Below are 70,310 nucleotides of genomic sequence, written 5' to 3'. Positions count from 1 at the left end.
TGCCGACCCTCTCTAGTCTCGCTGAAGATAAATATCTCGGGAGGCTGATTGAGGGGAGGCATCCCCTCTTATAGGGACACCTGTACTCCTATTGGCTGCAGGTGTGTGCATAATTTTGTCTCAGGCTGATACTGCCTTAGGGCAGAGGGTAAACCAATAGGAGCAGAGCTCCCCTATGGGGCGGAGCTCCACTCATAGAACTGGAGTTACACTCCGGTAACTAATCGTTCACGTGTTGTGTGTGCCTTTGAGTTTACTTGTCCTTGTCTGCCATCTAATGGACTATCGATGTTACATACCGTTCTATTAAGCAATTTCTGAAGCAATTTTTAAATTGCTAATAAACATTTTTTGACCACAGGTTAACTTATTAATGCAAATAATCAACAAATGTTCACACAGGTATGTGAATAATACAGTAGGAATGACAAGCCGCTAGTCACAGTGATTCGACAGAAAAAGTGCTCTTGAACTTAGTGAAACTTCAAACAGTTTCCCAACATAAGAAAAGAGACATGTAGTATCCTAGCTACTATATATTTTTTGTCACAATCAAACATGTAATTAAACATGCATAGGACCCTAATTATGTTTACAAAAGGCTAAAACAAGGACACTGCATGATGAAACTATGAGACTATTGACAACAGCATATGTCAATTTTTTTTAAAGAAATGACATGTCTACTAGTCTGGATAGCATTTGTTTTAATGATTAAAAAAGGGGGTTTGAACCTCATATAGTAATCATCAGTAACTCTGTTACAAATTTGAATAAATGGTCATTGGTCAAAATTAGACTGAAGGAGTGGGCATTACCAGGGCAGTATCATCAAAGTGAATTGTGTAATGGGTTTAGACCAGGTATATATTGGCACAAAAACACACATTTATAAATAATCTGACCAAAAATATCTACCTCACCTGTCATAAAGAATGGAAAAGAAATAAGTAAATCAATCAATAAATAAAAAGTATGAATATAAACAATATCATTTTGGAAGGTTTGTTGCTCTTTGTTTCACGTTTTCCCTACAACAGTGTCTTATTAAACTTAGTCAACTCCCGCTACCTTAAATAATCTTAAATAATCTTAAATAAACCATCAACCTTTAATCTTTAATCAAAGTTAACCTTGACACTTTTTCTTAAAGTTAAAGAATGTACTTTTCCTCATTCACATTCCAACTGAAACCTACTTAAAGCCATCTTAAGCCTTACACCACATTCCAACACCTTTACATAATCACTCCCTCTTCACTCCCCCTTTACCTCTTTAGGCTCCTTCCTTCCCCACCTTCTCTCCCTACCCAGGACTCCACTCCTCCCTCTTCCCTCCCTCTTTACCTCTCTAGGCTCCTTCCTTCCCCACCTTCTCTCCCTACCCAGGACTCCACTCCTCCCTCTTCCCTCCCCCTTTACCTCTCTAGGCTCCTTCCTTCCCCACCTTCTCTCCCTACCCAGGACTCTCACTCCTCCCTTTTCCCTCCCCCTTTACCTCTCCAGGCTCCTTCCCACCTTCCCTTCCCACCCCCACCCTCCACTCTTCCCCACACCGCCTCTCTCCAGGTGCAGGTGGAGGTCTAGGAGCTGATGATCTGTCCAGACCAGGTCTCATGCTTGCTTCCTGGGGCCAGGTGGGTGATGACCACCTCCACCGCCTGCATCTTCTGGTTCTTGGGGGGGATGGAACAGACTTTGTACGTGACCACGTCGCCTTCCATCGGAACATATTCTCCATCGATACTAATGAGGGAGATAATTATTATGAGAGAATGCAGACCTCTCTAGGTCTAGGACATTCAAGTTTAAATTATAATCTACAACAACAGACTTTGGGACCGACAAGTGTTATACCGCTAAGCGTTGTACATAATATCATATTTTATAATCACAATATACCTTATTGCTTTATCATACAATTCTAATCTTAATGCTTCAGAACAACTCACTCAGAGATGTGTGCAAAGATGTCCTCCCCACCGTTGGAGGGCTTTATAAAGCCATGACCCTGGGACCTGTAGAAGGTCCTGCACACGCCCTTATACACTGGGCCTGATCTGGCCCGCACCGTACTGAGAGAGGCACACAGCAGAGAAACGAAAAACATTAACCCATGCAGGCTATTCTCAGGGCTTGCATCCAAAATGGCTCCCTAATCCCTAATAGTGACCAGGTCACCCTCAAGGTCATGCACACACACACACACACACACACACACACACACACACCTACTACTTATACCACTACAGATTATTCCTACTCACGCTGAGTATGTACGGGTGCGTCTGGAGGGCAGAGGGCTGGGCAGCTCGCTTGGCATCAGGGGGGGTTTCCTCTCCGTCTCCCACACCCGACTTCCCTGCCTGAGGAAGAGGAAGGACAGGGAGAGGGGGGAGCGGGAGGAGCTCAGCGGCCGTGGGGGATTGGAGGGGGACGAGGGGTCTGAATCAGCCATCTCTGTGACGGTCCCACTGGGGGTGTGGAGCTCCGTGGGAGAAGCTGCCTCAGTCTCGGTTGGGTCACAGCTTGGGAGACAGGCCTAGACTGCCAGCATGATAAGGGTGATGGGTGGTGTGTCGGTGGTGGTGGTGGTGGTTTAGGATGTGTCTGGAAGGCGGGACAATGGAGGAGGTTGGTGGTTTCCTGGAAAGAGAGAAAGAGAGGAAGAGAGAGAGAAAAAAAGAGTGGAAGAAATAGAGAGAGAAATATATGAATAAATCTCTAAAATGGAAACGAACGTTAGGGAATTAAAAAAGGAGAACAATCTTCTGAGAGAAGCCTTACTAGACATCCAAACTAGATCGATGAGGGAAAATCTAGTACTTACGGGTATTCAGGAAAAGGAGGGAGAAATAACAGAGAATGTTATGAAGGACTTCCTGCATACAGCGCTACAAATCCCACTCGAGGCTGTCGATAAAATCCAACTCGAACGTGTACATCGTTTCGGGAAAAAGAGGACAGAAATATGAGCGCCCAATCGTTGCCAAATTTGCTTTTTTTAAGGATAAAGCTATGGTGAAAAGCCTGGGAAAAAGACTTGCTGGCACGAAAATAGGCATGAATGATCAGTTCCCGAGGGAGATTGTAGAAAGGCGCAAAGTTCTGTATCCAATCTTCAAGGAAAACAGATTAAAAGGGAAACGTGTTGCACTAGTGGTGGATAAATTATATATTGACAACCAAATGTTCAGAGACACAAAGACTACTCCATGGCTATTCTAAAAGTTGTATTAGAGGAGTCAAATATTGGAGCACCTGATACTAGCAATGATAGGGATTGTAATATTAAATAACATTTATAGTAAGTATAGTATTTTATAAAAGGATAAAACGATATAACAAGCAGAATAATACATATTTAAATACAAATAATTAGAACATGGCCTTTTTGGCGGGAGGTTGTTGTTTTGGCGGATGGTTGTTGTGGTTGGTCCTGTGTTCTCTCTGGCGTCCTTTCCCCCTTGCGGCAGATGTGGATGCGGGTGCGTTTGCACGCTCGGCCCATTTCTTCCCCAGTCAACCATGTGGTGTGCATTTTTGTGTTTGAAAAGGTGCGGCGTTAAGTGAGTGAGAGGGGAAATGGTTGCATATCCCAGAGCCGACCGGGGGTCTATGAGCAGGGGTACAGAGAGAGAGCTTTCAATTTTATGTAGATGAGGGATATACATTTTTAAATATAGTATACATCTAATCTAATTTTTCATTGTCCTATCATGATGGAAAGATCCCTAACCCTATAACCTGGACACCCACCTGAGCAACCCATACACCAAAGAGAAGTTCCCATCTCTTTTATGGACCTGCTGTGAATATGCAGCCTAAACAGAGAAATAAATACGGTCAGAGACCTACTTGAGCAGCACCGCCCCCTCAAGATTCTGAGCCTGCCTGGCAGGGTTGGTCCTACAAAGCCAGAGCCCCCTGATGGGAGAGCATAATATACAAGGAAATTCTCAAAGCTGCTAATGAGAACCTTGACGACCTTTTACCTAGCCGGTGGGGATTCCGGTGGGGTACGCCCACCCAGGTAGTGGCAGTGCTGGCAACACTGGCTGCAGTAACCCATGGGGAGGGGGTCACACTCGGACAATCAGAGAGGGGGTTTATCATTGTAGCCCAGGTGGCACAAAATAATCAAAGGTCTGATCGCATGGAGATGCTTGGGAAAATGGTTACAACAGGGGATCAGAGTGTTTGTGTCTCAGGTGAAGAGGGTGATCTGATCTCCATCACCTAGGACTTGACATAGATTAAGTAGATTAATCAAATCTCACATTGTTATCAATTTCTACTCAATCTGCATGCTTTCTCAGTCAGCTTTAACTGTATGTGCACTCGTAGATCAAGTTATTTCTCGAGTTGGGCTCTGGGATATAAAAGCTGTTGAGTATCTGTTTTTATGGTGGACTGTGGAGGGGGGGGGTTGAGTGTGTTGGAGTATGTGAGTATGTGCGTGTGTGCTTGTCTGGCATCTGTTGTGGGGGGGTGGGGATGTTGGGGGAGGGGGTATGGGATGGACCGCGGGAATTATTTGCTGGGATAATAATTGCTTGTCAATGAATTAAATGTAATACAATGGCAATCCGGGTTATATGTTAGAATCCTACGCGTTAACTGCCGACATTATTACGCATATTAATTGATAATGATGGAAAATAGGATATGCATAATTAAAAAAAAAAATAGTTATATAGAGATATATATATAGAGGTGAAAGCATTGGAAATGCTTTTGGCGGTTAATCTGCTTCTGTTTTGTGGGTGGCACTATGTGCTGTTTTCGATGGATGGGTCCTGGCCTCTCGGGGCCTTAGGGAGACGGAGGGACGTGGGTGGGATGCTGATCACTGGGATGACGGCTCAACTTGGGATGGGGAGGGGCTTTAGCGGGGGAATTAGTGGAGAACAATTGAAGGGTTACTCCGTAGCAATGCAAATATCACGGTACAGCTATATGGACACTCAATCATTACGCTATTTTTTATTGGTAAATTTACAAACATATATAATGATAAATAGACTTGAAACTTGTATCTCATTATGGTGTATGGTGAAATAAGTATAGCCAGTTATAATTGTAATGGCTTAGCTGATAATAACAAAAGAAGAACAATATTTACATGGCTCAAAGAGAAGGAATATAATATCTATTGTATACAGGAAACTCATTCAACAATTCGAGATGAAGTAGCGTGGAAAAAAGAATGGGGGAAATATACTTCTCCCATGGGCAAAGAAATTCAAAAGGGGTGATGATATTAATTAATAGTAATTTCGATCCGAATGTGCAAATTGTACAAATAGATACACAAGGTAGATGGATTATTTTAAATATGTTATTGGACCATAAACAGATATGGCTCATTAACCTTTACGGACCAAATAATGATGATCCACAATTCTTTGACAATATATATAATAAATTATCAAGCCTGCAAGCAACTCAAGACAATATTATTATGGTGGGGGATTATAATACTGTTTTAAATAGCTCAATGGACCGTAAAGGAAATCACACCACAAACAATCACCCACATGCTCTTAAGGAAATTGTGAATGTCATGGATACATTAGAACTAGTAGATATATGGAGGCTTAAATATACTGATCTAGTGAGATATACATGGCGGAGACTGAATCAAGCTAGTCGTCTTGACTTCTTTCTTATCTCATTCTCGTTGGCACCAAAAGTAAAAAAAGTGTTGATAGGGGACAGAATGCGGTTAGACCATCATATAATAGGCATATACATTACTCTTACTGAATTTCCACGTGGGCGAGGATATTGGAAATTTAATCAAAGCCTATTGGATGATAATTTATTTATAATTAGAACAAAGGAATTTATAACTGATTTTTTCCAACATAACATAGGTACAGCGAATCCCCTTATTGTATGGGACACCTTTAAATGTGCCTTTAGAGGCCATGCAATTCAGTACTCATCTCGAAAACAAAAGCAATTTAGGTCAAAAGAGTTTATACTAAGAAAGGAAATAGAAAGTCTAACAGAACAGATAGATGGCAATAAAAACTGTAACATAGAGGCTCAGAATAAATTAGAGGAAAAACAAAAAGAAATGGAGAAACTTATTCAAGAAAGATCAAGTGTAATATATTATAAAAATAAAGCAAACTGGATGGAATATGGGGAAAAATGCACAAAATTCTTTTTTAATCTTCAACATAGGAATGCTACCAAAAATAACTTAATGAAACTGGTTACAATTGACGGAATCACCCATAATTCACCAAATGACATTTTGAAGGAAGAAACAAAGTACTTTAAGCATATGTTTTCTTTTCAGTCGCCTCCATCTCCTCTAACTGAAGCTAATTGTAGAGATTTTTTTTCTATTGATAATGTCAAATTAACAGCCACACAGAAAGACTCATGTGAAGGTGAAATTACAGAGGAGGAACTTCTGGATGCAATTAAAGACTTTAAGTCTGGGAAAACTCCAGGGTTGGATGGCATACCAGTCGAGGTATACCAAACCTTTTTTGATATACTAAGAGGACCGTTATTAGCATGTTTTAACCACTCCTATGTAAATGGTAGATTATCTGACACTCAAGAAGAAGGACTGATCTCATTATTACTGAAACAGGATACAAGTGGAAAATATAAAGATCCAGTCCATTTACAAAATTGGAGGCCCCTTACACTTCAGTGTTGTGATGCAAAAATCCTAGCAAAATGTATAGCGCATAGAATTAAAAAGGTATTGTCGGATATTATTCATTCTAATCAGACAGGTTTTTTACATGGAAGATACATTGGAGATAATATAAGGCAAGTATTGGAAACATTAGAACACTATGGAAAATATGGGAAACCAGGCCTGCTATTCATAGCAGACTTCGAAAAGGCATTTGATAAAGTTCGACTGGGGTTTATATATAAATGCCTGGAGCATTTCAATTTTGGAGAATCTCTTATAAAATGGGTCAAAATCATGTATAGTAACCCTAGGTGTAAAATAGTAAATAATGGCTATTTCTCCGAAAGTTTTAAACTGTCAAGAGGAGTGAAACAAGGTTGTCCACTATCGGCATATCTATTTATTGTGGCCATCGAGATGTTAGCTATTAAAATCAGATCCAATAATAATATCAGAGGATTAGAAATACAGGGCTTAAAAACAAAGGTGTCATTGTACGCTGATGATTCATGTTTTTTTTTTTAATCCACAACTAGAATCCCTCCACAGCCTCATAGAGGATCTAGATACATTTTCTAACCTCTCTGGATTACAACCAAATTATGACAAATGTACTATATTACGTATTGGATCACTAAAAAATAAAAATTTTACATTACCATGTAGTTTACCAATAAAATGGTCTGATGGTGATGTGGATATACTCGGAATACATATCCCAAAGGAAATAAATGATCTCACTTCAATAAATTTTAATAGAAAATTAGCAAAAATAGATAAGATCTTACTACCATGGAAAGGAAAATACCTGTCAATTTGTGGAAAAATCACCCTGATTAACTCATTAGTATTATCCCAGTTTACCTATTTGCTTATGGTCTTGCCTACGCCTAGCGAACAGTTTTTTAAATTATATGAGAAAAAAATATTCAATTTTATTTGGAACGGCAAGCCAGACAAAATTAAAAGAGCATATTTATATAATGAATATGAATTCGGAGGACAGAAATTATTAAATATTAAAGCATTAGACCTATCACTAAAGGCTTCAGTCATACAAAAGTTATACTTAAATCCGAACTGGTTCTCAAGCAAATTAGTAAGATTGTCTCACCCAATGTTCAAGAAAGGCCTTTTTCCCTTTATTCAGATTACAACCTCTCACTTTCAGTTATTTGAAAAGGAAATAATCTCCCAAATGTCACTATTTCTAAAACAAGCCATAGAAAGTTGGTTGCAATTTCAATTTAATCCTCCAGAAACGACAGAACAAATAATGCAACAAATATTGTGGTTAAATTCAAATATACTAATTGACAAAAAACCTTTATTTTTTGACAGAATGTTTAAAAAAGGTATAATCTTCGTAAATGATATCATCGGTAGGACTGGTGGAGTTATGACGCACATGCAGCTAACAAAAACATATGGAAATGTCTGCTCTACCCAAAATTACAACCAAATAATTGCAGCCTTACCGCAAAAATGGAAGAGGAAAGTGGAAGGGGGAGAAAGTAAGGAACTTGTCTGTCGGCCTTGCATTAAAGAACATAATTGGTTAAGGAAAACTGTGATAAATAAAAAAATATATCAGTTTCACTTAAGGACCAAAGGATTGACAGCCGTCCCATATAGATTGCAAAATAGTTGGGAAGAGATCTTTGATGTACCGATCCCATGGCATAGTGTTTATGAACTGACACGCAAAACGACACCGGATTCAAAAATTAGAATCTTTCAATTTAAATTATTATATAAAATTCTTGCTACCAATAGAATGTTATTTATATGGGGGATACAATCTTCCCAGCTCTGCAGATTTTGCTGTGAAGAGACGGAATCATTGGATCATTTGTTTTGGTTCTGTCCATTTGTAGCTTGTTTTTGGACACAGGTCCAGGAATGGCTAAAGGATTGCAATATTTACCTGGAACTAACCTTGCAGATAGTATTACTGGGTGATCTGAAAAGTCATAGTCAATCAATCAATAATATAATAATACTTTTAGCAAAACTGTTTATTTTTAATTCACAATCTGTAGAAGCAATGAGAATAGAAAGGTTCAGAACTTTTGTAAAACATCACAGTACGGTTGAAATATATATGGCAAATAGAAATCCTATATGGATGGTGTTAAGAGATAGATGGGAGGTATTGAATAGAGTTGAAGGATGGGACTAATAACAAATAACAACAAATAATAACAAATAATAACAATAATAACAAAGATAGCTAATAATGTAAAGCATACTGTGTCCATAATAAGTATATAGGTTGTATGTTGGGAGCTTTTGGGAAAGAGCACAGTTAGAAAGATATGGCATATAGAAGCAAACCGGATGGACATCATGAAAATGATCGGAGAGGTTGAGAGTAGAAGTAGTTCAGGAGCAAAAAAAAAGTTTAAAAAAAAAAAAATATATATATATATATATATATATATGTATGTATATATATATAATAGAATTATTGTAAAAGTAACTCTGTCCATAAGGTGTAGATAGTGAGTATAGACCGGAAGTAGAGGCCTGGGCATTGTTGTTCACTAATTTACTCCAAGTAGGGAAAGGATGGTGGGGTTGAAAAGTAATAAAGGGGAGTATATATATAAAAAAATAAAAAAAACATTTACATTGATAGAAGATACAATCTATCTGCAATATTAAGCTGATCCATTCCCCCCAAAAAAAAATATATATATATATATATATATGAATAAATCCTCAAAGACTGCAAAACAATAACAAGGAGGGACAACAACAACAACACAACAACAACAACAACAACAACACAACCACAACACAACAACAACAACAACAACAACAACAACAACAACAGAACAACACGCTCAGTGAAATAACAATAACACAGTGATTTGGTTTGAAGGACCAACACTGATTTCACTGGTTTGTAAACATCTGTCTATATAACATAGCCTCGCCGGCAGAGCCTTAGCGCCAATAATGAATACATTATTATAATACTAAACCCCCCCTCCGCCCGCCCCAGATAGTCACATAGAGCTAGGTAGAATTACGTTATTGCGCTTATCATGTATTGCGTATTCAGACATCAAACACTTTGAACAGACTGAGGCAGCGCAACCAGCAGATTCTTTATAACTGAAAAAGCCCCAGACAATATCCAATTATTTTGCCATTGAGAGCATTGTTGTGTCATTCTGAGACTTATTACAATAGAAAAATTAAAACCTTACAATAACCTGGATGCATAGGTGTGCACACCCTCTTATAACTGGGGATGTGGCTGTGTTCAGAATTAAGCAATCACATTCAAACTCATGTTAAATAGAAGTCATTACACACCTGCCATCATTTAAAGTGACTCTGATTAATCACAAATAAAGTTCAGCTGTTCTAGTAGGATTTTCCTGACATTTTATTAGATGCATCTCAGAGCAATAGGCATGGTCCACAGAGAGCTTCCAAGGCATCAGAGGGATCTCATTGTTGAAAGATATCAGTCGTAAGGGTACAAAATAATTTCCAAAGCATTACATATACCATGGAACACAGTGAAGACAGTCATCATCAAGTGGAGAAAATATGGCACAACAGAGACATTACCAAGAACTGGACATCCCTCCAAAATTTATGAAAAGACGAGAAAACATGTCAGGGAGGCTTCCAAGAGGCCTACAACAACATTAAAGGAACTGCAGGAATTTCTGGTAAGTACTGGCTGTGTGCTACATGTGACAACAATCTCCCGTATTCTTCATATGAATGGGGTACGGTGGCAAGACGGAAGCCTTTTCTTACAAAGAAAAACATCCAAGTCCGGCTGAAGTTTGCAAAAACAAACATCAAGTCCCCCAAAAGCACGTGGGAAAATGTGTTATGGTCTGATGAAACCAAGGTTTAACTTTTTGGCCATAATTCCAAAAGGTATGTTTGGCGCAAAAACAACACTGCACATCACCCAAAGAACACCATACCCACAGTGAAGCATGGTGGTGGCAGCATCATGCTTTGGGGCTGTTTTTCTTCAGCTGGAACCGGGCCTTAGTCAGGGTGGAGGGAATTATGAACAGTTCCAAATACCAGGCAATTTTGGCACAAAACCTTCAGGCGTCCGTTAGAAAGCTGAAGATGAAGAGGAAGTTCACCTTTCAGCACGACAACGACCCAAAGCACACATCCAAATCCACAAAAGCATGGCTTCACCAGAAGAAGATTCACGTTTTGGAATGGCCCAGCCAGAGCCCAGACCTGAATCCAATTGAACATCTCTGGGGTGATCTGAAGAGGGCTGTGCACAGGAGATGTCCTCGCAATCTGACAGATTTGGAGCGCTTTTGCAAAGAAGAGTGGGCAAATATTGCCACGTCAAGATGTGCCATGCTAATAGACTCCTACCCAAAAAGACTGAGTGCTGTAATAAAATCAAAAGGTGCTTCAACAAAGTATTAGTTTAAGGGTGTGCACACTTATGCAACCAGGTTATTGTGAGTTTTTTTTTTGTGTTTTTTTTTTCCCCTCAAAGATTTCAGTTTGTTTTTCAATTGAATTGTTCACGTTATAGGTCACATTAAAGGTGGAAAAAGTTCTGACATGATTTATCTTTGTCTCATTCTTTCACATCACAAAAACCTGGCATTTTAACAGGGGTGTGTAGACTTTTTATATCCACTGTAAATATAGCTACCTGCATGGTGGAGTAGAGTCTGCCCTATATTGACTGGAGGGTCAGGGTGGAGACAGGGTGATGACCAGGGTTTGAGGAGGGTGGTATGGAATCATAATGATCCAATAAAGAGGAATAGGCACTTGCTATTCTTTATTGGTAAGAGGCGGTGTAATCTCTTATCCCAAAACTCATTTAGGAGCAAGGGATTAATAGTGTCCCCCATCCATGTGTCAAAGAAAGATGGCAGGTTTTATTCTGATGACAATGTCACGTAGGCTGGTGGAATGTTGACTTGAAGGTGTACACACATCTGTCACAATTTGACACAGAAAAAATACACTGTTTGAAAACTGTTATTGACGAAATATTGGCTACTAAATGATACATTGATAACTACTTTAATCTAACAATACAGTTTATCCATTCGTACGTGTCTCATGAGGAGCATTTCATATATACAGCTTGTAAAAGTAGTGAGTGTGACTGTAAGCCTATTAAAGAGAGAATGGGATTATAAACTGTAAAATGATATCTGGGTCGTTTTGGAGCACTGTAAACCCCAGGGCGGACCGGGGTGGCTTCAACTAGACAGAAAGGCTGTCCCAACTCGCCTTCCACCTCCCAAAATCAGCTGGGCACTGTGGCTGTTTGTCATTAGCATCATCAGCATGGGAGACACGTAAATATTCAGTACACTACACACACAGACAGTGACACTCACGACGCCGCTCATTTCTGGCCGCCTTTAATTTGTCTAATCCTTTTAACTTTAAAATGCCCTTCTCTAAGATAGAATGAGGTCTAGGCTCTCACTCGATCCCCAAATTAAACCCATCATTAAATCTTGATTCCAGAAGATTGTCATGTGTAGCATACCAGCTGAGACAACAGGAGAATACATTGATCGCTCAAAATAAGGTAGAAGCGGCACAAAACGTAAAATGTTTAAAGGCTAGCCTACTCATCACAAAAGATTAATCAACATAACAGTTTACATAGAATATAAACATTTCAACTGGATGGTAAATTGTAGATAAATAGGTCCGATAAGAAAATATATAGCCTAAAGCGCACTCTCAAACTGTAGGCTATTGATTTATCGAGCTCTTACCGTAAAATGTCAAGCTGTTTTCGTTCAAACGTGCAGATGTCTTGACTGTTATATAACGATAATTATATAATTAAATACAAATAAACCTGCACCGACATGTGGAGAGAATACCTATTGCTTGTGGCTGGCTGCGCGGCACTAGCTGGTCTGTCTGGATGATGAGGGCGTAAAATGAATAGGTTAAAGAAAAGAGAGAAGGAAACAGTGCGAGGGTACGGGGGTTACTGTGGGGATACAATGAAGACAGCAGGTGCTTCTATGTTTTGTATATTGTAATAGGCCAGGCGGCTATAAATTCCTAGTAGTCCTAATCATAGAAGAAGTAGGCTAACACGTGATCTGTGGTCTACCGAATGGTGAACATCGGTGAGCTATGATCAAATAAATATTGTTGGAAAAACAACATCCAACTGTATGAGAGCAGTCAGATAAGATTCTGATCTATTCACTGTGAGTGAAAACATTTAACATGATAGGTCTGTGAGACCATAGGGACTTCTAGAGTAGGGAGTCAAATACATTTTGCACCGGGGCCGCATTCGGTCTTCAACGAGGGCCGGACGGAGGGCCGCTCTGGAAATATGTTATATTTCCTCGCCGTCAAAATCGGCAAAAAAAATAGTCCTCTATCCATCGGTTTTTAAATGTTCGATTCTCCCAGTGTCACGCCCTGGCTCTGGGGACTCTTATATTGTTGAGCCAGGGTGTGGATTTTCTATGTGTGATTTTCTATGTTTTGTTCTAGTTCGTGTTTTCTATGTTGGCCAGGGTGGTTCCCAATCAGAGGCAGCTGATTCTCGTTGTCTCTGATTGGGGATCATACTTAGGCAGCTTGTTTGGCACTGTTTATTGTGGGATCTTGTTCCGTAAGGTTTGTTTTGGTGTGTTAACCTAGGACTTCACGTATTGTTTGGTTTGTTAGTGTTGTGTACTAAATAAAAGATGTACGCATATCACGCTGCACCTTGGTCCGCTGTTTATAACGATCGTGACAGAAGATCCCACCAAAGGAGGACCAAGCAGCGTGTCCAGGAACAGACAGCCTGGACTTGGGAGGAGATCCTGGACGGGAAGTGATCCTGGACTTGGGACGAGATTCAAGCCGGAATGGATCGCCGTCCTTGGGAGGAGACTGTGGAGGCGCGCTACAGAGAGGAGCAGCGGCAACGCAGAGGGTACCGGCCGAGGAGGAAGCCCGAGAGACAGCCCCAATAAAAAAATTTGGGGGGGCTAAAAGGGTGGTTGGCGGAGCCTAGAGGTAGAGCAGAGCCAACTCCCCGTACTCAGGCTAGGGAGCGTGAGACTGGGCAGGCTCCGTGTTATGCGGAGCCACGTACTGTGCCGCGAGTGTTCCGGCACAGTCCTGTACGTCCTGTGCTAGCACCACGCACGTGTCGTGCTAAGGTGGGCATGCCCCGGATATCCTGCGCCAGTGCCACGTGCTGTAGCGCCAGTACGAGTGCACAGCCCTGTACGTCCTGTGCTGATGCCTCACACGTATTGTGTGGAGATAGGCATTCAGCCAGGACGGGTTGTGTCAGCTCTCCGCTCCAGACCTCCAGTCCGCCGTCACAGTCCGGCCCGGCCCGTTCCGGCTCCCCGCACCAAGCCAGTGGTGCGTGTCGCCAGCCCGGTCCGGCCTGTTCCTGCTCCCCGCACCAAGCCAGTGGTGCGCGTTGCCAGCCCGGTCCGGCCTGTTCCTGCTCCCCGCACCAAGCCAGTGGTGCGCGTTGCCAGCCCGGTCCGGCCTGTTCCTGCTCCCCGCACCAAGCCAGTGGTGCGCGTCGCCAGCCCGGTCCGGCCTGTTCCTGCTCCCCGCACCAAGCCAGTGGTGCGCGTCGTCAGCCCGGTCCGGCCCGTTCCTGCTCCCCGCACCAAGCCAGTGGTGCGCGTCGTCAGCCCGGTCCGGCCCGTTCCTGCTCCCCGCACCAAGCCAGTGGTGCGCGTCGTCAGTCCAGCACGGTCCGTTTGGTTTGTTAGTGTTGTGTACGAAATAAAAGATGTACGCATATCACGCTGCGCCTTGGTCCGCTTCATCTAACGACGGTCGTGACACCCAGACTCTCCTGCTTTCATTTCGGTGATTATTAGCGAGCTGGACACAGTCAGGAAACGGTGAATGTAGGTCCATTATCATTTCTACACAGTTTCGATTTGGTTTTAGTCATTTAAAGTATAAGGAGTTATGTTTTACTCAAACCACCGCGGGCCGGATTGTTTTAAATGAAATATCCTTGGAATGTTCTCCAAACATTCACTAAAATCTGTAACAACCACCACAGAACATGCCCCAAAAGTTATCATGTAATAACATAATGTACCAGCAATGTTTTCCAAGCAAACAACAATTGGTAGTGTGAAAGTTCCCAGAACATTCGTTAGGTCATGGCAAATGTTCTCATAACACAAAAACTGTCCAGTTTTGCTGATGGTTATACAATGTTTGTATAAAACATTCACCTGATGTTGCAAGAATGTTCCCAGAACACATTTAGTCTGTTCTTAAAAGGTTACCAGAATGTTTCATTAGGTTGTGGGAACAGTCTGGTGGGAACATTGTGTCAAGGACGTAGAGAGGCAGGTGTTACCAAGACTAGTATTCTAGGCCCACTCATAGGTGATATTGACGCAGAGCCTTTAAATGTTATTCATAGGACATTTGCCCAGCATTTAATCATACAAACACAACTATATTTTGCACGTTATATGTAGACAATCTGTACATGTTGGGTTTGAACCTGTAATGTTTGGTTCCTAAGCCAGGTCCTTTATCCTCTGCGCCACCAGGGAAGGTCTCTCACATATTTTTTCAGTATATAGCCATGGACAGTTTTAGTGTTTTGGGAACCCATCTCATATCCCCACAATGTTCCCACAACCTAAAGAAACATTCTGGGAATCTTTAAAGAACAGACTAAATGTCTTCTAGGAAGGTTTTGTAACCTCAGGTGAATTATTTTTGCACCCTAAAAGAAACATTGTAGAATCATCCTCACAACTGGACAGTTTTTTGTTTGGGGAACATACACCAAGTATACCAAACATTAGGAACACCTTCCTAATATTGAGTTGCACCCCCTTTTGCCCTCAGACCAGCATCAATTAGTCGGGGCATGGACTCTACAACATGTCGAAAGCGTTCCACAGGGATGCTGGCCCATCCACAAGGATGTTCCAATGAATCCCACAGTTGTGTCAAGTTGGTTGAATGTCCTTTGTGTGGTGGACCATTCTTGATACACACAGGAAACTGTTGAGTGTGAAAACCGGTGCACCTGGCACCTACTACCATAACCCATTAAAAGGCACTTAAATGTTTTTGTCTTGCCCATTCACCCTAAGAATGGCAAACATACACAATCCACTTCTCAATTGTCTAAGGCTTAAAAATCCTTCTTTAACCTGTCTCCTCTCCTTCATCTACACTGATTGAAGTGGATTTAACATCAATAAGGGATCATAGCTTTCACCTGGTCAGTCTGTCAAGGAAAGAGCAGGTGTTCTTAATGTTTTGTATACTCTGTGTTCTATGAACATTCTTGCAACATCAGGCAAAAATGTTATACAAACATTCTATAATCATCAGCAGGACTGGGCAGTTTTGGTGTTATGAAAACATTTGCCGCAACCTAACGAATGTTCTGGGAACTTTCTGGGAACAAATGTCAGTTTGCTTGGTTCTCGTTCCCCTCGCCCCCCCACACACACACAACTGAACAAGTGGAAACTCCAGACAACACAACTAACTTAACCCACAGAGGCAGTGGTCTATATTCATTGAAATGTCAGTTTATTTAAAAACTCATCCTGACCGAATAGCACTAATTTATTAAATACAAGGGGGAAAAAAAGGAAAAAACATAAATATACATGATCCAGACACTTTCCATACTGCAGACATGAGGGGAGGGGGCGTGATTGTATACAATGGAGTTATTGTGTGATTATTACTCCCATTGCAAAGCAGAACACACCACAACAGACGCGGAAAGATGCTGCACTTCGTCACAACATGAATGCTGTTGGATTAAATGTTTTAATGTGGTTTATAACTTTTTTTATTACAGAAAAATTCATACCATTTTTATTTTATTGTTGAAATGTTTCTAGGCAGCGTTAGCTAGTGTGTTTGAGAGAGTTCCCATGCACTGCCAAGCAATGGGAGTGTTGTCTAGCGCAGTGGTTCCCAACCTTTTTCTGTTAATGTACCACCAACTGAATTTCTCCCTGTCCGGAGTACCACTGATTGGGAACCACTGGTCCAGCAGTATCTAGCTTTGACACAGGGGTTCACGTCTGCGATAAAAACACAAGGGCCAGGAGTTTTTCCCTGATCAGGACAAACTCTGCACCCTAACGTAATCCTACAAAAAGAAAGGGCACTTAAAAATACACAGGACAGTGCGAAAGAGTCTGGTAGTCCAACTAACACGGTTCTCCAGAGACAACGATACAAAAACAAAACTTCACTAATGCACATCCAAGCTTTTAGAAGAAAAAAATACATAAGCAATCACTCTTAAAATATTGGAAGCTTTGACCAGTGTGGTATTATTCAGTAAGATCCAAAAGCACAGGGGGTGTTAGTGGTGGGATGGAGAGGAGTGGTTGTTACAAAGAGTTAACGCATACACACTCATTTTTATATATAGACACACAGATGTCCATTTGCTGTGTATTCTAGTCTTTGTATTTTTTAGAATCTACTGGGTATGTGGATGGAGCTGAAAGGACAAAGCAAACACTCCATCACACAATCACTAAAGCAGATATCTCACGCAGCCTGTGCCAGATACAGCGTTAGACTGGTGCAACTCAGACCAGGTGAGCGACTACAATTTGGATGGACTGAATGTTTGAACAGCTGTGATAACTGGAGGAGCTGCAGTTGGCATTGTGTTAGGTTACCGTTCCACTCAAAGAAGAAAGTGTTGGTGTGTGTGTCTCTCAAAAGCAGTATGCCTCCCTTTGTATACAGTATCTGAGCGCCAACATTCATGCCTGACTGTTACTTATCAGTCTACTACAGCAGCTCACCCTACCTTAAACTGTACAGTAGTACCAGTCTTTGTGTCTATGCACTCCTGCAGTCTGTGCTGCGAGGTTTGACATGTGTATCTTAAATATGAGAAGTTTTGTTGGACTTGTCTCTACAGTGCAGGGCAGTGGATGACACATGCAGTGGTTGATGATTGGACTGGACCGGAAGGTGCGGCTTTTATTCTTTACCACGGCCATGTCTCAATACTCTTATATGGTCCTCTCCTCAGCTCCTTCCCCTACTTATCACTGATTGGTTAAATGGAGCGGATAGTTTCATCATATTAAATGTACTTTCACCTTTCAGATCAGTGGTAACGAACATAAGGCGAGGAGGAAAGGAAGCCGTTCAAGATTGAGACATATCCCATATCTTTAAACACAAACCTGCCCCATCTCTGCCTGCCCCATGTCCCCAGTCCTCTCCACCCCTCCCCCTGTATCCGTAGCTCTTCCTCCTACTCCCTCTCCAGCTACTGGAGCTCCTTCATCCTGTTGAGGGCGGAGCCGGCCTGGAACCACTCGATTTGTGTCTCATTGAAGGTGTGGTTCAGCTGGAAGTCATCTTTGGTGCCGTCACTGTGCTTCACAACTGCATACAAAGGCTGGAGGGGGCAGCCACACACACACAGTTAGACAGACATACATGGTGAACCTTACCTGGAAACAAACCTTAAGGCTAAACACTGGAGCTGGGTGGTTCATATCCTGGACAGTCTAATTTAGACCATGATTAGTTAAATCAGGTGTGACCATGATGGGCTGGAACTAAAGCCTAGAGATTGGTGTAAGTGCCACTCACCTTTCCTGGGGCGAAGGTTGCGAGTCCTTTGATGGAGATCTTGTCGTCTGGTCGGATCTTGTCATAGTCAGCAGGGTTCTGGAAGGTCAGGGGCAGCATACCCTGTTTCTTCAGATTGGTCTCTGCAGAGAGGAAAGGAAAAAAGGGTTGCTGCAGGGATGCAAACTGGTGAGGACCCATAAAGGTGACTTTCCCCCCCTCCCAAACAGACACAGAAATGCAGTGTGAAGTGCAAGAAAATCTATTTGCTAGTTTTCAGAGAACAACAAGTACATAACATTTAATTAGTCTCAATACTCCTAACTTTCCCAATCACAATAGACAGAGAAAAGTGTCCGGGGGGGAGCTCTGGTCAGCGCTTACGGTTTATCATGACACAAAATGATAATTGGTCTCCACCGACAGGAAGACATAGGGAACTATATCATCTTTGTTGTTTCCACATTCAATTCGGTTTATTTTCTTCTCCAGTTCACAACAAACATTTAGAAAAACAAAGTTGGATGTTCTAAGTCCACAACAATGCTTACACCACACCAGGAGACAACTTGAGGTCTGGGGAAGAGAGTTTGCAAAACAAATGCCCACCTGATTCATACAAATCATGATATCATTCTGCCAGGTAGGCCTACTTTGCAGTCAACATTTAATTGGGAAGGTTTTCTGGGAAAGCCTTTAGAAATGCCTGTTTAGGCATGCCAACTGGCTACACAAACATAGGTGCAAGGAAACAGGCATTACTTCAGAAAGTTGCAGGAAATATGAATCACTGATGCATTCTTCTCATGAATTAGGAGAAACTGTGCAATTTAACTACTTTTCTAATAAGTTCAATACATTTTCCAGTCAATGATTTCGATACGAGCCCCCCCCCAATTAGGATCTACACGATTCACTTGGATTGTCTATTTTGAGATCAAAGTGGTGAATATCGTCGAAGTTGGGGAAGGAAGCAATGTAGATGCAATGTTCTGCGGGTGTGCGCACATACACAACAAACTATCCCTTTTGGCCTGTGCTTAAGTTACCGTGGATCCTGGCGAAGCTCTTGACGATAATGCATCTTCCTCCCAGGTGTCTGGGCTCCAGGGCGGCATGCTCTCTGCTGGATCCCTCACCGTAGTTGTCATCTCCCACAACCACCCATGACAGACCGTTGGCCTGGGAGAGGAGAGATCACCAACCACATCAGGGAAACTTAAATTCCCTCATTGCCATTTCCTACACTGATGGCCAAATGTTTATGGGTATTCTGAATCTATAAAAGAGCTGAGACACGCACAACAGACTTTCAAAAGGGAAATTTGAGCGAAAAGTACAGGTTTTAATCTCAAGTGAGGATGTTTGAGCTAGGGGTCATGGTTCATCATCCGGGGTGCTTACCTTGTAATGGCGGGCGACGTCAGGAACACCGCCGTACTCTCCCGTCAGCTGATTCTTGATCTTGTTGACGCCGTCGTTCTCGATGTTGACTGCTCCAATCAGCATGTTGTTAGAGATGTTGTCAAGGTGACCACGGAACTTGAGCCAGGGGCCGGCAGCACTGATGTGGTCTGTGGTGCACTTCCCCTTCACCTGGATGGACAGAGAGACAGAGAATGGTGGATTGGGAGAAAGGAGGAAGAGTAAGTTTAACTGAAAATAAATGTATATCAGAAAGTTCTGTAACGATCCACCCTCCTGAACAGACCCTAGTTTTCCCCCCCTTTGACCCCTGACCTTGATGAGGACTTGCAGGTCCTCCAGATCTCCTCCAGCCCACTTGTCAAAGGGCTCCAGCAGCTGCAGCCGGGTGCTGGTGGGGCTGACGTCCACCCTCAGCTTGGATCCACCCTCTGCAGGGGGGTGCTGGTAGGTGTTCTGACCGGGGTCAAAGTCCAACTTAGGCAGCTCGTCTGCGTTGGGAGGCTCCAGCTTGAACTTCTCTCCGTTGGCGGCCGTGAGGTAGTCAACCTCAGGGTTGAAATCCAGGGTTCCTGCGATGGCCAGGGCTGTGACGATCTGGAGGAGGAGAGGACAAGATAGGTGAGGTGTGTACAATATCTTCCATGGAAGTGAGTGAGAACAGAATGAAAGTGAGTCAGCAAAAAAGCTGTGTGTGAAGGTTTCCGTTAGCCGGTAATAACCGGCTTCTGACGATAAAAAAAAACATATTTTCAAAAAACTGGCGCCAGCCAAAAAAAAAAAAAGGGAAATAAAACACATTGCAAAATAATGATTTTTAGCCTATTCATTGATGGAAATACATTTGACCAGTCATGTTTATAAAAATATACAAATCGGTCTATAGGTTAATTTGCATAATTAAATTGTCTTGTACATTTGTTACTGTTATGTTTATTACATGCGCACAGCATACAGATAGAGCCTATAAGTGGAAAATATGTCAGACAGCGCAAGAGCAGCAGCTACAGCTCATTTGTTGCTGTGCTTTTATAAGCCCAATCATTGCGTAACACTTCTAAATGCAAATAGGCTGTTAAACGGTTTTGATGGCCATAATTAAAAATACCCACTATTTTTATTTCTCAACTGGTAATTTAAGCATGCTTCCCATTCAAGTGCATATAGGCCTACGGTAGGCAGGCTTCAGCGTCACACACAACCACTTTGCATTTTGAAAACATACAGTGCATTCGGAAAGTATTCAGACCCCTTCACTTTTTCCACAATTTGTTAAGTCAGCCTTATTCTAAAATTGATTAAATAAATACAAATCCTCAATCTACACACAACATCCATAACGACAAAGCAAAAACAGGTATGTGTGCTAATTTATTAAAAATAAAACAGAAATACCTTATTTATATAAGTATTCAGACCCTTTGCTATGAGACTCGAAATTGAGCTCAGGTGCATCCGGTTTCCATTGATCATCTTTGTGATGTTTCTACAACTATTGGAGTGCACCTGTGGTAAATTCAATTGATTGGACATGATTTGGAAAGGCACACACACACACACACACACACACACACCTATATAATGTCACACAGTTGACAGTGCAAAAACCAAGCCATGAGGTTGAAGGAATTGTCCGTAGAGCTCCAAGACAGGATTGTGTCGAGGCACAGATCTGGTGAAGGGTACCAAAACAATTCTGCAGCATTGAAGGTCCATAAGAACAGTGGCCTCCATCATTCTTGAATGGAAGATGTTTGGAACCACCAAGACTCTTCCTAGAGCTGGCCGCTCGGCCAAACTGAGCAATCGGGGGAGGTGACCAAGAACCCGATGGTCACTGACAGAGCTCCAGAGTTCCTCTGTGGAGATGGGAGAACCTTCCAGAAGGACAACCATCTCTGCAGCACTCCACCAGTCAGGCCTTTATGGTAAAGTGGGCAGACGGAAGCCACATGACAGCCCGCTTAGAGTTTGCCTAAAGGACTGACCATGAGAAACAAGATTCTCTGGTGTGATGAAACCAAGATTGAACTCTTTGGCCTGAACGCCAAGCGTCACGTCTGGAGAAAAACTGGCACCATCCCTACAGTGAAGCATGGTGGTGGCAGCATCATGCTGTGGGGATGTTTTTCAGCAGCAGGGACGGGGAGACTAGTCTGGATAGAGGCAAAGATGAACAGAGCAAAGTACAGAGAGATCCTGATAAAATCCTGCTCCAGAGCGCTCAGGACCTCAGACTGGAGGCGAAGGTTCACCTTCCAATAGGACAACGACCCTAAGCATACAGCCAAGCCAACGCAGGAGTGGCTTCAGGACAAGTCTCTGAATGTCCTTGAGTGGCCCAGCCAGAGCCCGGACTTGAACATCTCTGGAGAGACCTGAAAATAGCTGTGCAGTGACGCTCCCCATCCAGCCTGACAGAGCTTGAGAGGATCTGCAGAGACGAATGGGTGAAACTCCCCAAATACAGGTGTGCCAAGCTTGTAGCGTCATTCCCAAGAAGACTTGATGCTGTAATTGCTGCCAAAGGTGCTTCAACAATGTACTGAGTAAATGGTCTGAATACTTATGTAAACGTGATGGTTTAAAAAAATAAAATATTTTTTTTTTTTTGCTTTGTCATTATGGGGTAGTGTGTAGCTTGAGAAAAAAAAAATAATCATTTTAGAATATGGCTGTAATGTAACAAAATGTGGAAAAAGTCAAGGGGTCTGAATACTTTCCGAATGCACTGTATCATCCCACAAATGTCCCAGAGTGTTTGGAATAAGCTATTTCTTTCTCACACCAATAGAATATGTAAACTTTCCTACTACGGGGGATTGACATAGGCTAGTGATTTTGCAGTTCTTTAATAGTCTTTTTTACCCGTCATTTTGGCTGAGGAAAAGTAAAAGGTGGCAGTTATTCTAACATCTTCAAAGTGCGCATCGGAATTCGGTAAGAAGGACGCATGCCCTTGCGTCCTCAAGTTGCATGTTCTGCAAAGATAAATAACCATAATCTTAATGTGATTTCTGTCATTCTGAGCACCGTGAACGGACGCCCTAATCAGGTTACGCTCCCAACGCATATGGGTCTGGTAAATTTCTCAAATGTCCGTTAAATTAAAAATGCTGCCGGTGAAATGTCCTGCGCCACATTTCCTTAACGGAAACCCTTGTGTGTGTATATTCAGTCTTAACAGTACCTCAGGGGAGGCGACGAAGGCGTGTGTGGCTGGGTTGGCATCGTTCCTAGCGGTGAAGTTCCTGTTGTAAGACGTGACGATAGTGTTCTTCTCTCCTTTCTTCACATCACGCCTGAACAGAAACATCGACTTAACACTGTGTTCCCCAAATAACACCCTACTCCATATATAGTGCACTATGGGCCATTGTCAAAAGCAGTGCACTACATAGGGAGTAGGGTGACATTTGATACGCAGGCAATATCTTAAGACATTTTTAATAGAAGTCTTTCAAGTTCAAATGAATATCAACAGAATGAACACGAATGATTAAGTCAACTGACTATTACCTGTCCCACTGTCCAATGCAGGGTCCACAGGCATTGGCCAGGACCATTCCACCAACATCACCGAGGATCTTGGACTACAGAACAACATACATACATCTTCAGTTAGGAGGAGCCAGCAGTAGGCCAGCTGGGAGGAGCCAGCAGTAGGCCAGCTGGGAGGAGCCAGCAGTAGGCCAGCTGGGAGGAGCCCAGGACATAGCAGTAGTATTCCTGCTGAGGATCTCAACATCCAGAGCTCCAATTACAAACTGGCTACTTGTGATGCCCTTAAAATAGAGAGCTGGGCCAATGTTAATGTCCTTGATGCTTAGGAGGATGTCAACAATATTTTACAACGGTTATCCTGTTGCCCTGATTTGTTGGGTGGCGTGATCAGCAGACCAGACACCCCAGTAGTTCGAACCCTGGTCATATCCCCTTCCCCTATCCATCTACCGGTGCCAGGGACTCACATATCCGTCTCTCTCGATGGTGGCGCGGATCTGTTCAGACCCGGGAGTGATGGTGAATGCGGCCTTGCACTTCAGCCCTTTGTCCAGGGCCTGTTTGGCCACGGAGGCAGAGCGGCCCATATCCTCATAACTGGAGTTGGTGCAGCTGCCAATCAGACCTGAGGGGAGGGGACAGATTAAGCAGCCACCCACTGCATGTCTACTTTCTCATATTCAATAGAACAGCTATACATCAGTGTTTAAGGCTAAAGCCAGAAAAAGTATATCTAGTAATAATATAGTAACATCACAGTTATAGTCATTTAAGGTCTAATCAGAGACGCATGGTGGTGAGACACAGTGGCCAGCTGTGAGGTCAAAAGGATCTGAAGACTGCACTGACCCACTTTGACCTCCAGGGGCCAGCCATTCTTTGCTGCCGTGGCCCCAATGTCTGCCATGGGGTGGGCCAGGTCAGGGGTGAAGGGCCCATTGATGTGGGGCTTCAGCTAGGAAGGACAAAGAAAGATAGCGCGGGTCAGGTTGGATTTGTGTGTGAGAAAGATTATTATTATATTATTATTATTATTATTAGAAAGAGCAGGGGACTCACCTCATCCAGGTTGAGCTCGACGATCGAGTCATACTCACAGCCCGTGTCAGGAACCAGCAGGTCAGCATAATCGTCAGCCAGGGCAGCAATGTCTGAGAGGAGAGCGAGGGCAACGGGGTCGGATAAATGGATCAAGCATCTCTTATAAGGAAATGACAAACCTTCCAGGGAGCGTCCCAAATGGCACCCTATTCCCTTTATAGTCCACTATATAGGGTGCCATTTGGGACGCAATCCCAGAACTTCCCACAAACATATTCAGCACATCACCTGACAGATCATTGCATATCACGCACACAGACATACTTGTGTGATGACATGAGCTGACTGACCTCCACGGCCAGTCTTCTCCAGGTATGTCTTCATGCGGTGGTTATAGGGGAACACAGAGGTGGTGGCTCCAATCTCAGCCCCCATGTTGCAGATAGTGGCCATTCCTAAAACACACAATATGCTGTGGGTTTCTATGGGCATTCCTACAAACACAAAATATCCTACAACATTGCTTGATAGTAAACTCTGCCGATTGATGATTGTGCTCCTCACACCATACACAGAAAAACATAAGTATATTAGACCAAAGAGCAGTGGTGGTCAGCTGGTAACCATCCTAGTTAGATGATGCCAGTAATACAGTGTGCAGTAGAGGACAGTAGTAACCCAGTTCTCTCTCCCCCTCTCTGACCTGTGCAGGAGATTGAGTCCACTCCAGGTCCATGGTACTCCACAATGGCGCCAGTACCCCCCTTCACGGTCAGAATCCCAGCCACCTTCAGGATCACATCCTTGGGGGACGTCCACCCTGACAGCTTGCCTGTCAGCTTCACCCCAATCACCTGACAGGGGGACAGGAGGAGAACATGATTTAGTGAGGTTTATGTAGTATCATACTGTAATATAGTACTGGGAAAAAAGGAGTGTCCAATTTAAACTGGAATTCGCACTTACCTTGGGACATTTGAGCTCCCAGGGGATGCCAGCCATGACGTCAACAGCATCAGCCCCTCCCACTCCAATGCAGATGGAGCCCAGTCCACCACCATTGGGTGTGTGAGAGTCTGTGCCAATCAGCAACACCCCTGGGTAGGCATAGTTCTCCAGGATGATCTGAATGGGTGAGATAAGAGAGTGTCAGTTATGGTACTTACCACTGCAAACAGATAGCTCTGCTCTTCATTATAAATGTGCAATATCTTATGTGAATGTATAATGAAATTCATAACAATTTAGAGGAACTTAATTCTATAAGGACATCTTGTCTATTATCAAGTGAGTGCATTGCCAGCAATCAACACTGGGGAAACATGTGCCTTCAGTGTCATTTCAGAGTAGCCTTGTTACTGTACCTGATGGATGATGCCAGAGCCTGGTTTCCAGAAGCCCACTCCATACTTGGCTCCAGCACTGGCCAGGAAGTTATATACCTCTGCATTAATGTCCTAAGAACCAAGAGAACGAAGAGAAATTGCAAAATATTATTACCAGTACTTTATTCCCTAGTCCTGCCTCCAGCCCCCAGGCCTGACGACCTTATCCTGCATCCATCCCCTTCCCAGACCCCTCACCTTCGCCCTCGCCAGGTCCTTGGCTCCTCCGATCTGGGCCTCGATCAGATGATCACAGTGGATAGTGGAGGGCACAGCCACACGAGGTAGGCCGCTGCTAATGAACTGCAGCATGGCCATCTGGGCCGTGGCATCCTGCATGGCCACGCGGTCCGGCCGCAGACGCAGGTACGTACGGCCCCTGGCGATGTCCTGCCCCACAGGGTCATCCAGATGGCCGTAGACGATCTTCTCCGAGAGAGTGAGGGGACGGTTGAGTCTGGAAGGGAGGAGGGCAGAGAATGTGTTGAGTTACTGTAAAGGGCTACAAATAGCTCTAATTGTACAGCTGACACTGAACAGAAAAGGCCTGGGTAATAGTCCCATCATTGCCTTGGCAAGACAACAAAGTTGGCTAAGTCAGAAACAGACTGGCACCCTGGCCTGTAGGCCATCTCACTGTAAGAATGGAGTGAAACAGGGACACGTGCTAATGTAAACGGTGGAGGGGTAGACTGACCTCTTGCGCACGATGTTGACGTTCTCATTGAGCTTCTCATAGCTGACGTAGTTGCTGGGCTCAAAGCGGCTCATTGACACTTTGGCCTTGGCATTGAAGGCTGCAGACACGTGCAGGCGCCGCACACCCTGGCCCAAGGCAAGCTGACGACAGAGTTAATTCAACATAAAAAAAAAACATACATCAAAATAATTTGGGCCTAGATTTAGATAGGACTTTGGGTGCAGTTCTGTAGCCCATGAGTAGTCAACTTAGATGAAAGAGCGCCTTAGACTTAGCAGATCAGAATAAGGTTGTAACATAAAATGTGGAAAAAGTCAAGGCATCTGAATACTTTCAGAATGCACCGTAGCTAGGTGGGACAACCAAAAATCACAGTAAGTACATTTTTCCTCAATAAAGTAGCTATCAGCAAAGTCTGAGCTAGTAAGGTGGGAAAAGGTCAAGTACAAATGTTAGTAAAAACTGAAAGATTCTTGTTGAGCACATACAGACTCATTCTAGTTCAAGGTGAAACAGCTCTGCCTCTAGTTGGGAGCAGTATGACTAAGGCCTTTCATTGTCTGGAAGTGGATGAGATCATATCATTGGCACAATGTGGGGTAAACAAACAACTTAAGCATTTGCGAATGAATACCAGTGGCAAATAGCAGGCAGAAAATGATCTGGCAAATTCCAATGTTTAGTCAATAATCAGCGCTAAATGGGTGCTACAATGAAAATCCCTGACTACAACAGCGAGACATACATCAATAAACTGGTATTTTGACTTTCCGTGTCACCAAGGAGGTGCTGTCACTCACTAACGATGTTGTTTTGGTCACTGGCCAGACTGCGTCGTGCTTGCCAGCGCCCTGTGTGGTTGTTCTGCACCCTAACCTTCCGTTAACCTTGCAATCAATAAACGTGTCCTCGGTTGAAATAATATATAGAGCGATGACATCTTACATTTGGGCATATTATTCAAATTTTACATATTACAAGTGGCTTTAAATAACCATTTGTGTGGCAATGACTAACTTGAGCTCATGACGAAGCTAACGTACGTCTCAGGACACGATGACCTGGATGGCCGACAATAATTTGATCGTAGTCTTTCAGACAAACATCAAATCTAGACATCAGTTCCACATCCAAACTGCTTTCATTGTATTTGAGGGTGACTTCTCACACATAGATGGCACATAAACACGATACAATTTGTGGAAAACTGTCACTTACCTGGAGCCGTGCAACGGTGAGACAGTAGGTCGCCATTTTGTTCACTGACAAAGATGTGTCGAGCAGAGGTGACGTCAGGTTTTGTAGCTGTTAACGTCGCGTATCTTTGCAGGAAAATAGAACGCACGTGTAAAGTTGTGTTAGAAATAGAGACGTTCTGGATCCTACTCTAATGTTTAATTCAGAGATATATATATAATATATTATTCTTAACTAATATGTGATATGAGTGCCACAAATTAAATCCTGATATTTTTAATCGAATATTTTGTTTACGTCGCTGCAAGGACCCCGGGATGAATTCTGTGCGTTTCATATGTAATATTCTCCCTTTGAATTTAGCCAGATTAATTCACTGACATATCCTTAGCCATAATCATTTTAACTAACGTGAAATAAACGAAAATTATATGACCCGAAAAAGAAACTAAACCAAAAGAAAATACGAAGTTGAAAAGTCACCTGTGTCTGTGGGTCAAAGTTGAAGGTTCAACATAACCATCGTATGCCCTCCGTTCGCCGAGAATGGCTAAACATCATCCAGATTTGATCTTTTGTAGAAAACAAGCTGGTGTCGGTAAGGTGTTTATTTTATTTTCAATGGATATAATTGCATTAATACTTACTTCTAATAACCAATGATTCGTGCTGTGAATGTTATTGCTGTGCTCGTGTCCTTTGTTGATAGTGGCTAGCTAGATAAGCTAGCTTGCTAGGAACCGTTAGCATACTGTTAGCTCATTCATTAGCTAGATGGCTACTGTATAAAAAAAAATGTATTGGTCGCATGCACATATTTAGCAGATGTTATTGCGGTTGTAACGAAATGCTTGTGTTCATGACCGTAACCTGCTTCTTTATCAACCCATTATTGACTTGCCTTCTAACGTTATAGCTATGTGATAGTGGTTAAGTAGACTAGTTAGTAAGATAATAGCCCTTAATCATGACTCTCAGTTCCATTACACGAGTCATTGGACGAAGGCGTCTTCTGTAGGGGGGCGTTTTGTTAAGATCCCCGAAACTCGGTCTTTACATTAAGTAAACATGCATGAGGCAGTCGTGGGCGAAGCTAGTGGCTGACAACTGTAGGGAGAAGGCAGAATGCCCCTAGAGTTTTTGAGAGAGCTAGTAAGATGTCTTATTGATTGCTTAACCCCTAGCTTTATGGAGCAATGCTTTGTTGGCTAGCTACCTTATTCATGTTCACTCACTGGTTGTTCTATTGTTTACTTTTCAGCTATTGGAAGATTGTGCGAGAAATGTAAGTTTATAAAACATGTTTTACACTATGTTGTCTCTTTCTCCCACACAGGGTGTATTTGCTGCCCTTAAATGTACCCTCATAACTCCTAGAGTAGAGACCGTGTCATCATCAACACTTTGACTTTGTTTACTTTTATATGTAATTGCCCCAGTTCAAAATGCCACGGCATTAAACACAGTCTCATCCCTCTCTTCCCTCCTCTCCTAGGCGATGGAAAGTGTGTGATCTGTGATTCGTATGTGAGGCCTTGTACACTGGTGCGCATCTGTGACGAGTGCAACTACGGGTCCTACCAGGGGCGCTGTGTCATCTGTGGAGGTCCTGGGGTTTCTGATGCTTACTACTGCAAAGAGTGCACTATCCAGGAGAAAGACGTTAGTCACCTGCTCTCTCTCAATCACTCACTTATAAAAGGTGTAGAAAAACCTTCACAACATTCAATGCTCCCGTATAGTTTATGCAGTGTATCCAATAAACAACATTGCAACAATAAACTATACAGAATCATTCAACATTGTGCTCCTTCGACATATAACGTTCTAGATCAATGTTGTGTGAAAAAATGAAAGGTGTCTGAGATGCTGAGTAATGATATGAAAGTGGTTGTACAAGTACTATTGTCATTTTTAACAATCTCAATGTAATGTGAGATTTTCTACTCCTCTCTCCTCTACTGGATGTGACCACACAGCGAGATGGATGCCCCAAGATTGTGAACTTGGGCAGCTCAAAGACTGACCTGTTCTATGAACGGAAGAAGTATGGCTTCAAGAAGAGGTGAAGACAGGCCGGTCCAACAAGTGCTTTGCTTCTGTTTTTTTGTGTGAACGTTTTTACATTTATTTTGTGTGAACATGTTTTGACAATACAATAAAGCTTTCTTTTATATTACTGCTGTCTACATGCATGCATTTTCCCAGTAGTTTTGGGTTAATTATCTAGTGTTCATCATTTTATGGGATGAACTGAGTTTTACACATGAATGAAATCTAATGTGATATCATGAAACTAGAACTGGGAAGAATTACCATCAGGAAAGATTGACAATAGTTTCCCACTACTCTCATCTATTCCCCAAAAGGTGAACTGGGGTGCTCTCTCGTGGTTTAAGGGAAATCTTCAGGGATGGTTCAATCACTTGCAAATCAAATAAACCTCTCTACATGCTAATTTGTTAAAAGCATGTGCTTCCACAACACTGCTGTAGTCTACTGTTTATCGGTTTAATGTTGGGCCCAGTGTTAGTTAGAGGACTCGTGGATATAACCCGTTTTGTTTTCACATGCAAAAGTGATTGCTTTTTGTAAATACGCTTTGGGGCCATGTATGGTATATAGTGTATGCATGGTCCATATTATCAGCTATGCTATTAGCAATAAACATTTTCACCTTTAGCCCAACTGATGCAGCAAAGTGCAAGTAAATAGGCTGAAGCATGGTGTTCCCTATCTGCATTAGCCAGATCTAGTTATTATCATATTGATGAATTTTAAGTCCCCAAAAACTTGCACAAACACTGAATATAATGTAGGCCTACCTGTTAGGGTAACTCGCCACCCGGGGTAAAAAGCCCCCTGCCTGTACTTCTCACAGAAACCACTTAATGTCACAATTGTTCCCCTAACACTTTCTCTGGTTTCCACTACTCTTGCTCTAACACTTTCTCTGATTTCCACTACTCTTGCTCAACAAAAAATATTATCTGTCTCATCACAATTTTTAAAGTCTTTCCAAATAAATTATTTGAGGTAGAGAGGCGTTGTATCCCAAGTCACCCTACAATTGACCGATGTTACATTTAACCCCACTCTCCCCTATGCACTCACTGGGAATTGCTGCTATAACTTGCTTAACCATGCTTCTGAAAAAAAGAAAACGGGTTTAAAATGGCGCAGTTCGCGCATATGTAGGAGTTGGGAAATAAATAAAGTAGGAATGGAACGCTGGGATTCCCCTCTTTCTAACAAAAGTCATTAAAACTGCTGTTTTCGCGATTGCAAGAATTGTTGTGCATTGACTGCTTGTCAGAATGCATGTTTCCCTCCCTATGCCACTTATAACATGAATGCGCCACGAGAGGAATATTTATCTAGCATAGAACACAACAACAAGCCGACTAGGTAAATAGATAAACTATTCTACTATGGGGTTGTTATATTTTTCTATTAATTACTCAAATCAAATTGTATTTGTCACATGCACGTGTTTAGCAGATGTTATAGCGGGTGTAGCGAAATGCTTGTGCTTCTAGCTCCGACAGTGCAGTAATATCTAACAAGTAATATCTAACAATTTCACAACATATACCCAATACACACAAAACTAGTAAGGAATGGAATTTAAGAAAATATACATATATGGACAAGCAATGACAGAGCAGCATGGACTAAGATTATAGAATGCAGTATATACATATGAGATGAGTAGTGCAAGATATGTAAACATTATTAAAGTGACTAGTGTTCCATTTCTTAAAGTGGCCAGTGATTTCAATAGGCAGCAGCAGCCTCTAATGTGCTAATGAAGGCTATTTAACAGTCTGATGGCCTTGAGATAGAAGCTGTTTTTCATTCTCTCTGTCCCAGCTTTGATGCACCTGTACTGACCTCGCCTTCTGGATGGTAGCGGGGTGAACAGGCAGTGGCTCGGGTGGTTGATGTCCTTGATGATCTTTTTGGCCTTCCTGTGACATCGAGTGCTGTATGTGTCTTGGAGGGCAGGTAGTTTGCCCCCAATAATGCGTTCGGCAGACCGCACCACCCTCTGGAGAGCCCTGCGGTTGCGGGCTGTGCAGTTGCCGTACCAGGTGGTGATACAGCCCGACAGGATGCTCTCAATTGTGCATCTGTAAAAGTTTGTGAGGGTTTTAGGTGCCAAGCTGAATTTCTTCAGCCTCCTGAGGTTGAAGAGGCTCTGTTGTGCCTTCTTCACCACACTGTCTGCGTGGGTGGACCATTTCAGTTTGTCGGTGATGTGTACGCCAAGGAACTTGAAGCTTTCCACCTTCTCCACTGCGGTCCTGTCGATGTGGATAGGGGGGTGCACCCTCTGCTGTTTCCTGAAGTCCACGATCATCTCCTTTGTTCGTTGACGTTGAGTGAGAGGTTATTTTTTCCCTGGCACCACACTCCCAGAGCCCTCACCTCCTCCCTGTAGGCTGTCTCATCATTGTTGGTAATCAAGCCTACTACTGTTGTGTTGTCTGCAAACTTGATGATTGAGTTGGAGGCGTGCTTGGCCACGCAGTCATGGGTGAACAGGGAGTACAGGAGGGGGCTGAGCACGCTCCCTTGTGGGGCCCCAGTGTTGAGGATCAGCGAAGTGGAGATTTGTTTCCTACCTTCACCACCTGGGGGCGGCCCGTCAGGAAGTCCAGGACCCAGTTGCACAGGGCAGGGTTCAGACCCAGGGCCTCGAGCTTAATGATGAGCTTGGAGGGTACTATGGTGTTTAATGCTGAGCTATAGTCAATGAACAGCATTCTTACATGGGTATTCCTCTTGTCCAGATGGGATAGGGCAGTGTGCAGTGTGATGGTGATTGCATCGTCTGTGGATCTATTGGGGCGGTAAGCAAATTGAAGTGGGTCTAGGGTGACAGGTAGAGGTGATATGATGCTTGACTAGTCTCTCAAAGCACTTCATGATGACAGAGGTGAGTGCTACAGGGCGATAGTCATTTAGTTCAGTTACTTTTGCTTTCTTTGGTACATGAACAATGGTGGCCACCTTGAAGCATGTGGGAACAGCACACTGGGAAAGGGAGAGATTGAATATGTCCATAAACACACCAGCCAGCTGGTCTGCGCATGCTCTGAGGATAAGGCTAGGGATGCTGTCTGGTCCGGCAGCCTTGTGGGGGTTAACATGCTTAAATGTCTTAATCACTTCGGCCATGGAGAAGGAGAGGCCACAGTCCTTGGTAGTGAGCCTCGTCAGTGGCACTGTGTTATCCTCAAAGCGGGCGAAGAAGTTGTTTACTCGTGTTGTTTGCAGAGGAAAGGTACATCTGGAATGTTCTAGCATCTTCAAAATGTGCCTCAGCAGAAATATTTTTCCATGTTCCATATTTTTTGTTGTTGCGTGGCGGCAATGATTTTACCCAATCATGGTTTCTCCCAGTCTCAGAGAGGTTTACGCAACAGTGACTGAATGTGTTACACAACACCTGGCATGGGCAGAAGTTTATTTTAAGACTAAGTAAAATGCCCTAATGTTGATTACTTTTTGCAAGTCCAAGACGTTTTCCACGTTGATTCAACGTCATCGCACAGATTTTTTGGTGTGGAGATAACGTTGATTCAAACAGGTTTCGCCCAATGGGTAGGGCTATTATAGCTCAGTGGGGTAGGGCCGTGTTTGAGAGGATTGTGTATTGGGCAATTGTGACTGATTTACTGATCTACAATAAATAATGAGTAGTTCAGGCAGTCGGTGGCGCCTTCTACAATAAATAATGAGTAGTTCAGGCAGTCGGTGGTCGCCTGCACTGTCGGCTGCAATTTCAAACAAGCCCAATCACTTGCTGGTCTTGGCCAGTTCCTCTCATCATTTCTTCCTACCTAACTCCTCCACCAGATGGCCTCGTTTCACGGTTTCTCCCAGTCTCAGAGAGGCTTACACAACAGTGACTGAACGTGTTACACAACAGTGACCGAACGTCTTACACAACACCTGGCATGGACAGAAGTTTATTTTAAGACCAAGTAAAATCCCAAAAAAGAGCCAATGGATAAACTCTGTCCTGGTCATGGTTTGTTCCTTTGTCTGGCGGGTTTCTTCTAAAAAGAATGTCCTGTCTGTCAGCTTTTACCCAGTGCCTCATGAAAGCAGATCATACTGCAGAGAGCCAGGGTGTCATGTTACACTCAAACACAGACTTGTAATTCAGCCACAAAACAACACCTTCACTGTGCTCTCAGTTTTCAACAATGCTTTATTAATATACAGGGCATATGTTAGCCACACACAAAATGCCACACAATTTGTATACAAACATAAACAAAGATTAGATAATTCTCCAAAAGTTCTAAGAACTTTCCCTGCACCAGTTGTATAACATATGTGCAAATTTTCTTAAAATGTTCTGAGTTCTTGAGGTTGTAGCATAGTGTTTAGCGGGAACCCAATCAAGTCAGTGTTTTACTGACATCGTTCACTGGTTTATGGAAATCAAGATATTATTTTATATTCCATAAAACTTACATCGTCTACCAGCTTTTCCAAATCAAAATCTTGATTCATGTCTGTTCTCAATCATCTACTTTCATACATTATTAATGAAAGCCCTAATATGATGTTACATATCATTTTGTGCAGATATCAACTTTGAGCACTGATCTAGTTATAGTATATTATAACGGCCAAGGGAATTCATATAAGAGCAGAAAATACTGGTTATTTCAGCCAGGGTAACAGTGACTTTAGTTGGAAACTGACCCTAGAGAGAAGTCTTAGGACTGGAAGAATAATAATAACAACATCACTCTAACACACAAAGGGTTGTCTTATCTTGTCCAGATTTTGCAAACAACCAATAAATGAATCTGTCAATTTGAATGAGGTTCTCATCTCTTAACACACACAAAACCAACTTTCAAATATCTTTACAAAAATAAAAAATACAATCCAGACTACTTTCCAAAGGTAAATCTTCAGAGAAATTCCAAAACATGAGCTGGAAGCACTGCAATCAGTTATTTTCCTCTTATTACATCTGCAGGAATTAGGAAAGTGACAAGCGAGACAGTTACCCTGAAAAGAGACTTGAGTTTTGGCGTCTGATATGGTCATAATTAGCACATGGCATTGCCCTGTAAACAGACACTGGGCATCGTATTGAGTCGGCTGAAGACACTTGGAAGGTCCTTGTTGAAACTGAGAGGCCCAGTTGAAACCACAGTGATGAGTTAAGAAACGTCCTGGTCTTGCCAAAAGGAATTTAAAAAACAGCCACATTTATCAAAAGTAATTAAAAAAACTGCAACATACACAACCTTAACCATATTTCTGGTGTAGCCTGTTTTCTGTTTTCATATGAGGTAACTAAAATGTCTTCTACTCATTGCAGACAGAGCACAAGCACAATAAAATATCACCTTTTTACATTGAGTGTGGTAACTGTCCATATCTGCATGTCTGTAGAAGATCAAGGTCCCAGAGAAGTTGGATAAACTACTTTCCAAGCATTCCAAAGTAGTAAACAGGAGCGAGGTTGGAGTTTTACATTTGGTTGAACACATACTGTAACTGCAGAAAACTCATAAATTGCAGTTACGTCATAGCAACTGTAAGTCAACTGGTTTATAATGTGTTTGTATCAAGTTATATTTTAAAATAAGGAAAAAGTCTAGAAAATATAGCTCTGCTACTATTTACCTACATTTAGTGGATTCTATACTGTACACCACTTTCTGAAGCATTTCTTAATAAAAAAAAACACAAAACACTGAGAACCTGAAGAGCAAATCAATTTCCTTGAAATGACAAGAATCCAAGAGCAGAGAAGACAGAGAGACTGAAATATTGCCAAGCATTATGTACAGTTTGGAGCAAGTTTTAACATGTACTTGTACAGGAAGAGATTTGTTTTGAAGGTCTTACTAACATGGTTTTAAAACTACTACCAAGCAGTAATAGTCCCCTGATTAACTTGAGTTATTTGATTTGACGGTTATTTATGTATTTAATTTAACCGTTTTATTTTGCAGGGGAAGTCCCATTGAGACCAAAGTTTACAGTAAAAGTATAAGCCGTGCTAGTTTAGACTAAAACCCTAAAAGATAAAAAAAAAAAAACTTTTCAGTTTACTTACTAAAATGTCACCCACCCACCCACCCACCCTCACCCAACCAATCTCAATATGAACACAATCATCTTTTTACTGGCCAATGGTGTACCAAACATGACCAAAAATACACATTGTCATTAAATGAATTTAAATAAGCACTTAAATATTCAAATCTAATAAAAAACTATACGCAGGGGTCCTAAAATTCCACACAGTCCTGTTCTTCTTCATCTTCTGATCAATCCATTCCATTTGACTCATTTATTTATTTGTTTTGCCACAAATAAATCACTAGCAGTCTACTGGTCTTCCAGCGGGGCACTTGAAAGAAAAGAGAAAAAGTTGATGATTTACCAGGAAAGGAAGAGGAGGACTTAACATGAGGTGAAGAGGGGAGGGTTAATGTTTCATCATCACATTAGTAATCAATTCTTCAAACTTGTGTTAAAGGAAATGTGAGTAGTGCAACAGTGGGTACTCACAACTGATTGCTGACCACAATAAACTAATGATGTTACTACTTAGTGACCTGACCAAAATGAAGTGACTGGCTGATGCAATCTGTGTGCAACGGCCAGCGGTTGTCTGTGTTTGGTCCCTTACAGCGCTCCGAATTTGGCTGCGTAGCGGGCCACAACATTCTTGCTGCGGGAAAAGTCCTTCCGTAGCTCGCCCACTTCCTGTCGTAGCGCCGTGTTTTCACGCTCCAGGAACGCCGCCCGCACCGTGATCTGGTTCTCCTTGAGTCGCCGTGCGTCCCGGGAACGCTTCGCGGCCACATTGTTCTTCTTCCTCCTGTGCCAGTACTTTTCATCCTGGTGAGGAGGAGAGAGAGGTGTAGAGAGAGGGGGAAAGAGAAAGACGGAGAGAGAGAGAGTACCGAGAGAAAGACAGAGAGAGTGAGTACCGAGAGAAAGACAGAGAGAGAGAGAGAGAGTACCGAGAGAAAGACAGAGAGAGAGAGAGAGAGTACCGAGAGAAAGACAGAGAACCGAGAGAAAGACAGAGAGAGAGAGAGTACCGAGAGAAAGACGAGAGAGAGAGAGTACCGAGAGAAAGACAGAGAGAGAACAGGGTTGTTATTGAAAGCGACCTTGATGCTGAGAGCATGCTTTCAATTCAATGTCGCTGCTAAGTTATTGTCGCTGCTAAGTTAATGAAAGCGTCCTTGAAAAGCAAACACTTGTTTTCCCTCACTGGTGATAAGTTATTTAAAGCGACCTTCAGAATGACTGAATGAACTAACTGATGGTAATGTAATACAAAATTAAATATAACAATTGTTTAAAACAAAATCCAATTCCTCTTCTTGAAATTAGAAAAAGCTGTATACACCTACCTACATACCACACCCACATTTCCAACCTCCATGTCTCTGACTTACCTTAGAATCCTCAGGTACATACACCTTCTTGGCCTTCTTGATCATGGGTTGTGGTTTGAGTTCCTCCTCTGAGAACTTGTGTTTGCGTGGGTTGAACAGCTCTCCACCAGGAACGCTGGACAGCACCAGGTCTGTAGGATCTGGTTCAAAGTTCACGTCCACCTCAATCTCCTCTGGGTCGATGGGTTCAGGGGTCAGCCTGTCCTTGTCTGTCACCACCTCTGTGGGGGAAACACAGGTGACCAAGCATTAGGGTTCAAGTATACCATTTGGGTTAATGGGCAAATGCTACTATCAGTTTTAAGGGTTGGTAAATAAATGCTCCTGGTGTAAATGGGACATTCTATTACGTGAGACTGCAAGTATTGTAAGTCCTGTTCCAAAACCATATATTTTGCTATATCCTTATTATATCCAGGAACTGGAGTAGATTAAAATAAATCCAGTGACTCAAATTGTCAGACATCAAGTTAAAGGCTTCTACATTTGATAAAGGATGGCCTCAACGGAGCCCAGCCCACGTCTGTTGGTAAGCATAGCTACAATCTATTTTCACCACCATCTACAGCAGTGACAGTGCATACAGCCTTGAATGACATTCAAAACACACCAGCATGTGTTACCCTGTACATGTGTCATGTGTGTCCTTGGTGCTCAGACAGACATGTCTGACTGTCTATGGCAGAACCGAGAACAACTTAGTTGGTTTCCTTTGATCTTTAATGCATTTTTTTGGGTCACTTTTTGTATTACTTACACATTATACCATGTAACTACCAGTGTAACAACCTATGTAATAACACTAACAGACTCATATTTAAATGCATAAGGCCCTAAAGGTCTCACAGATGTCGGCCTACCTGTGTCGTCTGCGATGTCAACACTGTTGAGGGTGATAGTGACCTCCTCCTCACACTGATCCAGCTCCAGGATGGGCAGCAGGGAAATGGGGGCGGCTGGGGCTGTCTTGGGCTTGGCTGCCATGGTGGTGGGCTTCTCTGTCTTCTCCATGTTGAGAGCATCGTCCAGGGATGAGGTGGAGATGCCGTTCTCCATGAGGAACTCCTCCAGGTCCATGTACTCCAGGTGGAAGGTCTCCCCGTTGTACGGGATGGTCTTATCCCAGATAGCGGGGGTCAGGGCAGCCGACGGACCCATCCCACTCCCTCCTTCAAGGTCCACATTGTCCCCCGTAAGCAGCTTCTCCTTGTCATTGTCTGTGGCAGCAAAACAGAAGAGCATTGGTTAATGTTATGAGTTATGGCAGGCTGGATAAAACAAGTGGAGGAGAAGACAGTCATTGGAAAAGGGTTTATTTTACATGTTAATTCAGTAGATGGTTTTATCCACAGCCATTTTACACTCAGGACATATATAAAAAGTGGTCCATGTGACAATCAAACCCACAAGTATTATCATGCAGGCTCCATGTTTCAAGCAATGGAAGAGATATGATGAAATACTACATCAGTATTTGGTAGAAAGGGTCCTTGACACTACTAGACAGAAAAATATGTGACCTACTAATAGTGGTTCCAGTGAAGTTACTGAGTTGTGATGAGGTGGAGAGTGGGGAAAGGAATTTACTGTCAACTAGCCGTACGTTATTTTTAGCGCTACATTGATATTGATTACTCCATTGTTGTTGGCGCTTGCAAGAAAGGCATTTTACTGTCCTTGTGCACTTCACATTAACACTTGTGTGCCGTCTGCGAGCCACAGGACTAAAGTGTAGCTACCTAATTTTAGTTTCAATTCAGATGAAGGGATAGCTGAATGCTTATAGATCATAACACTATAAAAACAACAGATAGAAAGGGTTTGATTCTGCGTACCAATTTACTACATTGCGTAAATTGTATTCGCATTCGGCTTTATCCGGCAAAATTCGGCCTCTTCTCAGTTATTTGCCTAGAACAAACGATGCGTTCAAACCCGACACAGAGAAGCATTTAGACTTACCATCGTCGCCCTCGAGTAAATTCGGTGGGGGCATTTCCATTATTTTCTTCAATACCACGGGAAACGCACTCGGTGACCCCATGAAGGTTTCCAGTTTGGTGGTAATCGGCTCTCCAGACATTTTTTACGCCAATTACACAAAAACTAAATTTAAAGCTAAACTAAATTTAAAGCTAGGCTCCTTCAACAATGAAGCCTAAGGTAATGTAACAGAATCTCCTCTCCGTGAAAGAAAAGTATCCGTTAGTAAAACTGCAATTTGGCTAAAGGTTACAATGTAACAGCTAACGACACGACTTTAGGCTACCTCTTCAGAGTATGACCCGATTCTACAAATACAGCAACAAAAAACGTTTAGTTGGTCAACTGATACCGCACCTCTTGAGTAGAAAATATACAACAGCCCTGTTCTGATTGGTGCGCTTCTTCTCTATCATTATGAATATTAACATTCTCTGAGCGATGTAGGCAAGGTGTGGCATACCATTGGTTGACCGAATTATATATCCATATTGTAACTGCATGAATTAGAGGAAAACACGTTGGGAGGGTGGAGCAACCTCAATTATATATATCCATAAGTTAGACTTAGACAGTCATTTATGAAAGCAAATGTTAGTAGAGTTGGTGTGTAGTTACAGTAAATTACAGCTATGCATGCAGTGTCAAAATGTTCTTTGACAATGTCTTTAGGAACAGATGTGTTTTTAGACCTATTTATTTTACCAGCTATACTGGGCATCAAACAAGAATCTACAGGCAGTTGGTCTCCTTTGTGAGAAAATAACATTTGTTTTATTGTCTAGCCTATGCCATATAACATAGCAAATGTGAATAATAAATTGCCCGGTTTCTCAAAAGCATTTTAAGGCAAAGATCAAGGGAAACCGGGCCCTGGTTCGTTCTCACAGGGCAACACACGTGCAGCCATCGTATGCTAAAAAAACATGGAGATCTATGAAGACTGCGCAGTGAGCGCCTCCTATGCAACTTGAGTACACGTGAAGGACGGGTCTGCTCTGCTGCATAGCCAGGGGGAGGCGCGGAGCTATGCAATTGAGACAGGGCTCGCTATTTTACTAACTGCCATTTTGCCATGACAAATTTTTTTCAGTCACTGTATTTATGGACATCTCTAATATATTATTGTGCCAGTCACTGACATTAAGCATGATGCTTTACTATAAACAGTACAGTAGTCTAGACACTAAACAGCCTACATATGCTACCAGTTAAACGTTTTAGAACACCTACTCATTCAAGGGTTTCTCTTTATTTTTACTATTTTCTACATTGTTGAATAATAGTGAAGACATCAAAACTATGAAATAACACATATGGAATCATGTAGTAACCAAAAAAGTGTTAAACAAATCAAAATATATTTTATATTTGAGATTCTTCAAATAGCCACCCGTTGCCTTGATGACAGCTTTGCACACTCTTGGCATTCTCTTAACCAGCTTCATGAGGTAGTCACCTGGAATGCATTTCAATTAAGAGGTGTGCCTTCTTAAAAGTTAATTTGTGGAATTTCTTTCCTTCTTAATGCATTTGAGCCAATCAGTTGTGTTGTGACAAGGTAGTGACACAGAAGATAGCCCTATTTGGTAAAAGACCAAGTCCATATTATGGCAAGAATAGCTCAAATAAGCAAAGAGAAACTACAGTCCATCATTACTTTAAGACATGAAGGTCAGTCAATACGGAACATTTCAAGAACTTTGAAAGTTTCTTCAAGTGCAGTTGCAAAAACCATCAAAGCGCTATGATGAAACTGGCTCTCATGAGGACCGCCACTGGAATGGAAGACCCAGAGTTACCTCTGTTGCAGAGCATACGTTCATTAGAGAGTTACCAGCCTCAGGAATTGCAGCCCAAATAAATGCTTCACAGAGTTCAAGTCACAGACACATCTCAACATCAACTGTTCAGAGGAGACTGTGTGATTCAGGCCTTCATCGTCGAATTGCTGCAAAAAAAAAACACTACTAAAAGGACACCAATAATAAGAAGAGACTTACTTGGGCCAAGAAAAACGTGCAATGGACATTAGACCAGTGGAAATGTGACCTTTGGTCTGGAGTCCAAATTGGAGATTTTTGGTTCCAACTGCAGTGTCTTTGTGAGATGCGGTGTGGGTGATTGGATGATCTCTGCATGTGTATTTTCCACCATAAAGCATGGAGGAGGAAGTGTTATGGTGTGGGGGTGCTTTGCTTGTGACATTGTCTGTGATTTATTTAGAATTCAAGGCACACTTTACCAGCATGGCTACCACAGCATTCTGCAGCGACACGCCATCCCATCTGGGTTGGGCTTAGTGGGACTATCATTTGATTTTCAACAGGACAATGACCCAACACACGCCCAGGCTGTGTAAGGGCTATTTTACCAAGAAGGAGAGTGATGGAGTGTTGCATCAGATGACCTGGCCTCCACAACCCCCCGAACTCAACCAAATGTAGATGGTTTGGGATGAGTCGGACCGCAGAGTGAAGGAAAAGCAGCCAACAAGTGCCCAGCATATGTGGGAACTCCTTCAAGACTGTTGGAAAAGCATTCCAGGTGAAGCTGGTTGAGAGAATGCCAAGAGTGTGCAAAGCTGTCATCAAGGCAAAGGGTGGCTATTTGAAGAATCTCAAATCTAAAATATATTTTGATTTGTTTAACACTTTTTTGGTTACTACATGATTCCATGTGTTATTTCATAGTTTTGGTGTCTTCACTATTATTCTACAATGTAGAAAATAGTAAAAATAAAGAGAAACCCTTGAATGAGTAGGTGTTCGAAAACTTTTGACCGGTAGTGTATGTTCAGACATGGGCCTTCATATGCATATACACCAGTGGAGGCTGCTGATGTGTTTGAAACCATTCCATTCACTCCGTTCCAGCCATTATACTCCATTCCAGCCATTATTATGAGCCGTCCTCCCCTCAGCTGCCTCCACTGAAAACCAAATGCACAAGCCCTTACTAAAAACATTTTGCTAAATTGCGAGTTGTCAAACATTTGTTTTCAAACTGATCAAGCAGAGGCAAGGACAGCATTCATGTACTGTAGTCTGAGGCGTAAGATAGAGTAGAGAGTGTGCTGTACTGTCTGTATAGCATAGCTCCTCCCACCAGCCTCCTCTGAAGCAGAGCTAGTCTAGCATCCACACCACAGCAAGAGGGGAGAAAACAGAGATGCTGTCCACTGCTATGTCTTTATGACACCTTCATAAATCATTTACAAGGCCTACATACAGTGGTGTAAAGTACTTAAGTAAAAATACTTTCAAGTACTACTTAAGTAGTTTTTTTGGGTATCTGTACTTTACTCTTTCTATTTGACAACTTTTACTTTTACTTCACTACATTCCTAAAGAAAATAATGTACTTTTTACTCCATACATTTACCCTGACACCCAAAAGTACTTGTTACATTTTGAATGCTTAGCAGGACAGGAAAATGGTATATTTTATACACTTATCAAGAGAACATCCCTGGTCATCCCTACTGCCTATGATCTAGTGGACTCTCTAAACCCATGCAGTTTGTAAATTATGTCTGAGTGTTGGAGCGTGCCCCTGGCTATCCATAAATTTAAAAAACAAGAAAATGGTGCCTTCTGGTTTTCTTAATATAAGGAATTTGAAATTATTTATACTTTTATTTTTGATAATTAAGTATATTTAAAACCAAATTCTGCTGTTAGACTTTTACTCAAGTAGGATTTTACTGGGTGACTTTAACTTTTACTTAGGTCATTTTCTATTAAGGTATCTTTACTTTTACTCAAGTATGACAAATGGGTACTTTTTCCACCACTGCCTACATACTGTGAGGGAAAAAACTATTTGATTCCCTGCTGATTTTGTAAGTTTGCCCACTGACAAAGAAATGATCAGTCTATAATTTTAATGGTAGGTTTATTTGAACAGTGAGAGACAGAATAACAACAAAAAAATCCAGAAAAACACATGTCAAAAATGTTATAAATTGATTTGCATTTTAATGAGGGAAATAAGTATTTGACCCCTCTGCAAAACATGACTTAGTACTTGGTGGCAAAACTCTTGTTGGCAATCACAGAGGTCAGACGTTTCTTGTAGTTGGCCACCAGGTTTGCACACATCTCAGGAGGGAGTTTGTCCCACTCCTCTTTGCAGATCTTCTCCAAGTCATTAAGGTTTCGAGGCTGACGTTTGGCAACTCGAACCTTCAGCTCCCTCCACAGATTTTCTATGGGATTAAGGTCTGGAGACTGGCTAGGCCACTCCAGGACCTTAATGTGCTTCTTCTTGAGCCACTCCTTTGTTGCCTTGGCCGTGTGTTTTGGGTCATTGTCATGCTGGAATACCCATCCACGACCCATTTTCAATGCCCTGGCTGAGCAGAAAAACACCCCCAAAGCATAATGTTTCCACCTCCATGTTTGACGGTGGGGATGGTGTTCTTGGGGTCATAGGCAGCATTCCTCCTCCTCCAAACACGGCGAGTTGAGTTGATGCCAAAGAGCTCCATTTTGGTCTCATCTGACCACAACACTTTCACCCAGTTCTCTTCTGAATCATTCAGATGTTCATTGGCAAACTTCAGACGGGCATGTATATGTGCTTTCTTGAGCAGGGGGACCTTGCGGGCGCTGCAGGATTTCAGTCCTTCACGGCGTAGTGTGTTACCAATTGTTTTCTTGGGGACTATGGTCCCAGCTGCCTTGAGATCATTGACAAGATCCTCCCGTGTAGTTCTGGGCTGATTCCTCACCGTTCTCATGATCATTGCAACTCCACGAGGTGAGATCTTGCATGGAGCCCCAGGCCGAGGGAGATTGACAGTTATTTTGTGTTTCTTCCATTTGCGAATAGTCGCACCAACTGTTGTCACCTTCTCACCAAGCGGCTTGGCGATGGTCTTGTACAGCCTTGTGTAGGTCTACAATCTTGTCCCTGACATCCTTGGAGAGCTCTTTGGTCTTGGCCATGATGGAGAATTTGGAATCTGATTGATTGATTGCTTCTGTGGACAGGTGTCTTTTATACAGGTAACAAACTGAGATTAGGAGCACTCCCTTTAAGAGTGTGCTCCTAATCTCAGCTCGTTACCTGTATAAAAGACACCTGGGAGCCAGAAATCTTTCTGATTGAGAGGGGGTCAAATACTTATTTCCCTCATTAAAATGCAAATCAATTTCTAACATTTTTGACATGCGTTTTTTCTGGATTTTGTTGTTGTTATTCTGTCTCCCACTGTTCAAATAAACCTACCATTAAAATTATAGACTGATCATTTCTTTATCAGTGGGTAAACATACAAAATCAGCAGGGGATCAAATACTTTTTTCCCTCACTGTAGATGCTTCACAAATTATTGAAAAGCTGTTGATAGTCCTAATATACAGTATAAAAGGTGTATCAGGTCCACTGTACATCTGGCACTTGTGGCATAACCTTTTTTTACCCTCTGGATGTTTGCTTCTGAATGATTTGTGCAGCATCTATGAAGGCCTTATAAACAAGTCCATCCAAGGGGGTGATATGGTATGAAGGAGCCAAGAGTGCATCAAAGTCATCATCAAGACGGGCGGATGGACTTCCAGGGAATTACCGGTGCTGCCAGCATGACTTTGCACTTTGTCCTTCTCCCCTCATGTGAGAGATCACACTACGCATGCCAAAGGCACCAATATGTATGCCCCATTAACATCGACAGGGCTGTATTAGAGCGGTTCGAGAGTTCCAAGTTCCTTGGTGGTCAACTCCTGTAGCTCAGTTGGTAGAGCATGGCGCTTGCAACGCCAGGGTTGTGGGTTCGATTCCCACGGGGGGCCAGTATGAAAAATGTATGCACTCACTAACTGTAAGTCGCTCTGGATAAGAGCGTCTGCTAAATGACTAAAATGTAAAAATGTGTCCACATCACCAATGAACTATCATGGTCCAAACACACAAAGACAGTCGTAAAGAGGGCACGACAACACCTTTTCCCCCTCAGGAGACTGAGGGCGGCAGGTAGCTTAGTGGGTAAGAGCGTTGTGCCAGTAACCGAAAGGTCGCTGGTTCTAATCCCCGAACCGACTAGGTGAAAATCTGTCGATGTGCCCTTAAGCAAGGCACTTAACCCTAATTGCTCCTGTAAGTCGCTCTGGATAAGCGCGTCTGCTAAATGACTAAAATGTAAAAGATTTGGCATGGGTCCCCAGAAAGTTATACAGCTGCACCATTGAGAGCATCCTGACCGGTTGCATCACCGCCTGGTATGGCAACTGCTCTGCATCTGACCGTAAGGCCCTACAGAGGGTAGTGCGTACGGCCCAGTACATCACTGGGTCCAAGCTTCCTGCCATCCAGGACCTATATACTAGGTGGTGTCAGAGGAAAGGCCAAAAAATTGTCAAAGTCCAGTCACCCAAGTCATAGACTGTTCTCTCTTCTACTGCAGCGCCAAGTCTAGGACCAAAAGGCTCCTTAACAGCTTCTAGCCATAAGACTGCTGAACAATTAATCAAATGGCCACCCGGACAGTTACATTAACTGTGTCTCCCAAGGCCTCAAAAACATTTGTGTAAATGTGTCTAATAATCAGCAATTGGTTTGGATATGGGAAGAGGGTATCACAAGATTAGTGAGCTATGTGTTTACAGTCTGTATTATTTGTTACTGTATGTGGACAGGTTGCATCATTAGTCATTAGGTTTTACAGTGCCTTCAGAAAGTATTCATAGCCCTTGACTTATTCCACATTTGGTTGTGTTACAGCCTGAATTCAAAATGGATTAAATAGATTTTTTCTCTTACCCATCTACACACAATACCCCATAAAGTGAAAATGTTTTTCGAAATGTATTGAAAAATATACAGAAATATCTAAATTACATAAGTATTCACACCCCTTAGTCAATACTTTGTAAAAGCACCTTTGGCAACGATTACAGCTGTGAGTCTTTCTGGGTAAGTCTCGAAGAGCTTTCCACACCTGGATTGTACAATATTTGCCCATTATTCACTTCAGAATTCTTCAAGCTCTGTCAACTTGGTTGTTGGTCATTGCTAGACAACCATTTTCAGGTCTTGCCTTAGATTTTCAAACAGATTTAAGTCAAAACTGTAAGTCGGCCACTCAGGAACATTCAGTCTTCTTGGTAAGCAACTCCAGTGTAGATTTGGCCTTGTGTTTTTAGGTCATTGTCCAGCTGAAAGTTGAATTAATCTCAAAGTGTTTGATGGAAAGCAGACTGAACCAGGTTTTCCTCTAGGATTTTGCCTGTGCTTAGCTCCGTTCCGTTTATTTTTTATCCTTAAAAACTCCCCAGTCCTTAACGATTACAAGCATACCCATAACATAATGCAGCCACCACTATGCTTGAAAATATGGAGAGTGGTACTCAGTAATGTGTTGTATTGCCAAATTTTTTGCAGTATTACTTTAGTGCCTTGTTGCAAACAGGATGCATGTTTTGGAAAATACATATCCCACCTTGTGCAGCAACACTGCCTGGCAGGGGAGCTGTGCGCAATGAATGAAGTGCTGATAGATTAATTTTTGGAGGTGCTGCGCACACGCATGAAACTTGGTCTAATTTACATTGTTTTGTTCACAAGCTCGGTTGTTTTTCAACGTTAGTTTGAGTCTGCTGCTTCAACTGATAGTGAAGAGACGCCCTAGTCAGACCCCAAATCTCTCTCACACACAGACACACACGTGACAGGCCTCAAGTGGCCCCGTTACCATGGTAACCGTCCGCCCTTAAAGGGGCACCTGAACATTTTGTCTCTGATATATTGATTAAAAGACTTGGGTCACAAAAAGTTTAATGAAATTGAGCAATATAGCACATACATTTTTACTAATACATTTCTTGTTTTAGAAACATTACAAAGCATGGTCATCTGTTTTTTTTATATGTAATTATTGTGAAAAATATATTTTGGCTGGTAAAAAAATTGGAGTGGCTGGTCGATTTTTTTTTTATCTACCCGCCACAGTGGCTGCTGGACAAAAAAGTTAATTTTAGGCCCTGCTTGCGAAGCAGACCAGGCCGGGGTTTGGGGTTAGAGAAGTCAATGAGAGAAGTGAAACATTCTTCCTTAGTTGTTAATTTCCTCAAAATCTAAAAGGCACAAGCTAGATTCAAGACAATGCCTTAAGTAGTTTAACATGTTATTACTCTAACCTTGTGAAAGTGACAAACTGACACATTTTAATTTTTGTCAAAAACAACTTTATATCGAAGGAGTGCCTTTGATTTGACGGCCTGCACATGCGCAGTTCGGTGCGAGCCGACCGTTAGACCCGATGACGTGTTTCTGCGCATGAGCTTAGCTAGCCAACGTCGCCATGACATCGCCTACAAGCATGATCGTGGATTTCTATTGGAGAAGCAGTTTCTGCGTATCTTCATACTGTCTTTGATTATACATTTCACTGGTGTATACCACATGATGCTGGCATGTTGATTAGGGAAAGGGGATACTTAAGCCATGTTCACATTGGAAGTTTGAAGTGACTCAAATCCTATTTATTTGCATTTTCCTGCAGTCTGAACAGCCAAAAAGCACAATCGGATATTTCAAGCCTCATTTCAAACCACCTTCATAGGTGGTTTGAAGTCAGATACAAATCTGATTCCCGGCAATGTGACTTGTGTCTGAAGGTCAAATCTGATTTATTTGCCCTCATGTGGTTTTTAGACTTATTTGGCATATATTGTTGCCTGCTAACTACATTTTAGTCATTTAGCAGAAGCTCTTATCCAGAGAGACTTACAGTTAGTAACTACTCTGTTGACAGTTTGACAAGAACATGTGGTAGCTAACTAGCTTGTTAGTTGTTTACAAACAAATTAGTGAATGTGCTAGAAAGCTAAACAGCTACCTAGCTAGTTAGTTCACTGCTGTGGCTAGCCAAAAAGGATTTGTTTTGAAAGTTGGATCATCTTATCCTTTGAGGCTTTAAAAAAGTGTTCATACACTATGATTTTGAACATTCAAAGCAACTGGGAAACGTCCATGGCAAGCATTGTTGTCACCTTAGCTTGCTACATAACTTCTCAGTGATAGGAAAAACGAGCACCACTACCACCAATCAGCCTACACCACTGCGCATACACCCGTCGTTACTATGACAACTAGTGTAACCATTTCAGCAAATGACTGCTGTCTGAACACACCCAAATCCGATTTGGTCACTTGTAACTTGCTGTTTGGACAGTCTACTGAATGCAGTGTCATGTTGCGTTTTGGGCAGTTCGCTCAGGAAAGCCACCACATTCAGACGGGTGTGCTTCAGCAAGCGGAACCGTGTGGCTGAAAGAGCAAAGGTATTAAACTCATTTTACTTCTTGTGTACATGAGTGAACACAATCATGGTGACGTTCACTACCAACAGGTTTACTTTATTCAAATCAAATAGTCCTGGTAGCCATTTGATTAGCTGTTCAGGAGTCGTATGGCTTGGGGGTAGAAGCTGTTAAGAAGCCTTTTGAACCTAGACTCCAAAGCGTTAAGGCCTGAAGTGTGAACAAGGATATAGTCAGTTGCACAACTGAATTCATGCAACCGAAATATGTCTTCCTCATTTAACCCAATCCCTTTGAATCAGTTAGGTGCAGGGGCTGCCTTAATCGACGTTCACGCCTGGGGAGCAGTTGTTGGGTTAACTGCACTGGTCAAGGGCATAAGGGCAGATTTGTCCACCTTGCCGGCTCGGGGATTCGAACCTGCAACCTTTTGGTTACTAGCCCAATGCTCTGAACCTCTAGGCTACCTCGAATCAGCCACCTTTCGGTTACTGGGCCAACGCTCTTACACGCTAGTGTCGTAGTAAATATTAAAATGTTATAGCTTGGTCTGACTAAAATCTTGTGCATGACCCATTTTAATGTTAGGAGCTTGTTTTCAATCAATGCTGTTCCTATGCAAGAACAATGGACAGAGCCAATATCTTCTCAAGGACAACTCCCACGCCACAGGCCACAATCTGGTTGCTCCCCACGAGACTTTCCTTTGAGAACATACACACATTCACACACACATCTCCATGCATACGCACACTCATCCTCATGCCTCACGAGTTACGCACACACACACACTGCACTTCCTTCTACTGGTCAGAATGGGGCTTCTACTCTGGACAGAGCAGACCCGCCTCCTACGCCTCGGGAACCAATCAAGGGACTAGAAGAAGGACCCCTTCCTTTGTGTTGCATTGTATAAAGTAATGCTGAAAACTCTGTTTTTGATCCCTTTCAACTGTCTCGATAAGAGGCAACTGAATGGGTCCATGCATGTAGCTTGAGCAGTACCAGCTATCTCTGTTGTTTAATAAACTGCCTTTTGCTTAAACATATTCCTCTCCGTCTAGCGTCGTTGGTTCTGTACTTCCTCTCCTGTATGGTTTCACCAACACTAGGCTAATCTGAGGTCATTCTCGTTACCAAATTGCCAAGGCTAACTGACACTGTCAAAATGGCACCAGGATTTTATTGAAGTTATGTAATATATAGGATACGCAGGGAGAAATCACTCCAACATATTGTATTTATAGTCTAAGAGACTGTTCACATACATTTGTTGCAAACATAAACGTACTGTATCAAACACGTTTTGAGTTGCAACATTGTCGCGCGTGGATTAATTTACTATCGCGCTGGGTTAACATTATTCCTGTTCATTCAGTCACAATGCAATTTATTGACAATTTGCACACAAAAAAATACGATTATTTCGCTTCTTCTTACCGTTGGAATCAAGGGTTGGAATAGTGAAGGGGTCCTCGAGCAGAGCTTTGAAAATCTCCGGAATCTCAAAATAAGACATCTTTCTCGATTTTTCTAAACGCTTTTATAGATCACCTGGTCTGACTATCAATTAAAAGCTGGAGCAGATATATGAAGGTGAAAAGATTTGTCAACGCTTCCAAGTTCAACAGAATACAAAAATGCACATGTAAAACGACATTTTGATGGACAACTGAGAAAACTGAAACTTTCTTTAACGACCACAAGGTTTGTACAGTAGCCTATTCCGCCCCCTTAGCGCCTTGTTTTTCCATTGGTTTTTCCCAAGCATGGCTGATCTAGCCAATCACTGCCAGGTATTCACACACAATTATAATAACAACGACGGAAAGATTCGTGATAGGTTTCTGCTGCTGTCTGACAAAATGGAAAGCCAATTTCAAGCGTTTACGGGATTACCCAATAAAAAAACTGCGTATGTTCTTGTTACGAAAGAAACACAGATAGAACAATGAGCCAGATATTTCACTGGATGTATAAGTGACAAGGATCCGGTTGGCGTTTCCACTCACTACCAAATATGGTGATGAGAGGAAGCCCAGTGGCCGGCATTGGGAGAAGACTGGGCGAGATGGATTTTTGCTGACATTATGCTAATTGTATCATCGATGAAACATTTGATCTCAATACAGTTTTCTGTTCTCAAAACTAGAATCTGTTACGAACAGAGTGGACTAAGTTTTGTAGATTTTACCCCTTGCCAAAGTAAAAAAAAAATAATGTTTTGTTTCGAATGAGTGCAAGGGCGAATTGAGGAATTGCACACGCGCACTTCAGCGTAGGCGTTCCCTAACGGAAATATGCAAATACATGCTAGAACGCGCCAATAGGCTCTCGCTAGATCGTGGTTGGCTCCTGCCCCCCTCGTTGCTTGTTTTTTTGGGGGCTTGTTCTGCCCACTGTGACTCATTTGTTCCCATTTTAAATGACATGCTGTGGTCTATCTTGGAATAGTTATACAAATCTTTGTATGTGCTCTACAAAAAACCTCTGAAGTTGCCTCCTGCTGTAGTTTGTTTACTGAATAAAAATATAAAAGCAACATGTAATGTGATGGTCCCATGTTTCATGAGCTGAAATAAAAGATCCCAGAAATGTTCCATATGCAAAAAAAGCTCTCATTTTTTGTACAAATGTGTTTACATCCCTGTTAGTGAACATTTCTCCTTTGACAAGACAATCCATCCACCTGTCAGGTGTGGCATATCAAGAACCTGATTACACAGCATGATCGTTACACAGTTGCACCTTGTGCTGGGGACAATGAACGGCCACTCTAAAATGTGCATTTTTGTCACACAACACAGAGGTCTTAAGTTTGGAGGGAGCGTGCAATTGGTATGCAGACTGCAAGAATGTCTACCAGAGCTGTTGCCAGATAATTTAATGTTAATTTCTCTACCATAAACCGCTTCCAACATCATTTTAGAGAATCTGGTAGAATGTCCAACCGGCCTCCACATCCAGGACCTCCACATCCGGCTTCTTCACCTGCGGGATCGTCTGAGACCAGCCACCGGAACAGCTGATGAAACCGAGGAGTATTTCTGTCTGTAATAAAGCCCTTTTGTGAGGAAAAACTAATTCTGATTGGCTGGGCCTGGCTCCCCAGTGGGTGGGCCTATGTCCTCCCAGGCCCACCAATGGCTGCACCCCTGCCCAGTCGTGAAATCCATTGATTAGGGCATAATGAATTGATTTCAATTGACTGATTTCCTTATATGAACTGTAACTCAGTAAACATCTGGAAATTGTTGCAAGTTGCATTTATATTTTTGTTCAGTATATTTTCTAAATACTGTAGGTCACTGATATATTGGGCTCCCGAGTGGCGCAGCGGTCTAAGGCACTGCAGTCCCATAGGGCGGCCCAAAATTGGCCCAGCGTTGTCCGAGTTTGGCCGGGGTAGGTCGTCATTGTAAATAATAATTTGTTCTTAACCTTGCCTAGTTAAATAAAGGTTCAATAAAAAAATATAAAAAAATCTCTATCTATTCTGACATAAAATAGGATTAAGCATATTGGATATAAGTAGTATTCGGTTTATTCCTTTGAGGTAAAGTAGTGCAATATATAAGAAACCTGTATTTCTTGACTATAAATAAACGTCTATTATTTTGAGTATGCAAATAAAGGGATTTCTTCTACTCAAGAAATGTAATGTGGGATTGATGGTCAGCTCTCTGGTCCACACCCAGAATATTAATTTATATTGTCACATACACCGGATAGGTGCAGTGAAATGTGTTATTTTACAGGGTCAGCCTGCCATAGTAGTATGGCGCCCCTGGAGCAAATTAGGGTTAAGTGCCTTGCAAGGGCACAGACATGCTTTTTATTTATTTGTCGGCTCGGGTATTCGTACCCTTTCAGTTACTGGACCAAAGCTCTAACCGCTAGGTTACCTGCCGCCCTCATCCTGTTTCATACACATGTGAAGAGTCCTGGCAACCTGCCCTATTTTAGGCACGTGCAAAACACTGATAACTTCAGTCAACATCAGTCAGGTTATAGGAGTACTGTTATATAACGACGGAAGACTTTGCAAGGTCATTCTTCTAGGCTGGGATCTGAGTCTGGGTCAGAATCCTAGGATCATTGTGGATTCAGTACATCAGCTTTTTTTTGGTTTCAGCATAGAGACATTGCTCACCAGTAATTAGAATCTCAGAACCACTGGCAGCCTATTATTGAGTCCCAAACAAAAATATAGAAACGAATACAACAGATACGTAAAGACAAAGATTTCAAATCAACATTTAGGTAAATATTCTATTTATACTTTCGATATACTGAATGTATGGGAGAATAACAAAAACAAAAAGCCACACCTTCTCTCTAAAACAGTCTGTTTATTGTTAAACACCTTCAAGAGATTTGGTCCACTTATCATAATTCACTTCCAACCAGGGAGGAAAAAATAAAGAAACAAAACAGAGTTAATACAAATAGAGGACTTGTTTTTTCACTTCTTAAAACTCTGGTTCCTATTCCAAGTTGTTGAAAATAATCAAATAATAACTCTGAATGCAACTATGGGTGAGTGTCAATTCACATAAGTGTATTTTTCTCTTTTTAATACAGGGAATGCCTCTGTGTCAATAATGAACATGGCGTAAACCAAGGTTTACAAGAATGTCTCCGGCCTTCTACTTGGAAAGACTTCAACAGGAAAAATAAAAACCATCTGACTGTATGCTTTTTGGGGTCAAAGCCACTTCTTAAACCAAGACGAATCAGTCAGTCTCATGATCAAATGCAGTTCTCTCTGGTGGGTTTGGATACGGTCAGGTCAGACCACTGTTCTGTTCCTCCAGTTCCCTTATGTAGTACGGTGTGCACTGTGCATGTAACCAATGAAATCAGACTATGACCTCTTCAAACAACAACCATAGAAAACCAGAACCGCTTTTTATCTAAATTAATTATACAGGTGTCTAAGTATAATTATAGTTATATGTATCATAGAAAGTAGGATTATATGATAGGGGTATGTATAATTTCATATAGGTATATATTGAATAAGGCGCTATACTGATGTATACAGACGTCAATGTATGCTTGGAGTTGTCCCAGCAGGGTTAATGATTAAATACAGGATACTAGAGTATTGATTACATAATCTCACTCGGTAACAGTCAGGAAAACAATCATTAGCAATTTACACGGCTATCGAAAATTCAAAAAGAGTCACTAGCACATTCCATTGCACTGACTGACCAACCTTATCTTCCATACAATCTCAACTCAAGTATCCTACAATCCACTAACCTCAAGCAACCAAGACTATTTCAAATCAGATCTTCAGCAACAACCTGGTCCAGTAACCTGTCTGCTATTATCTAGGGTGCCCTGTGAACTATGGACACGTATGTTATGTTAGCTTATGTTCCTGTTATGTAACCGGCTAGCTGAGAGTGAGGTCACAGTCAGCAAGTATGTTAAAACTGAACTGAGTTGTTCTTCGTACCAGTTTGAGCAAGGTAAACTATGAGCTCTTCTCCCCTGTCTGGCCTGCTGGACAGTTCTGTTTAACATACACATACGTCTGTTTACAGTAAAGTATTATATTCATACATGGATACATTTATAAAGAGAGTTATACATAGCAATTAACATATACGTATATCAATAGCATATAGGAGAATAGAAATAGTCATAATGGCAATCATTATCGTCATCATAATTCATCATCATCATCATCATCATAATAGTGGTAGTAGCAGTAATACGTTCCCTCAGTTAAGCAAATACCTGGGTCATTCCAGAAGAAGCCTCTCCCACCTCTTGTTACTCCTCTAAAACTGATTGGACAGTTAGTTTATTGATCTACTCTACTATCAAGGTGGATCCATTAAATCACTGATGTTTATAGAAGGGAGTACCTTGGCATCCTACTGTTGATTGAACAAGAGAAAAATATGATTAAATCAAAAACTGTTTCCAATTGAGTAACACTTTCTCTACCAGATCCATTACTACCATGTTGATCAAATCTCTCGACAGATCGCTAGCACACACAAGATTTTGTTATGGGTTCCCGAGTTGATCATCATTTAACTCAACCAATCGCCTTCCTTTGGCTTAGCTGAAACCATGAAATTCAAACCCTGTCATGAGAATCAGTCAACCTCGCTCCTACAGACTTCCCTGGAATGACCCTCACAGAAGCAAAAAAAATCACTAGTCATCTAGTTCAGCGATACATGTCATATAGCATAGCTCAATAACAAGAGGTTCTATGTTATCAATACAAATTTTAGGTTATATTTAATTAAGCTTAACTGCTAAGTTATCAATTATCTTTAGTAGTATACTGATATCTGTAAATATGTATATATAATGTGTGTATAATGTATATGAATAGAGACAGCTCCATAACATCATGTCTGGTGCGGGTATAAGGGAACGAGATGCTGGCCATATGGGAAAAACATGTCCCTGCCTAGGTGTACTTTGTGAATTAATGTTAGTGTGTGTTTATAGGCACATCAGTCTCACTAGCCTTTATTATGCGTAGTCAGTCTTTTTTTAGCCTACATTATGGGTAGTCAGCCTATTTTAGCCTAAATTATGGGTAGTCCGTCTTTTTTAGTCTATATTATGGGTAGTCCGTCTTTTTTTAGCCTACATTATGGGTAGTCAGCCTATTTTAGCCTACATTATGGGTAGTCAGCCTATTTTAGCCTACATTATGGGTAGTCATTTTACTTTTAATTTACTTTATGTTTCATCATTTCTTTCATAACGCCCTCCCTTTCTCACAATCCCCCGCTGGGGGGGTGGACCACGAGCCTGTGAGCCCCCCCCCGGATCCAGCTACCTGTCCAATGCCCACTCACTGATCCGCCCACCTGACCACCCCTGTGACCAAGCCACCATACTCCAGGATCCATTCAAGCCCCATCCTACTGTACTATTCTACGATCCCGCCCCCTTTCTCCTGGCTTATTGGACTCCTTAATATGTATCTTAACACCATGTATTGTGACCAGGATACCCTCTGGGTCCTTGTTAGAGTGGCTATAACTAGGAGGACCCAGACTTGTTCATGTAGTCTGCGAAAACTCCAGATTTTAAGCATACGGTGCAGTATGTTGTTTGAGTGGGTCTGAGTGAAGAGCCCGTGAGTACTGAAGCTGAAGACAGTTGCTGCAGTTACTTTTGACCCATATAGCCCTCCAATGCCATATTATGAAACACTTCCATTCTGAACCTACTCATTGTATACAGTATGTTGTGGATGTGTATACGTGTCGTTGCTGGCCACAGGTAGGGCTGCCTGGCTTGCTTACGTAACCAAAATACTACTGTGCCATTTCTATCAATAAGGGGGGATAGGGGGTCATTTTAAATGTTATATGAATGGGTATTCCGAATACATTCCACAAACATATTTATTTTATGACTTCCTCATAATCACTGGCTTTACATTCATAGTACTCTACCAATATGGCAGACAAATAGAGTGAAGCACTAACTCCCCATGGACAAACAAAATGGCGTACTAACCATTTCTGTCCTATTTCTCTCTCCCTCTTTCTACATTCCCACAAGGGAAGGAGGGTAGGATTTGGTTGTAGACGTTTGTCCCTAGCTACATAGATAAGGGGCTTATTTTTAAGGCTGAGGCTGCACGACCGAATCGAACCACCCCGTTCCGCACATGTCCTTCCCCCCTGGGCGCCTCTTCCCCAGACCTAAACAACCCAATCACATTCCGCCCATGTCCTTCCCCCCTGGGCGCCTCTTCCCCAGACCTAAACAACCCAATCACGTTCCGCCGATGTGCTACGTCTCTGCCTCATACTTCTGAACAGCTGAAATAAAAAACCTGCGGCGATTTGAATGAACATTCCAAAAATATATATATTTTGCAGGCTAATTTGTTCGGTTGTTTAGTCATCGGGAAGAGGCGTCCAGAGGATTCAGCCACACAGCCACTCCGTATTAGTTAAAGGGGCTACTTTGGGGCTTTTTCTTATTTTTGCTGGCAATTCAATATTTGCCTTCAGTGGTAATATAGTGGACATATAAAGTACATTTACATCTGCAGCGTGTTAGAGATACACTGAGGTTCAGATTGAAGTTAACAGCCAAACCATATAAAAACTATTCCGATTATGGGCTTGAATGTTCTTATACACGACTTTCTGTGTGTGTGCGCATCACACAAGTTGGTGCCTGTTGCAACAGCAGTTTGTTGTACTGTAAAGTGTGTGTGTGTATGTGTGTTTGCATTCAGACTGACGTCACAGGCGGTAGGTACTGTAGCTGGTCTCTGGTGTAGTGGGAGCAGGGTCTCCTATCCACGTCTCCAGGGCCAGCTCCTCCTCAGCACGACAACACTCACATATCACCTCCTTCTGACAACCGCCGCCCAGACTGACCCACAGACAGAGACAGACACACAGACAAATCACAAACGGTCTGTCCATATCAAACAACACAAAAAGCCACTTGTCTTTAATGAAACTCATGACTTGAAAGCCACTCACCAATGACTCGGTGTAATCTGTCGTCATCGAAACCTGTTTCTCCTCCGGAGGCGGGGTCATGAGGCTTCTGTCAGTGCGTCTGTTCTGATTGGTCATCGTGAGCCACATGTCATACATCTGCTGCATGTCCCTCACTGTGGACAGGAGGGGACAGGGGTTAGCATCTCCAACATATACACTATAAATACATTATTTGTTTGGCACACAAAAAAGAGAGGAACGTAATGAGAGGAAAAGCAACAGAAAGATAACCTTACAGCTGTTGTCCTTCATGTATGTCCAGACGTCCCTCTCCTCCAGACTGTGGGCGAAGGAACAGTTTCCGATGTAGTGGCACTTCTTCTGCTTCATCACATGGACACACATCTAGGGAGACACTGCTTTATTACTACTTTACTACAGCCTTACTACTACTTTACTCCTCACCGGAAGTCCTGATCGTATACTTTCCTGCAGGGAAAAATAACAGAACATAAGCGGTTCTCAAGATTAGAAAAATAACGGTTCTGTTCCAGAACACTACAGATCACTTTCTTTCCCGGATCGGTTTCTGTTCCTCCAAAAAATTATTTATTTTCCGGTTTTGTTCCCTGAACCGGTTCCAACCCCTGCTTTCCTGTGATTTTATTGTGTTTTTATTTGAAACCAAAACCCCTTTCCTTCACAAGTAGTACCAAGACATAGCTAACCTATTGTGGAACAAAGGTCAAAATGCATATAGGTAAACACTATAGGCAGGCAGTGTTACAGGGGATGAGAGGGTTGCCAAACCACTAGAGGTAAATGGGAGAGGGGGGGCTGTAGACACCGTCAGCTGTACTCAGCATGTGAGAGGTCTGCTGGAAAGGACTGACTGATTGGAGTGATTAAAAACAGACCCAGAGGGAAGAAGAAAAGGAGGGGTGACTCAGGTCATACTGATGTGGCTGTGTATGAGAGAGGGGGAGGGAGAATAGAGGGAGAGAAGGAGGAGAGACTTACGTCGTACTGCTGTGGGTACGTACGGGAGAAGGGAAGCGGCCGCACAACGACCCACTTCTTCTTCTCAAAGGACTTCACCAGCAATACCCGACGCTCCTTAGTCCAGCTGGAGAGGGAGAAAGAGGAAGAGGGGGAGGAGAGATGGGCGAAAGAAAAGTAAAAAGGGGGGAAAAGTACTCCAATCATCAAATTAGTGAAATTGACCATTCAGAGCAAGGTATTATATATTTCTATAGAGTTAATCCTTTAATTGGCCTATTTCATTAACATTCCTTTGATTAAATCATTATCAGTTCAGGCCTGGTCATGAATCAGATAGTAACCCCTGCAGCCTCATATTGACAAGAGAACTTCAGCACATAGTATCAGTGCAGATGTCAGTTTGATATGGCCCCAGGCCGCTCTAGTCTCTCACCTGTGCCTTGCTTTAGCAGTGCAGTACTTGAGGGCCTTGTCTGGTTCATTGACCTGTCCATCCCTCCAACACTGGCCACAGACAAACTTCATCTTCAGGTTCAGCCCTCTGCCTCTCCCTCCTCCTCCTCCGGAGCCAACCCCGCCACCCCCGAGGTTGTCTCCCCCTCCACCACCTCCTATTCCCCCCACCCCTCCACCACTACAGCTCTGGTGTGGGACGTGCATAGGCTGAAAGAGAGAGACATTTTGTAAAAATAATACCTCAAATGATGTATTGAATTAGGGTATGGTGTCCAACTCACGCTCACCTTCTGTCTCTGAGCATTTTGCTCTAGCCTGTACCAGTGCCTCTTGGACTCCTGCACCATCTCCTCATGGGTGATACCTGAGAGACAAAGTCACAGATGATATAATTAATTTAGGTTATTTTGCTGCAATCCTTAATAGAGTGTGTTTGCCAGGCGTGTAAACACACGTGTACTTCCTGTACCTGTGTCCTGCTGCAGTACCCAGCACTTGAGTTCTATGACAGAGTGGGCGAAGGAGCAGCTGTCCTCGCGCTGGCAGCCGTAGCGAACCTCATGTCGGCACACGTCAAACTGGCAGAGGGGGTGCAGCGGGCGCACCTTACTGTATCGCACGTTGGCCGAACGCACCACGTGCACTAGGCACCTGAGGAGGAGAGAGAGAAATGAGATGGAGGGAGAGAAGGAGTGTAAGTAGCTGACTGTAATATTGTCTGAGGGAAATTGGATTATGTTTAGACAAACTGCTTGTTTGGTTCTGATACAGTCAAGGACAGAGAGACGACGACTGAAAAGTACAGAAAGGAGAATACTCACTTGTTATCATCGAAGGGATGCCGGGCGGTGAGGTTTGAGCAGACAGCCAAGTTCTCTTTGCTGCGTTTGCTGATGATGCGAGGCTTACTGTCAAAACATTCCTGCAGAGAGGGAAAGAGTGTGTGTTAATGTTCTGTACATATTGAATCCTGCAAAGTTCTCCATGTGGAGGTGTGTGTGTGTGTGGCCACCCTACCTCACAGAGGAACATGAACATGCCCATGTGCAGCTGCAGCAGGCGTGTGACACTGAGTGCTCGTCTCTCGGTGCTGCCCAGCGGGTCAAACAGCAGCTCCCTGCTCAGAGCCCCCTTCCTCTCCTGGGTCCACACGTCTATCTCCTCCTGGCAGTAGGCAAATGTGCAGTTCTCCCCGTACTGGCACTCCTGGCGCTCCTGGACCTCTTCAGGGAGACGGAGGAGGAAAGTAGAGAGCAGATGATCTTTACTATCACTGATGAGCAATTTGCTTTGCAGCAAGCATTTAAAAAATGCATTTAAGCAACATAAAACTACTGACAGCATTCTGCTGTGAGAGACGAAATTCCAACCATCAGTGCTTATTTGAATGAGCGAACACACACACACGTACCTTTGCAGAGCACAAAGGCACCCAGGAAGTTGTTTCTAGCGGGGCGAGGCCTGACCCTCTTCCAGGTGGGGTCGTCTGTGTTTTTGAAGCGACACAGCAGCACGTCCCTCTTACAACGGTGAGCCGCCTCCGGCTGGTACTGGTAGTCCATCACCCGCGGACCTGCAGAGAGAAGAGTAGGGGGACTTATCATTCAACTGCAGCATTCAATTCAATATACTTGATTTATCCCACAATGGTCAATTATGTAAGCATTGATGTAACATAAAATATTGACTTAATACCGCTCAGTATAAAATAAAGAAATCATTAACGTAACATATTCTGGAGTGGGAAAAGAAAGATGAAGGTAGCGGTGCGTACCTATGCGGCTGTAACAGGCATGGCAGGCCTGTCTGAACTCGTGGGTGGCAGCCAGTGGGTTCCGGGAGAGCAGCGAGAGGTTGGTGCCTGATGGGACGTTCTGAGGAGGGAAGACAAACCAATCCATCACCAGATTTAAAAATGTATTTCCTATCAAAAACCACACCGTACATGCAAGTTATCAGAACTAGGAGTATCTCAACAGCAAGAAATAACAACAATGGAATAAATGTAAGTAGAGTAGGAAGATACATCCATGTCGTGATAAAAGAGAGGAGAAAGAAGTTGAGAGTATCCATCGGAGTGTTCAGGCGTTGTGCCGCTGTCGTACCGTGTGAGTGGAGCTGTGGTTGCAGACCCCAGGGATGAAGCTGTGAGAGATTCTTCCCCCTGGAGAACAGCAACACAAGGACAGATATCAGACACCATATGGCCTTACAGCAGTGCTGCTTCAACAGCAACTAACGCATGCTCCGAGGACTGTTCAGGGTCACTGGGCAGTCCCAGGGAAGGTTTAAGTAACAGCTGATGCAGGTTTAAAACTGTATGGTTGCAAAATACTTGATAATGGCCAAAATGCCTGCTACAATGGCTTTACTGTTTTCAATGTACAGTGCTATGAAAAAGTATTTGCCCCCTTTCTAATTTTCTCTACTTTTGCATATTTGTGATACTGAATGTTATCAGATCTTCAACCAAAACCTAATATGAGATAAAGGGAACATAAGTGAACAAATAACACAACAATTACATATTTATTTCATAAACAAAGTTATGCCACACCCAATTCCCCTGTGTGAAAAAGTAATTGCCCCCTTACACTCAATAACTGGTTGTGCCACCTTTAGCTGCAATGACTCCAACCAAATGCTTCCTGTAGTTGTTGATCAGTCTCTCACGTCGCTGTGGAGGAATTTTGGCCCACTCTTCCATGCAGAACTGCTTTAACTCAGTGACGTGTGGGTTTTCAAGCATGAACTGCTCGTTTCAAGTCCTGCCACAACATATCAATTGGGATTAGGTCTGGACTTTGACTAGGCCATTCCAAAACTTCCAATTTGTTGCTTTTTAGCAATTTTCATGTAGACTTCATTGTGTGTTTTGGATCATTGTCTTGCTGCATGACCCAGCTGCGCTTCAGCTTCTGCTCACAGACGGATGGTCTGACATTCTCCTGTGGAATTCTCTGATACAGAGCAGAATTCATGGTTCCTTCTATTAAGGCAAGTCATCCAAGTCCTGAGGCAGCAAAGCATCCCCAAACCATCACCACCATGCTTGACCTTTGGTATGATGTTCTTACTGTGGAATGCAGTGTTTGGTTTTCGCCAGGCATTACTGGAACAAAAAGTTATACTTTTGAATCATCTGTCCATAGAACGTTCTTCCAAGAGTCTTGATGATCATCCAGGTGCTTTTTGGCAAACTTGAGTCAACATTTTGGACGAGATGGGTCCCATTATGCCTGGCGAAAACCAAACACTGCATTCCACAGTAAGAACATCATACCAAAGGTCAAGCATGGTGGTGGTGGTGTGATGGTTTGGGGATGCTTTGCTGCCTCAGGACCTGGACGACTTGTCTTAATAGAAGGAACCATGAATTCTGCTCTGTATCAGAGAATTCTACAGAGAATGTCAGACCATCCGTCTGTGAGCTGAAGCGCAGCTGGGTCATGCAGCAAGACAATGATCCAAAACACACAATCAAGTCTACATGAAAATAGCTAAAAAGCAACAAATTGGAAGTTTTGGAATGGCCTAGTCAAAGTCCAGACCTAATCCCAATTGAGATGTTGTGGCAGGACTTGAAACGAGCAGTTCATGCTTGAAAACCCACACGTCACTGAGTTAAAGCAGTTCTGCATGGAAGAGTGGGCCAAAATTCCTCCACAGCGACGTGAGAGACTGATCAACAACTACAGGAAGCATTTGGTTGGAGTCATTGCAGCTAAAGGTGGCACAACCAGTTATTGAGTGTAAGGGGGCAATTACTTTTTCACACAGGGGAATTGGGTGATGCATAACTTTGTTTATGAAATAAATGAAATAAATATGTAATTGTTGTGTTATTTATTCACTTATGTTCCCTTTATCTAATATTAGGTTTTGGTTGAAGATCTGATAACATTCAGTATCATAAATATGCAAAAGTAGAGAAAATTAGAAAGGGGGCCAATACTTTTTCATAGCACTGTACTTGACGTCCTCAAACACACACACCCGGACCTTGTTCATATGTCTCATCCACTCACCAGGCAAGGTGTACTCTGACAGGGAGTCCAGCCCTCCAATTCCAACCCCTCCTTTGCCCTCCGTGTCCCCAGTCCCTGTCCCCGGGGAGAAGGCCCCCAGGGCGTCCAGCGCCTGTGTGGAGGTCTGGTCCCTCTGGCCCAGCGAGGGGTAAGGCTCCAAGGGGGTCATCTGGCTGACCGATGAACTGAAGAAGGCGGGAGGTAGCTGGGGCGAGGGGGCGGGGAGGCTGGAGGAGTATGAAGGGCGCAGGCCCACAGCTGTGTTAGGGAGGTTGGTGGGGATAGCACCCTGGACTGGGCTCTGCGACTGAGGGAGAGAGAGAGAGACATGACATTATCCATCTTATTCTAGATGATCTCCTTCTAGACCAGAAATACATAACTCTGTGCTCCAAATAATGTACCTCAGTGGTGGAAGTTAAAGGAGAAGTTAGCTTTTTTTTTATACAACCAAATCTCTATTTTGGATGTAAATGGCATGTTGAAGAAGGGTCCAGATACATTTTTTTTTTCGATTTCTCTTGTTTGAGAAACTTACCCCAAACCAGCAATTCACTTCCTCATCCTTGTTGTGCAGTATGGAGGCTCTGAAAAAACATGAACAAAAGCTCCAAAAACACCCAAATACGTCGCACTAAGATCGCACGCAACAAGCTGTATAAGGCCATAAGCAAACAAGAAAATGCTCATCCAGTGCATCGATGACGTCGTCCCCACAGTGACCGTACATACATACCCCAACCAGAAGCCATGGATTACAGGCAACATCCGCACTGAGCTAAAGGGTAGAGCTGCCGCTTTCAAGGAGCGGGACTCTAACCTGGACGCTTATAAGAAATCCCGCTATGCCCTCCGACGAACCATCAAACAGGAAAAGTGTCAATACAGGACTAAGACTGAATCGTACTACACCGGCTCCGACACTCGTCGGATGAGGCAGGGCTTGCAAACTATTACGGACTACAAAAGGGAAGCACAGTTGCAAGCTGCCCAGTGACACGAGTCTACCAGACGAACTAAATTACTTCTATGCTCGCTTCGAGGCAAGCAACACTGAAGCACTGAATCACACTCGCCGTAACTGATGTGAGTAAGACCTTTAAACAGGTCCTTTACCAGGACGTGTACTCCGAGCATACGCTGACCAACTGGCAAGTGTCTTCACTGACATTTTCAACCTGTCCCTGACTGAGTCTGTAATACCAACATGTTTAAAGCAGACCACCATAGTCCCTGTGCCCAAGAACACTAAGGTAACCTGCCTAAATGACTACCGACCCGTAGCACTCACGTCTGTAGCCATGAAGTGCTTTGAAAGGCTGGTCATGGCTCACATCAACACCGTTATCCCAGAAAACCTAGACCCACTCCCATTTGCATACCGCCCCAACAGATCCACAGATGATGCAATCTCTATTGCACTCCACACTGCCCTTTCCCACATGAACAAAAGGAATACCTATGTGAGAATGCTATTCATTGACTACAGCTCAGCGTTCAACACCATAGTGCCCTTAAAGCTCATCACTAAGCTAAGGACCCTGGGACTAAACACCTCACTCTGCAACTGGATCCTGGACTTCATGACTGGCCGCCCCCAGGTGGTTAGGGTAGGTAACAACACATCTGCCATGCTGATCCTCAACACGGGGGACCCTCAGGGGTGCGTGCTCAGTCCCCTCCTGTATTCCCTGTTCACCCATGACTGCATGGCCAAGCATGATTCCAACACCATCATTACGTTTGCCGACTACAAGTGGTAGGCCTGATCACCGACAACGATGAGACAGCCTATAGGGAGGTCAGAGACCTGGCTGTGTGGTGCCAGGATAACAACTTCTCCCTCAACGTGATCAAGACAAATGAGATGATTGTGGACTACAGGAAAAGGAGGACCGAGCACACCCCCATTCATCGACGGGGCTGTAGTGGAGCAGGTTGAGAGCATCAAGTTCCTTGGTGTCAACATCACCAACAAACTATCATGGTCCAAACACACCAAGACAGTCGTGAAGAGGGCACGACAAAGTATATTCCCCCTCAGGAGACTGAAATGATTTGGCATGGGTCCACAGATTCTCAAAAAGTTATACAGCTGCACCATCGAGAGCCTCCTGACTGGTTGCATCACCGCCTGGTATGGCAACTGCTCTGCCTCCGACCGCAAGGCACTAGAGGGTAGTGCATACGGCCCAGTACATCACTTGGGCCAAGCTTCCTGTCATCCAGGACCTCTATACCAGGCGGTGTCAGAGGAAGGCCCTACAAATTGTCAAAGAATCCAGCCACCCTAGTCATAGACTGTTCTCTCTGCTACCGCACGACAAACGGTACCGGAGCGCCAAGTCTAGGTCCAAAAGGCTTCTTAATAGCTTCTACCCCCAAGCCATAAGACTCCTGAACAGCTAATCAAATGGCTACCCGGAATATTTGCATTGTCTTTATTAGTAAAAAAATTTTACATTGTAGAATAATAGTGAAGACATCAAAACTATGAAATAACACATATGGAATCATATAGTAACCAAAAGAAAGTGTTAAACAAATCAAAATATATTTTATATTTGAGATTCTTCAAATAGCCACCCTTTGCCTTCATGACAGCTTTGCACACTCTTGACATTCTCTCAACCAGCTTCATGTTGTGGTCACCAGGAATGCATTTCAATTAACAGGTGTGCCTTCTTAAAAGTTAATTTGTGGAATTTCTTTCCTTCTTAATGCGTTTGAGCCAATTAGTTGTGTTGTGAAAAGGTATTGGGGGGGGGCACTATGATGAAACTGGCTCTCATGAGGACCGCCACAGGAATAGAAGACCCAGAGTTACCTCTGCTGCAGAGGATAAGTTCATTAGAGTTACCAGCCTCAGAAATTGCAGCCCAAATAAATGCTTCACAGAGTTCAAGTAACAGACACATCTCAAAATCAACTGTTCAGAGGAGACTGCGTGAATCAGGCCTTCATGGTCGAATTGCTGCATAGAAACCACTACTAAAGGACACCAATAAGAAGAAGAGACTTGCTTGGGCCAAGAAACACGAGCAATGGACATTAGACCGGTGGAAATGTGTCCTTTGGTCTGGAGTCCAAATTGGAGATTTTTGGTTCCAACCGTTGTGTCTTTGTGAGACGCGATGTGGGTGAACGGATGATCTCCGCATGTGTATTTCCGACCGTAACGCATGGAGGAGGGGGTGTTATGGTGCTTTGCTGGTGACACTGTCATCAAGGCAAAGGGTGGCTATTTGAAGAATCTCAAATATAAAATATATTCTGATTTGTTTAACACTTTTTGGTTACTACATGATTCCATATGTGTTATTTCATAGTTTTGATGTCTTCACTATTATTCTACAATGTAGAAAATAGTACAAATAAAGGAAAACCATGGAATGAGTAGGTGTGTCCAAACCTTTGACTATATATTACCTCGACTAACCTGTGCCCCCGCACATTGACTCTGTACCGGTACCCCCTGTATATAGCCTCACTACTGATATTTTACTTCTGTTCTTTAATTAATTTGTTATTTTTCTTATTTTTTGTTTTTACTTAACACTTATTTTTCTTAAAACTGCATTGTTGGTTAAGGGCTTGTAAGTAAGCATTTCACTGTAAGGTCTACACCTGTCGTATTCGGTGTATGTGACAAATACAATTTGATTTGATTTTAGAAACAGAAAAGCCATTTCTCCCGAGTGGCGCAGTGGTCTAAGGTAGCTGTGCCACTAGAGATCCTGGTTCGAATCCAGGCCCTGTCGTAGCCGGCCGTGACCGGGAGACCCATGGGGCGGCGCACAATTGGCCCAGCATTGTCCAAGGTAGGGGAGGGAATGGCCGGCAGGGATGTAGCTCAGTTGGTAGAGCATGGCGTTTGCAACGCCAGGGTTGTGGGTTCGATTCCCACGGGGGGCCAGTATGATTTTTTTGTTTTTAAATGTATGCACTCACTAACTGTAAGTCGCTCTGGATAAGAGCGTCTGCTAAATGACTAAAAAAAAAAAGCTCTCAGTATAGCGATGCAGGTCTTTAGCTGTTGTACACGTGAAATTGTGTCATTCCGAACGTTATTTAAAATGTTGTAGCAACTCGAGCAACACCTCTCCATGCACTCTAGCAGCAGCCTACATGGAGAATGGAACAGCTGAATAGGAGAAACAGCTTGAGTCGCACAAAATTGAATATAACGTTGCGGATAATGTTCAAAATGACACAATTTCATGTGTACAACATCAAAAGATCTGCATCACTATACTGAGCGCTTTCCTGTTTCTAAAACCATGTATTTGGGTGTTTTCTGAGCTTTTGTTAATGTTTTTTCAGATCCCCCGTACTGCACTACGAGGATGAGGACGTGAATCGCTGGTTTGGGGTACATTTCTCAAACAAGTGAAATAGCAAAAAAAATTATCTGGAACCTTCTATAACATGCGATTTACATCCAAAATAGAGATTTGGTTGTAAAAAAGCAGACTTCTCCTTTAAACCACTAACATGTGCACCCTTGGTCAGCCAAGTCATGGAGATACTTTCTTAAATGTTAATTTACTATTGACGACTGTCTGTACCTCCTCTCTCGTCAAACATCTACTGATCGACAGAGGGAGGGCACAGCACGGCCAGCATCCTGCCTTGGAGTGACCCTAGTAGCGACCCTCTCACCTCACTGACTTTCTTGGAGATGCAGTCCAGATCGTCAGGGATCACGCTGCACTCCTCCATGTGCTCCTCCATGTGCTCCGACACGGGAACGGAGTAGGGCATGGGGGGTAAGCCCGTACTGGGGCTCTCTGATAGGTCAGCACAGGGCGTAGCCACTGGGCTGGAGGGCTCGTCGCTGACAGGGATGGGCGTGGCCAGAGGGGCAGGGATACACTGGGCGCTGGACAGATCAGCTGAGAAGGAGGAGAGGGATGAAGAGAGAAGGGAATTTTAGAGGAACGACAAAATAAACCATTCAAGTTAAACGTAATGTTACGTTTTTATGGTGAGCTGCCATACCTGATGTAATGTCAGTCAAAGACTCCAGCCCGTTGGAGGACATCTAAATAAAAGAGACAAGGCTTGGTTAATTAAAACAACCATTCATCCCATTTGCCCTTAATAAGAAAATGCCAATGAGAAGAATAAAAAAATCCAAGACGACCAGACACTCACCTCTCCTGTGGGTGAAGAATTCTCTCTATTGCTCTCCCTCCCTGACGTTGAGGACTCCACCTGTGAAGAAAACAGTAACACTTATATGGACCGTGGCAGATATCGGTCTAGGCATTTTGATCTTTGAGGGGCACATTCCTACTGTTGATAGAGAGTCAGAGGTGACTGCTCACCTGAGAGCTGATGTAGGCCTTACGGACCTTCAGGCCCAGTTTATTAGCCAGGTCCTGGGCCAGTTCACCCACCTGCCTGTCCTGTATGACACAGAAAGTACATTCCATAAACAATAAGATTAACTGACATTTGACACATTAAAGAAATGCGAGTAACTAAAAGTATGTAGTAGAATAAATTGATGATTCCATATGAATCCTATAAGGATTCATTGTTTTAATTTAACTATGGTTCAGGTGCCCTTGTGTGCCTTGTGGCCTTGATTTACATGTGGGGCAGTGAGCAGGCATCTGGTGCCACACTCATAGGCCTCCCTGAGTCGGCCCAGCTCCCTCAGACAGAGAGCTTTCCTGTAGAGCGCCTTGCGACTGCCCTCACACACGCACAGCGCGCCGTCGCAGTCCTGCACGCCCCGCTCAAACTCCCCCTGGGGGAGAGAGACAGACAAAGAAAGAGACACAGAGAGAGAGAGACACATACAAAGAGAGGGAGACACATACAAAGAGAGAGAGACAGACAGAGAAAGAGACAATCAGAAAAAGGGGAGGTGGAAAGGGAGAGAGAAGATGGGGACTGGGTGTAAGAACTGACTTAAATGTGGGATCCATTATGTTTAGACAAAGTGCTTGACCGGATATATTTATTGCTTTAACATAACTTTTGAGAATATGTCAACCATTAACATTGTTAAGTGTGCGTGTCTTACAAACTGAAAGTGTGCCGCTGCCCTGTTGACATAGAGGCTCTCCAGAAGCTCAGGGGGGATGACCAGTGCCTCTGCCTGAGCATAGCGGGCCACGTTGACCCCCTCACTGTAATTCTGCGCTGCCTGCCTCCATTCCCCATCCCGAAACACAGTGTTTCCCTCTTCCAACAAGTTACACACCAACTGGGTCAAAAAAGCCTGAAGAAAAGGAGGCGGCGGGAGGGAGGGAGAGAGAGATCGTGAGGATGATCAAAGATAATTCAGAACTGAGGTAAAGTGCAGATTTGTGGACGAATACATTTGATGACAGGCAGGTGGCTTGATCAATTTGGGTCAGGCAAGAGAATAAACATTGTAAGCAACATATAGGTACCGCATAATTATCAGGCTCTGGGAAAGGCAAGGAGGACCTGTAGAGAAAATGTGAGATACATGAATCAGTGCCACCTCATGTACTTTCTGTGTGTTTATATGTGTACTGACTATATGGAAAAATTTAAATCTGAAGATGCCTTACTGAATAAAGCCCATAGCTTTCTGGATTTCCTCCCTTCGTTTCTGCCGTTCCATATCCATGGCTAAAGAAAAGATCAAGTTTGTTTTATTTTTTTAATGAAATTACAATAATCAAACATATGTTCATTATTGACAATGACAAAATATGTTGTCAGATCTAAAAAGCCACAGCCAACCAGTACACAGTGCATCAGACACGACAAACCAACGCTTTCTTCCATTTTGAGGCCTTCTAACAATAACCTGCATGTCTATCCTCGCGCTCGCCTAAAAATAACTCGGATGAGAGTAACGCGTTAGCTGCAAATACAGCACAATAAACACGGTGTAGCGAAACAAAATAATTAGTTAGGTAGCTGATGAACTACGCATAATGCATGTTTAGGAAATGCTAAATTGTCAGTCTTGGATAGCAAGAAACAATACAACGATATTGGACGAAAGTTGCAGGATAACTTCAAGTGGCTAGCTATCTATCTAGTTAACTAACTTTAGCTTGTACCTAGCTAACTAATCCACTATCAACTCGTTGGTTTCTTTGATGCTCTGACTTCAACCAGCAGTGACACTACTTTAATATATCCATTAACTAACCAGTGAATAGAAACTGCATAACAGTAGTTAGCTATATTAGCTGGCAAATCAATGTATTACAGAACATATTTCGGATTATTTATTATGGAGAGCAAACTTGCCGGTGGCAGGGACAGCATCGGAACACCAGGGCTAGCTAGCCAGATTTAGTTAGCGAGCTAGGTAAATTCACCATAAGTGACAACTGACTGATATATATGTATATATATATATATATATGTACATACAGTTTCGTATTTTGTAAATTCGTCTTCTGTGTGGTAGTTGACTGTACAATAGCATACTAGCTAACGTTTGCTACTCACCGAAAACAACACCTTGTTCTTCTCCAAAGACTGCTTTACCACAATAAATAGGACAAAATTGTGATTATCTAAGAACCTTTCAAAATATTAATCATCTAGACACATATTTATTTGTTCACTTTCCCGGTAACGGGTTGCAGTATCCGGACGGAACATGTGAGAGTTTTCACCTAAAATTCTACACAGTCGAAGCTACGTAGCTAGCTTGCTACAGTACTTCTCCAAATTGCGCTCAAGATTATGAGACGCTTGGTCCTAAAGAGCTGTGGGTTGTTTGAGTGTGGTTATTTTCAATGTGACCACTAGGATGGGGCAGTTGCATTGACGAGCACGCAGAGTCAGAGTTGACAGAGATTGAAAATAAATGTTTATAATTATCATAAATTACATTTTGATCGTTGAACAGATTTTGAAGTGACCTATCAAAAAAGTGTTGATATTGCGCAACATGTGGCAGACTATTGACCTGGTGTTGCAGACAGCACAGTAGCTACATCATTTTGGTACAGATAACCCCGTTTGAACAGATTATAAAAGATTATGTTGACATTTTAGTCATTTAGCAGACGCTCTTATATCCAGAGCAATTTACAGTTAGTGCATTCATTTTAAGATAGCTAGATGAGAAAACCACATATCACAGTCAAAGTAAGTACATTTTTCTACAATAAAGTAGCGAAGTCAGCGCTGGTCAGTGCT

The 70,310-nt window shown here is 42.8% G+C and overlaps 5 protein-coding genes across 6 annotated transcripts; 1 reads left to right on the top strand and 4 right to left on the bottom strand.

The window, feature by feature from the left end:
- Positions 1-1,510: 1,510 nt before the first annotated feature.
- On the bottom strand, positions 1,511-12,735 carry LOC121584427 (cold shock domain-containing protein C2-like). The gene is made up of 4 exons (XM_041900312.2): positions 12,432-12,735; positions 2,267-2,645; positions 1,952-2,074; positions 1,511-1,745 (listed from the first exon to the last, which is right to left on the bottom strand). Exons 2-4 carry the CDS (start codon positions 2,455-2,457, stop codon positions 1,583-1,585), a joined length of 477 nt encoding a protein of 158 aa, XP_041756246.2. The 5' UTR covers positions 2,458-2,645; positions 12,432-12,735; the 3' UTR covers positions 1,511-1,582.
- A 3,469-nt stretch (positions 12,736-16,204) lies between these two features.
- On the bottom strand, positions 16,205-27,590 carry LOC121576723 (aconitate hydratase, mitochondrial). The gene is made up of 17 exons (XM_041890114.2): positions 27,526-27,590; positions 26,305-26,447; positions 25,806-26,064; positions 25,587-25,679; positions 25,189-25,347; positions 24,926-25,076; positions 24,573-24,677; positions 24,241-24,332; positions 24,031-24,136; positions 23,649-23,806; positions 23,197-23,270; positions 22,868-22,979; positions 19,993-20,274; positions 19,657-19,848; positions 19,302-19,434; positions 18,274-18,395; positions 16,205-18,076 (listed from the first exon to the last, which is right to left on the bottom strand). The coding sequence occupies exons 1-17, from the start codon at positions 27,559-27,561 to the stop codon at positions 17,945-17,947; spliced, it is 2,349 nt and encodes a 782-aa protein (XP_041746048.2). The 5' UTR covers positions 27,562-27,590; the 3' UTR covers positions 16,205-17,944.
- Positions 27,591-27,864: 274 nt separating this feature from the next.
- LOC121584422 (PHD finger-like domain-containing protein 5A) lies at positions 27,865-29,683 on the top strand. The gene is made up of 4 exons (XM_041900299.1): positions 27,865-28,102; positions 28,766-28,789; positions 29,000-29,166; positions 29,484-29,683. The coding sequence occupies exons 1-4, from the start codon at positions 28,051-28,053 to the stop codon at positions 29,571-29,573; spliced, it is 333 nt and encodes a 110-aa protein (XP_041756233.1). The 5' UTR covers positions 27,865-28,050; the 3' UTR covers positions 29,574-29,683.
- A 6,029-nt stretch (positions 29,684-35,712) lies between these two features.
- On the bottom strand, positions 35,713-49,980 carry LOC121576713 (thyrotroph embryonic factor). Of its 2 annotated transcripts, none has more exons than XM_041890101.2 (5): positions 49,655-49,980; positions 37,826-38,182; positions 36,966-37,186; positions 36,185-36,396; positions 35,713-35,902 (listed from the first exon to the last, which is right to left on the bottom strand). In XM_041890101.2, the coding sequence occupies exons 1-5, from the start codon at positions 49,731-49,733 to the stop codon at positions 35,881-35,883; spliced, it is 891 nt and encodes a 296-aa protein (XP_041746035.1). In that variant the 5' UTR covers positions 49,734-49,980; the 3' UTR covers positions 35,713-35,880. The 2 variants fall into 2 exon arrangements, with proteins under 2 accessions (XP_041746035.1, XP_041746027.1); XM_041890093.2 differs by lacking the exon at positions 49,655-49,980 and adding an exon at positions 38,928-39,332.
- Positions 49,981-52,546: 2,566 nt separating this feature from the next.
- Positions 52,547-69,860, bottom strand: zc3h7bb (zinc finger CCCH-type containing 7Bb). The gene is made up of 22 exons (XM_041890080.2): positions 69,612-69,860; positions 68,714-68,774; positions 68,570-68,606; positions 68,197-68,394; positions 67,759-67,917; positions 67,490-67,570; positions 67,317-67,376; positions 67,161-67,203; positions 66,822-67,054; positions 62,160-62,466; positions 60,237-60,295; positions 59,906-60,005; positions 59,543-59,704; positions 59,149-59,354; positions 58,953-59,053; positions 58,601-58,782; positions 58,419-58,495; positions 58,109-58,338; positions 57,694-57,799; positions 56,970-57,078; positions 56,713-56,846; positions 52,547-56,599 (listed from the first exon to the last, which is right to left on the bottom strand). The coding sequence occupies exons 2-22, from the start codon at positions 68,770-68,772 to the stop codon at positions 56,564-56,566; spliced, it is 2,679 nt and encodes an 892-aa protein (XP_041746014.2). The 5' UTR covers positions 68,773-68,774; positions 69,612-69,860; the 3' UTR covers positions 52,547-56,563.
- Between the last annotated feature and the right edge of the window lie 450 nt (positions 69,861-70,310).

The sequence above is a fragment of the Coregonus clupeaformis genome, chromosome 1 (genome assembly GCF_020615455.1).
Source record: "Coregonus clupeaformis isolate EN_2021a chromosome 1, ASM2061545v1, whole genome shotgun sequence".
In the NCBI taxonomy this organism is placed as follows: domain Eukaryota; kingdom Metazoa; phylum Chordata; class Actinopteri; order Salmoniformes; family Salmonidae; genus Coregonus; species Coregonus clupeaformis.
The sequence above is the reverse complement of the archived record's forward strand: the minus strand, read 5'-3'. Positions and strand labels throughout refer to the sequence as shown.

What these genes read in the sequence shown, in the direction of transcription:
- zc3h7bb (XM_041890080.2), bottom strand. Translation starts at nt 68,772, where the DNA reads ATGGATATGGAACGGCAGAAACGAAGGGAGGAAATCCAGAAAGCTATG. An exon ending in TGCCTTTGTGCTCTGCAAAG is followed by an intron (nt 59,355 to 59,542) that starts GTACGTGTGTGT and finishes GTCTCCCTGAAG; the next exon opens with AGGTCCAGGAGCGCCAGGAG. An exon ending in TGTTCATGTTCCTCTGTGAG is followed by an intron (nt 59,054 to 59,148) that starts GTAGGGTGGCCA and finishes CCCTCTCTGCAG; the next exon opens with GAATGTTTTGACAGTAAGCC.
- LOC121576713 (XM_041890093.2), bottom strand. Translation starts at nt 39,048, where the DNA reads ATGTCTGGAGAGCCGATTACCACCAAACTGGAAACCTTCATGGGGTCA. An exon ending in TTTACTCGAGGGCGACGATG is followed by an intron (nt 38,183 to 38,927) that starts GTAAGTCTAAAT and finishes TTGCTGCCACAG; the next exon opens with ACAATGACAAGGAGAAGCTG. An exon ending in GCAGCCAAATTCGGAGCGCT is followed by an intron (nt 35,903 to 36,184) that starts GTAAGGGACCAA and finishes TTTTCTTTCAAG; the next exon opens with TGCCCCGCTGGAAGACCAGT.
- LOC121584427 (XM_041900312.2), bottom strand. Translation starts at nt 2,457, where the DNA reads ATGGCTGATTCAGACCCCTCGTCCCCCTCCAATCCCCCACGGCCGCTG. An exon ending in CGCACCCGTACATACTCAGC is followed by an intron (nt 2,075 to 2,266) that starts GTGAGTAGGAAT and finishes TGCCTCTCTCAG; the next exon opens with TACGGTGCGGGCCAGATCAG. An exon ending in ATCTTTGCACACATCTCTGA is followed by an intron (nt 1,746 to 1,951) that starts GTGAGTTGTTCT and finishes CTCCCTCATTAG; the next exon opens with TATCGATGGAGAATATGTTC.
- LOC121584422 (XM_041900299.1), top strand. Translation starts at nt 28,051, where the DNA reads ATGGCTAAACATCATCCAGATTTGATCTTTTGTAGAAAACAAGCTGGT. An exon ending in TGGAAGATTGTGCGAGAAAT is followed by an intron (nt 28,790 to 28,999) that starts GTAAGTTTATAA and finishes CTCCTCTCCTAG; the next exon opens with GCGATGGAAAGTGTGTGATC. An exon ending in GCACTATCCAGGAGAAAGAC is followed by an intron (nt 29,167 to 29,483) that starts GTTAGTCACCTG and finishes GTGACCACACAG; the next exon opens with CGAGATGGATGCCCCAAGAT.
- LOC121576723 (XM_041890114.2), bottom strand. Translation starts at nt 27,561, where the DNA reads ATGGCGACCTACTGTCTCACCGTTGCACGGCTCCAG. An exon ending in AGGACCTGGCGAGGGCGAAG is followed by an intron (nt 25,680 to 25,805) that starts GTGAGGGGTCTG and finishes CTTGGTTCTTAG; the next exon opens with GACATTAATGCAGAGGTATA. An exon ending in GAGCTTCGCCAGGATCCACG is followed by an intron (nt 18,396 to 19,301) that starts GTAACTTAAGCA and finishes TCCTCTCTGCAG; the next exon opens with AGACCAATCTGAAGAAACAG.